Source organism: Symsagittifera roscoffensis, chromosome 4 (assembly GCF_963678635.1).
Source record: "Symsagittifera roscoffensis chromosome 4, txSymRosc1.1, whole genome shotgun sequence".
NCBI lineage: Eukaryota > Metazoa > Xenacoelomorpha > Acoela > Convolutidae > Symsagittifera > Symsagittifera roscoffensis.
In genome coordinates, this window is record NC_087065.1 from 68,781,115 (window position 1) to 68,853,203 (window position 72,089).

General features: G+C 43.6%; 1 protein-coding gene across 1 annotated transcript; it reads left to right on the top strand.

Annotated features, from left to right (window-relative positions):
• Window positions 1–24,415: 24,415 nt before the first annotated feature.
• Window positions 24,416–39,022, top strand: LOC134844650 (uncharacterized). Its single transcript, XM_063861446.1, has 4 exons — window positions 24,416–24,800; window positions 35,401–35,564; window positions 36,108–37,470; window positions 38,151–39,022. Exons 1-4 carry the CDS (start codon window positions 24,592–24,594, stop codon window positions 38,713–38,715), a joined length of 2,301 nt encoding a protein of 766 aa, XP_063717516.1. The 5' UTR covers window positions 24,416–24,591; the 3' UTR covers window positions 38,716–39,022.
• The last annotated feature ends 33,067 nt before the right edge of the window (window positions 39,023–72,089 follow it).

Genomic DNA, 72,089 nt, shown 5'->3' on the forward strand with positions numbered 1-72,089 from the left:
GTGGTCCTCCCCCACCTCAGGATTGAATTTCAGCTGCCTAGCCAAATTCGATATCTCAAGACAAAGTACTTGATCCAGCACAATCAGTATGTCTGCGAACTCGTAGAAACCCCTCAGGGCGTGAGACACATTTGCCCATGCTGCAGCCACCTCCGAGTTTAGAAGTCTCAAGTTTATCGACTCAAGCTCACGATTAGGGGCTGCCATTAGCATCCGCAGCCCACTGCCATCCATTATCAAGATTAGCATCGCGTAAACAAACTGAGGAGCTGGTGGCATGCTTGCATAGCCTGGTTATGATTTGAATACCACCTTCGTTTTCGATCCCAATCGAGAAACCACCAACTCTTGCACCTCATTCATTGCCCCGAACAACGTCTGGATCAATTCCCAGATCTTCTTCAGTGTTGGGTCTCCATTTCTCAAGTGCTCAAGCGATCCCGCTGCGTGCAGATGATCATTCATCCCCGCGAACAACAGTAACTCTGGCTCACACGGCGTTTCCGACTTCATCGCCACTATCAGAGTCAACCCCTGATTAAGCTCCGCGAATAACCTCGGGGACGGTCCATCAATGTCCGACCCCGCCACGATGATGGCCCTCGCTGCTCCAGGGTCTGAGCGATCGTATTCTGCCAAAGTCTTGGCCAGCTGTGAGCTCCCATAAGAGTCCCCGTATCTCGGGTCTTCTGACAACTTCGGGCCCTTGTAGGCGGTATCGGAAGCCCCATATTTTTTGGCTCAAGAAATTTTTTTACGGCCTTCAACTATTCAAGAATCGCCACTCTGATCCTGGATATACTTGTTCGCTGCTTTGGATGTTCCACGATGAGGACTGGGCTTCCCAACTCCTTGAATGGCCTGTAATTGACTGGCCCCCGGGTTGACTTCTTGGGAATCCCAGTCAAGTCCGCCGTCTCCAGGGTTTTTGTCTCGAGAAAAGTGCGCTTCAAGGGCCTTAAAACAAATCACGGAGTAGTGATCGCTCAGGTCCTCATGCGTCAGACTTTTGAGTCCCAAGACCTCCATTAGCTCCTGCCTGCAGGCTAGATCCTCGAGGTCCAAATCTTTCACTCGCTCCAGGTACCTGGGTTTGCTCGCTCCTCCAGGGCCTCCTACCGGTGATCTGGCTTTCTTGTTGTCCAGCACCACTACCGATGACACCGCCGAGCTCTGTGGTGTTAAGGAGTCCATCTCGTCCCTCTCCCTGGATGTCGAACCCAGCTGCCTGCTTCTGCTACTCCTCGAACTTCCTCTAGAATTGACTCTCCTTCCCAAGCGGTCAGCCACTGGCCTAACCGGGAAGAAGGAAGGCCTCGGGGGTGGAACATAGGTGAATTGGCCCTTTTCTACTAGATCTGACTCTAGAAAATTGATGTGTCTCTGAAAGACACCATTCAGACACTCCGTGCCCTTGGGCTTATCAAAGTGGTTACCATCCGAAGATGAATTCTGTGGAAGGGAATCCTGCATCCTTCTCCCCAGGTCGAGCAGCTTCACGGGCAGGACACCTCTTTGCTGGACTTGCATGATTATTTCGTTGATGTGGCGCACCCTTTCAATCATGCTCATCGCGTTCTGATCTGCCATCATGTTAAAGGGGACTGTGCAAATTGTGAGCACCGTTAGGTCTAAGTAGACCCTCAGCTCCTCAAGAATGCAGCTCACCTTGTCCTGCAACCTCACCATTTTCCGTGATTCGCCTCTAGAAACATCGTTGGTCCCCATCATTAGGGTGACCGTGTACACTTTTCCCATTTCCAGCAACTCTAGTGACGCCAACATCTGGGGCCTTGCTGCACCCGAGAAACTCAAGATGCCCACTTTCCAATGCGCCTGGATCCTCGTCAGGACCCTGAAAAGACTGTCCCCAATGATCAAGTGGACTGTGCCCTCAGTTATTTTAGGCGGTGTGAAGTATTCAGCCAAAGATGCATCATTGAAGGCATCTCTCCTCTCGCGTTGCGCCGCCGTCCAATCATTCCGGTTGAGTCGGTGATATGCGCCACCGGTGTTTTTCTTGTAGTTTGCGATGATGACACTCCTCACTGGGTGTTCCCTCCAGGTGAGTGGCTCAGCCTCCCTTGCCAATCTCTCGAGAGTCTTTGAGTGCAGACTTTCTTGAAGCTCATGAGACGTGATGTCCCCATTCCAGTCTGACTGCCGCTGGTTGAGCTGGGTGTCAGACCCGGTAGCGCAATATCCATTAGTGGTCTGATCGGACTTGACTCCAGATTACTCAAGGAAGGGACGGGTTCCGGTGGCGTCCATGTGTCCAGGCCCTCATTCATATGCTCCTGGGCTACGCCGTCCATGTTGAAGCGACCACTTGACTTGGGGACTTCATAAACTTCCATCCTGGAATCTGGTCTCGATCTCATTGTCAAGGGCTCAGACTACGTCTTCATCTTCCTTTCTATGCCACTCGCAATTTCTTGTTGCATCCGCTGCAGCCGTTCAATTTCCACTTTTATTTAGTCGCAATTCGCCACGCTTTCTTGCAACTTCTGGGCTTGCTCACGTTCAGCTTTCAACAAGTCCAGATCAAGAATCACTTTTTCCCGGTCAAGTTTTACTTGGTCCCTATCAAGATTTGCTGGGTCCCGTTCCAGATTAGCCTGGTCCCGTTCCCTCTGTGCCCTCTCCAGTTCACTTTTCAAGTTGCTGAGATCTGGATTTGATTTTTTCGTTTGTTTGGACCGTATCATCAAAAACTGCTTGCTAGTAACGGTTCCTGCCGGTGGTTTGGTAGGAAGGGAAAATTCCCCTGCACCGTATTCCGTTGTGTTATTCAAGCAGGGGTTTCTCGCCAGGTCCAACCCCCTCACACCTCCGTCAACGTTCCAGGGCAGCCATCTGGTTTGTTCTTGATTGGAAATCCCGTCCGAGGTGTAGCCCACCATCAACACAGCCTCGGTCGCTGACTCCCTGCACTCTCCTTGCGACTCCAGCTGCAGGATAGCATAAAGCATTAACGCCAGCCTCTCTTGTGATAATTGAGATCCCTCAAGCGCTTGTATAGTTCATCGAGTGTGGATTTCTTAACTGCCGCTGGCACCGACTTCCAGAAACGATCTGCCATTGCATTGCTTTGTTTCCTTTTTCAAGACATCTCACGAAACACCTTGCTCAAGAAATACTTCACTCAAAAAATGTCTTTCCCAAGTTCAATAATAAAAAAATTCCTTCCCCATATTCAATACTCAAGAAATACCTTTCCCAGCGCCGATTGCGAATTGCTGATTGATGTTTTTGCTTCCGTTACTCGTGTATTTTCGATCCAAATATCGTTTTTGTGTTTATGATTCAAAACCAATCTGAGAAAAAAACTGAATTTTAGACCAAGATGTTTTTGCTCATGGCCAGCCTAAACCTCCCACTTACTACCTTTAAAACACTATTTCAACCTCCACCTGAAGCTCAGGCGATGCTGAAGTAGTACTTTTTGTGTAGATGTAGCATTTTTTCCGTTTCTGCAAAGACCACGTGCAGGATGGCGTATAGTTCCTTAGGGTTCAATCTGCCCCTGTTCGGATCGTAGACCGCCATTGAAATTCTCTTATCCTTTTTTCAACCAGGAAGTCCCTCAGTCGTGTCAATGCCATTATCACATTCTCACGATCTATCACGTTTCTCTCACTGACTCTCGTCATCAAAAAGCATAGGCATTAGCCAGGAACCTGTGAAACTGAAGGAGGAAGTGCAGCCATACCCCCAATCCTGTTCCCTGCCTGAACAGAAACTCCACATTCTGCCACTCTCTCTTGAAGCCTGCTTCTAATCTGGTGTTGAAACTCATATCTGCGGTTATGCAGATTGCACTGGTCCTATCTGACAAGATGAAGTCGCTGTCCGTGATCAGGATGTTTTCTGAAAACTCATTTGGACTCTTGAATTTGGTCTTGAAGTTACTTCCAATGGTAGGCTCGGCTTCTTCCTGATACAGCTCCAGTCCGTTGGTCTCTCTCAATTCCCTGAGTTTCTTTATCATTAAATTTTTGGTGTGGGTAGCTCCTACCCTCACTCCCCGCACAAAAATGGTCTCATTTTGTCAGGTGGTACGTCTAATGGTCGGTCTGTCGCCGTCCAACCAAACAACGAATTTCCTTCTTTCAGATGCTTCCCCGCTGATATGTCGACTTGTTGGATGCTTTGCGTTTCTTTGACCTCAACCTGCAGAACATGCATCCACTCTAATGTCCTCAGGTTTGTATTCTCCCTTCTTTCTATTTCGCTCTGTTCTAGGTCTACTTCTGTATCTGGTGAGGTGTGGTCCTCCTGCCACGAGTGCTCACAGTCGTTGATGATCTACCACTATTCATCTGCTACCAGATCGCCCACGTTCACCATTTCTTCACCTAGCTCGTCTGGCTGTTTTTTTGGCAATCAAAAAGTCGTCACCATATCTGTTATATCTCATGACTGTCTTCTTGTGCCCAACCTTTCTTGTTTCCGTCGTCAGCTCATTCAACTCTTGTTGTCTCTTAACTGCTTCCTTCACTTATGCTTGAGGCGATGTCTTCTGTCTTTCATAGTCCGGGCGGGTAGAAGAACGTCAGGGGCATTGCTCTCTCTCTCTCTCTCTCTCTCTCTCTCTCTCGCTCTCTCTCTCTCTCTGTCTGTTAACATCATGAAAGGACTGTCCTCGTTGCTGAGCGTTGCATGCTGTTGTACGCTCTAACCACTTGCGGCAGATATTTGTCCCAGGCCTCCATATACCTCGAGCAATATACCCTGAGCATATTCACTAGTGTTCTATTTTGCCCATGACTGTCTTCTTGTTTCCGTCGCTCGCCCTGTTCCGCTCGCCCTGTGCTCAAGCGATAGAACCGACCCTGCTAGTGCACTTCCGTTATCATGAACAAGCCTCTTCTTTTCTATAGTGGCTTTTTCGTCCCTTTTGGACGTCTGCCACTCCTCATCTGCTACCAGATCGCCCACGTTCACCATTTTTTTTTACCTAGCTCTTCTGGCTGTTTTTGTCAATCAAAAAGTCGTCGCCATATCTGTTATACCTCATGACTGTCTTCTTGCGCCCAACCTTTCTTGTTTCCGTCGTTATGGGCAGTTCCGGTTCTGTCCATTTTGGCACCTCGTACTGCTCTGGTTCGTTCCAGTCCTCTTTTGCGAAAGATCTTTGGCCCGAACCCACTTCTATTTTTTCATTGTCGTCCATACTCATGCTCTCGTGGCCATCATTCTTCTCTCTGGTGCATTTCTCGTTCACCTCGCATGCTGGTTCTACCAGTAGATACTCGAGTCCTTCCATGCTCTGCGGTCTTCAGGTGATGGACGTGAGGTTTCAGATTTTCATAGTGCGCCGCTGGCCTCGTGGCCAAGCGATGGAACCGAACCTGCTGGTGCACTTCCGTTAACATGAACAGGCCTCTTCATTTCTATAGTAGTTTTTTTCGTCCCATTTGGAGGTATGACATTCTGAAACAACCAGACGTATTGTCCCACAGCATATGGATTTGCCTGAAGTATTTTCTCATCATACTTCCTTCGCTGTCTCATCTGTGCTTGAGCTGTTTTTCTTCTGCACAGCTCATTCAACTCTTGTTGTCTCTTAACTGCTTCATCCACTTATGTTTGAGGCGAGTTCTACTGTCCTTCATAGTCCGGCTAGAAGAACGTCAGGGGCATTGCTCTCTCTCTCTCTCTGCCTGTTAACATCATGAAAGGACTGTCCTCGTTGCTGAGCGTTGCATGCTGTTGTACGCTCTAACCACTTGCGGCAGATGTTTGTCCCATTCTTTCATATACCTCGAGCAATATACCCTGAGCATACTCACTAGTGTTCTGTTTTGCCCATGACTGTCTTCTCGTTTCCGTCGCTCGCCCTGTTCCGCTCGCCCTGTGCTCAAGCGATAGAACCGACCCTGCTAGTGCACTTCCGTTATCAAGAACAAGCCTCTTCTTTTCTATAGTGGCTTTTTCGTCCCTTTTGGAGGTCTGCCACTCCTCATCTGCTACCAGATCGCCCACGTTCACCATTTTTTTCACCTAGCTCTTCTGGCTGTTTTTTGTCAATCAAAAAGTCGTCGCCATATCCGTTATACCTCATGACTGTCTTCTTGCGCCCAACCTTTCTTGTTTCCGTCGTTATGGGCAGTTCCGGTTCTGTCCATTTTGACACCTCGTACTGTTATGGTTCGTTCCAGTCCTCTTTTGCGAAAGATCCTTGGCCCGAACCCACTTCTATTTTTTCATTGTCGTCCATACTCATGCTCTCGTGGCCATCATTCTTCTCTCTGGTGCCTTTCTCGTTCACCTCGCGTGCTGGTTCTACCAGTAGATACTCGAGTCCTTCCATGCTCTGCGGTCTTCAGGTGATGGACGTGAGGTTTCAGATTTTCATAGTGCGCCGCTGGCCTCGTGCTCAAGCGATGGAACCGACCCTGCTGGTGCAATACCGTTATCATGAACAGGCCTCTTCATTTCTATAGTAGTTTTTTTCGTCCCATTTGGAGGTATGACATTCTGAAACAACCAGACGTATTGTCCCACAGCATATGGATTTGCCTGAAGTATTTTCTCATCATACTTCCTTAGTTGTCTCATCTGTGCTTGAGCTGTTTTTCTTCTGCACAGAGAAGAAAAACAGCTCATTCAACTCTTGTTGTCTCTTAACTGCTTCATTTACGTATGCTTGAGGCGATGTCTACTGTCCTTGATTGTTCGGCTAGAAGGACGTCAGGGGCATTGCTCTCTCTATGCCTGTTAACATCATGAAAGGACTGTCCCCGTTGTTGAGCGTTGCGTGCTGTTGCACGCTGCAACCACTTACGGCAGATATTTGTCCCAGTCTTTCATATACCTCGAGCAATATACCCTGAGCATATTCACTAGTGTTCTGTTTTGCCCATGACTGTCTTCTTGTTTCCGTCGCTCGCCCTGTTCCGCTCGCCATGTGCTCAAGCGATAGAACCGACCCTGCTAGTGCACTTCCGTTATCATGAACAAGCCTCTTCTTTTCTATAGTGGCTTTTTCGTCCCTTTTGGAGGTCTGCCACTCCTCATCTGCTACCAGATCGCCCACGTTCACCATTTTTTTTCACCTAGCTCTTCTGGTTGTTTTTTGTCAATCAAAAAGTCGTCGCCATAACTGTTATACCTCATGACTGTCTTCTTGCGTCCAAACTTTCTTGTTTCCGTCGTTATGGGCAGTTCCGGTTCTGTCGATTTTGGCACCTCGTACTGCTCTGGTTCGTTCCAGTCCTCTTTTGCGAAAGATCCTTGGCCCGAACCCACTTCTATTTTTTCATTGTCGTCCATACTCATGCTCTCGTGGCCATCAATCTTCTCTCTGGTGCCTTTCTCGTTCACCTCGCATGCTGGTTCTACCAGTAGATACTCGAGTCCTTCCATGCTCTGCGGTCTTCAGGTGATGGACGTGAGGTTTCAGATTTTCATAGTGCGCCGCTGGCCTCGTGCTCAAGCGATGGAATCGACCCTGCTGGTGCATTTCCGTTATCATGAACAGTCCTTTTCATTTCTATAGTAGTTTTTTCGTCCTATTTGGAGGTATGACATTCTGAATTAACCAGACGTATTGTCCCACAGCATATGGATTTGCCTGAAGTATTTTCTCTTAAAATTTCCTTCGCTGTCTCATCTGTGCTTGAGCTGTTTTTCTTCTGCACAGCTCATTCAACTCTTGTTGTCTCTTAACTGCTTCCTTCACGTATGCTTGAGGCAATGTCTACTGTCCTTCATAGTCCGGCTAGAAGAACGTCAGGGGCATTACTCTCTCTCTCTGCCTGTTAACATCATGAAAGGACTGTTCCCGTTGTTGAGCGTTGCGTGCTGTTGTACGCTCCAACCACTTACGGCAGATATTTGTCCCAGTCTTTCATTTACCTCGAGCAATATACCCTGAGCATATTCACTAGTGTTCTGTTTGGCCCATGACTGTCTTCTCGTTTCCGTCGCTCGCCCTGTTCCGCTCGCCCTGTGCTCAAGCGATAGAACCGACCCTGCTAGTGCACTTCCGTTATCATGAACAAGCCTCTTCTTTTCTATAGTGGCTTTTTCGTCCCTTTTGGAGGTCTGCCACTCCTCCTCTGCTACCAGATCGCCCACGTTCACCATTTTTTTCACCTAGCTCTTCTGGCTGTTTTTTGTCAATCAAAAAGTCGTCGCCATATCTGTTATACCTCATGACTGTCTTCTTGCGCCCAACTTTCTTGTTTCCGTCGTTATGGGCAGTTCCGGTTCTGTCCATTTTGGCACCTCGTACTGCTCTGGTTCGTTCCAGTCCTCTTTTGCGAAAGATCCTTGGCCCGAACCCACTTCTATTTTTTCATTGTCGTCCATACTCATGCTCTCGTGGCCATCAATCTTCTCTCTGGTGCCTTTCTCGTTCACCTCGCATGCTGGTTCTACCAGTAGATACTCGAGTCCTTCCATGCTCTGCGGTCTTCAAGTGATGGAAGTGAGGTTTCAGATTTTCATAGTGCGCCGCTGGCCTCGTGCTCAAGCGATGGAATCGACCCTGCTGGTGCATTTCCGTTATCATGAACAGTCCTTTTCATTTCTATAGTAGTTTTTTCGTCCTATTTGGAGGTATGACATTCTGAATTAACCAGACGTATTGTCCCACAGCATATGGATTTGCCTGAAGTATTTTCTCTTAAAATTTCCTTCGTTGTCTCATCTGTGCTTGAGCTGTTTTTCTTCTGCACAGAGAAGAAAAACAGCTCATTCAACTCTGGTTGTCTCTTAACTGCTTCATTCACGTATGCTTGAGGCGATGTCTACTGTCCTTCATAGTCCGGCTAGAAGAACGTCAGGGGCATTACTCTCTCTCTCTGCCTGTTAACATCATGAAAGGACTGTCCCCGTTGTTGAGCGTTGCGTGCTGTTGTACGCTCCAACCACTTACGGCAGACATTTGTCCCAGTCTTTCATATACCTCGAGCAATATACCCTGAGCATATTCACTAGTGTTCTGTTTGGCCCATGACTGTCTTCTCGTTTCCGTCGCTCGCCCTGTTCCGCTCGCCCTGTGCTCAAGCGATAGAACCGACCATGCTAGTGCACTTCCGTTATCATGAACAAGCCTCTTCTTTTCTATAGTGGCTTTTTCGTCCCTTTTGGAGGTCTGCCACTCCTCCTCTGCTACCAGATCGCCCACGTTCACCATTTTTTTCACCTAGCTCTTCTGGCTGTTTTTTGTCAATCAAAAAGTCGTCGCCATATCTGTTATACCTCATGACTGTCTTCTTGCGCCCAACTTTCTTGTTTCCGTCGTTATGGGCAGTTCCGGTTCTGTCCATTTTGGCACCTCGTACTGCTCTGGTTCGTTCCAGTCCTCTTTTGCGAAAGATCCTTGTCCCGAACCCACCTCTATTTTTTCATTGTCGTCCATACTCATGCTCTCGTGGCCATCATTCTTCTCTCTGGTGCCTTTCTCGTTCACCTCGTATGCTGGTTCTACCAGTAGATACTCGAGTCCTTCCATGCTCTGCAGTCTTCAGGTGATGAACGTGAGGTTTCAGATTTTCATAGTGCGCCGCTGGCCTCGTGCTCAAGCGATGGAACCGATCCTGCTGGTGCACTTCCGTTATCATGAACAGGCCTCTTCATTTCTATAGTAGTTTTTTCGTCCCATTTGGAGGTATGACCTTCTGAAACAACCAGACGTATTGTCCCACAGCAAATGGATTTGCCTGAAGTATTTTCTCATCATACTTCCTTCGTTGTCTCATCTGTGCTTGAGCTGTTTTTCTTCTGCACAGAGAAGAAAAACAGCTCTTTCAACTCTTGTTGTCTCTTAACTGCTTCATTCACGTATGCTTGAGGCGATGTCTACTGTCCTTCATAGTCCGGCTAGAAGAACGTCAGGGGCATTGCTCTCTCTCTGCCTGTTAACATCATGAAAGGACTGTCCCCGTTGTTGAGCGTTGCGTGCTGTTGCACGCTCCAACCACTTACGGCAGATATTTGTCCCAGTCTTTCATATACCTCGAGCAAAATACCCTGAGCATATTCACTAGTGTTCTGTTTTGCCTCTCTACGAGTCCATTCGTCTGTAGATGGTAGGTCGTCGAATGTGCTTGTTCAATGTGGGATCTTCTCATGAGTTCTTTTGTCAGGTCCCCAAAGAAGGTTTTCCCATTATCAGATTGGAAGGTCATCGGACAACCATACCGTGATATCCAGTGCGTTATCAAGTGGTGGCAAATTTCCTCAGCCAAGGCTGTCTGACATGGTACCGCTTCCGCCAGTTTCGTAAAGTGATCAATGATTACCAGTATCTGGTTATACCCCGAATCGGTCATGCAGATCTGTTGGCGGTCTATCTGCGGATTTTCGTTGAATTCTAAGCTTTCCACGGATTTGAGAGGGGATTTCATTTTTCTGGGTTCCTTTAATTGCAAACACGACAAACACGCGCTCATACATCTTTCACAAGCCTTCCTCAACCCTGGCCAATCAAACCGGTGTAAATTTCTGTGTTGCACTTTATCTATCCCCTAATTTTCCATCTGATCGTGCGATCTGAACAACACCTCTGTTTGATATAGCTGTGGTAAAATGATGAGATTATGTTTGTTTAGTATCTTCTCATCCTCTTCTCCTGCAAGCCACCACTCCATCAGCTGTGTGGTAGAGTAAGTCTTTCATTATTTGTAGAGCTGGCTCAAGATCTTATAGCTATCCTCTTCCAGGTCTCTTTTCTCTTTCACTCCCGTCCGGACCCATTTGGAGAGGTTTCTTGTCATTTTGTCATTTTTCTGCGCCCGCATCAGATCCAATATACTTTACCTCGCTTTGAAGTGCTCCTTCAGTGCCATCATTTATCCGTTCAGTTCTCCTGCAATATGGATGTGGTCCTTAAGCTTGACGCATACTATCCTTCTCAAGACCTCCCTTTCGCCCTCCGCTCCAGATTCGTCCTGATCAGCCAGTTTCTCAAGCAATCTCATCAAATCCTGCCCTAGCGTCGCCTTTCTTGTTTCCACTTCGTCCAGGTCGTAACCTTTTGCATTCAGCGTCTCCCTGGCTATCTTTGACTATCTTTGAGCATGATTTTTTTGGCCTCCCGGATTTTCTCTTCAGAATTGCTTTTTCCTGATGCTCAGTGGGTAATTCTGGATGGTCTTCTATCGGTTTGCCCGACTTGTCGAGAAATCGCGTGAGCGGTAGGCTATCATGCGTCTCCCTATCAAAAAAAGAGAAGCCATCTCTTATCTCCGGCCTATCGGCCTCCCTCTGCTCCTGCCTCTCGTAGAATTCCGTTTTCTCATTCAAACTGTCGGCATTTTGGTGTTTGCCCCTCATTCTATGTTCAATGATCATATTGTAACCATCCAACCGAACTATCCATCTTCCGATGTAGCTCTGAGTACGTTTTCAGCTAGCTGAGTGCCCTGTTGTCGACCCGTTTGAAAGGCTCGCTGCCCGGATATGCCCTGTATTTTTCCACAAAGGTGACAACCGCGAACATCTCCGCTTTGGGTGCCCCGTACTTCATTTCCACGTCCCTCAAGACTTTGCTCCCGTAGGCTATTGGTCTCAAGACTGTCTTCCCGTTCCACTCCAGTTCTTGATGGAGTATGCCAGAGATCGCTACTACCGATGCGTCAGTGTCCATTCCCTTTTCTGTAGGAATGCCTAGCACAGGTGCTTCATATAGTTCTTTCTTTATTCTATGAAATGAATCCTCTGCCGTGTTATTCAACGTGAACTTCTTGCCCTTGTGCCTCATGAGTTGTTGCATTGGATATACTTTATCGGCATAGCCCTTGATGAACTCCCTGTAAAAATTAGCAAAACCCAAAAACCTCATCAACTGGGGCTCAGGTTTTGGCAATTTCCAAGTCAGTACTGCCTCTACCGCGTCCGGGTCTGCTCGGATGCCATTTTTATCTACCATTTCCCAGGTATTTTATCCATTTTAACGAGTCTTCAGAATCTCACACTTCGAGGGCTTGCATTTCAATCCTGCCCTCTTCATGCATGAGAATACCTCATCCAATCGTTCGATGTGGTCCTACAGGGTAGGTAGTGAAATCACCACGTCATCTATGTAACAGATCACCAAGTTACCATATTTTTTCGTCACATTTGTCAGTGCTTGTGTCATCAGTCGCTGGAATGTGGCTGTCGCGTTGCAAAGGTTGAAGGGCATCTTTTTCCATGGATGCCCTGTCGCGTTGCAAAGGTCGAAGGGCCTCCTTTTCCCTTGAATGTCTTATAATGGGCTCAGTTTTTGGGAATCGAAATCCGCGGGTCGAGGTGTTAGACATATGTTTCCTTCTTGAAATTCCAACAAAAGAAGTTTTTTGACTGAAAGTCAGAACATACCGGGTTTTGGTCAAGATAATCAAAACTTGAGTCGAGCACAGTCAAGACATTGGTCATGCACAACCTAATTTTGTTTCGTCTGAAACTCTGATTTGATTTAAGAACGAAAAACCAAAATCCAGTGATATTGACATCAAACAAGGAGTCAAAGCTTAGAACTTGCTTTGTTGTCAGAAAAGAATGTCACTTACAAAAAATTATGACTATGAAGAAAAAAATGGCAAAAGGCTAATTTTGATGCAATCAACCACAAATAAACACACAAGTTTCTGGTAAAAATAGATATCATCGGATTGCATCACCGGTGTTGATTCGATTGAGTCCAAAAAAAATTAGTCTTTACCGGCAAATTGTTAGTTTTTAAATGTGATTGGTTGCCTGAACTCCTGTCGTTTTTTCATCTTCATCGCACTTTTTTGTATTAATTGTATTCTATCATTCGTACGCCATCTCTATCATTTGTACACAGTGAAAATTTAAATACTGTTGCAAGGAGGACTCTAATGGACCGATTTGATAACAAGAGGTTCATTGTAAGCATGCATCTCAGTGCTGTGTTGAACTACCTCATGAAAACCGAAGATGGAAGAAGCCTTAGGAAGCTTTTGGAGTGTTTTCGCGGAAATGTTGCATCATTAGAAGTGCAAGGCTGTAACACTCAAGACTAGGATCCAATAGTGGTTCATGAAATTGAGCAAAAACTGGATCCAGAAAGCCAAAAGCAATGGCAGCTTCACAATCCAGGCGTAGAGCTCCAGAAACTACACGAGCTTGACGATTTCATTGGTGCGCGAGCGAGGGCACTAGAAGCAGCGATGTCATCAATCACTTTACAGAAACCAACGATTCGAATTGAAGCACATGCTGATGTCCAAAGTAAAATTGACCGAAGGCAATCGTACGGAGCAACAAATGTGGACGAGCAATGTGTATTTTGTTGAGCACTTCATACTGTAACTGCATGTAACGAGTTCAAGAAGTTGGAAGTAGATACACGGAATGACAAAATGATTTCCAAGCGACTGTGTTTTAATTGTTTCCGCCCAGGGCATATGGTAGCGAAACGCCCAAGCACGCACAATTGCAAGCAGATTGGAAAAAAAAACACCATTCTCTTCTTCACGTGGAAAATCTGTGCAGGGAACAACCAACTACAACTGAGAAAAGACTGTAAACGAGTGTCATGCGAGTGGAAACAACCAGTGTACTGTAATTAGCGCTACAGAACCTGACAGAACGGCCCTACTTGGAACTTGCGGGATACAGCTGTTCAACTATCACAGACAGGAAATTCTTTGCCGTGCCTTGAATGACAATGGATCACAGTTGAATATCGTCAGTCAAAGCTTCGTACGACGGCATGGGTTGCCTCGTAAATCAGTCAACCAAACAGTGAAACCAGTTGGAACCCCCCCCCCCCATTGGAGACGAGAGGTCTTGCTCTGATAACTTTGTCATTGTCTGGAGAAGAGACACTACGAGCAGACTTCTTCATCACGCCCCAAGTCACATCAGATCGACCAGGAGACAATATGGATGTACGCGAACATAACCATCCGTCTCGATATGCACTGGCGGATCCAGCTTACGGCAAAAGAGGAAGGATTGATCTTCTATGTGGTGTTAAACTGACAAACGGGCTCACAACTGGTAAACAGATACGAGAAGGATCTCTCACCTTGGATGAAACAATTTTTGGCTGGATTGTGAAATAATCAGTACAGTTACTAAGCAAGAGCAATGCTGATAGAATTTTGCAAACAATCTTCGTCAGTCAATAGTCTGATCTAGACTTTAGTCGCTTTTTAGACCGTTGAGGACTTGCCTTTGAACCGAAGCCCTCGATCGAAGGAAGAAAAATTTGTTGAGTATCACTTCGACAAAACAACCATAACTGAACCAGATGGTCGCTACTCTGTTAGTTTGCCTTTCAAGACAAACGTTTGAACTCTCGGCGAGTGCAGGCCATTGCACTCAAACGTATCTTCAGTCTGGAAAGCAAACTTAAGCTGGATGTGGTCTAATACACTCAGTACCGAGACTGCGTCAAAGAGTTCCGAGACATGGGTCAACTAGAAGTTGTACCACCAGATGAGCTCGCAATGTCCGAGAAAAGAAGCTACTATCTACCCCATCACTGCGTTCCTAAGGATAACACAACTACAAAGCTACGAGTTGTATTGGACGCTAGTGCTCCAACTAGTACCCAAATTTCGCTGAACGATGCACTGATGGTTGGCTCAAGCTTCAAGACGATTTGTTTGATCATCTGCTAAGGTTCCGATGCTACCCCATCGGAATCACCGGAGAAATTGCAAAGATGTATCGTCAAGTGGCTCTTAACAAGGAGGACTACCACCGAATTCTCTGGAGAGATGCACCCGAGCAAACGATAGAAACATACAAGATGACCCGAGTGCAGTTGCTATCACTCTGTACGATCACTCATAGAAGCAGGCAAGCATTCTTCTGTCGAAAAAACAATCGTTTAAGACTTCTACGTCGATGACTGGTTGACTGACGCACATGACATACCCTCTGCAAAGAAGCTGATCAATGACGTTAGATGTCAGCACGCAACAAATTAGTTTCTTCTGCAGAAATTTGTAAGCAGCTCAGCAGAAGTCATGGAATCCTTGCCCAGTGAATTGCGCGAAAACGAACACGAGTTCTCAGAAAAAGACTACTCTGTGAAAGCATTAGGAATCAAGTGGCGTCCGACAAACGATGTCTTTGTCCTCAAAGTAGCCCACCATCTAAAGGAGAACATGACAAAACGGTCTCTATTCTCAGCCATCTCTAAGATCTTTGATCCTCTGGGCTGGCTGACTCCGATGATGCTTCCGTCGTAACTCATCATGCAATCCTCTTGGTCGCGGGGATTAAAGTGGGACGACAAACTCCCCGATGATATGATGGAGACGTTTCTAAGGTGGAGGACTAAAATTCACCATTTTTGAGAAGTTTGACATACCGAGACATGTTGTCGAGGACAGTTTTCAGCTTCATTTGTTTTGTGGCGCATCAGAAACCGCATAAGCCAGTTGCAGCTACGTCAGGAAAACGGAGACGAAATCAACCAATCGTTTTGTGGCTAAATCAAGAATGGCACCTTTGAAACCTTTGACGATCCCCAAATTGGAATTGTTCGCAGTTGTGCTAAGATGCAAGTTGCTGGACCATACGAGGAAAGCACTTCAAACGGTAGGAAGGAATCCGAAGGAAGTTTTCGGATAGACAGATGCGACGATTGTACTTTGTTGGATCAACGAAACCGCAAACGTCTGGAATACTTTTGTTCGCAACCGAGTACATGAAGTACATGAGGTTTTGAAAGCAGTCAACTGGCAGCATGTACGAAGTGAAGAAAACCCAGCGGATGCTGCAACTCGTGGACTCGATGCAATGACGCCAAAAAGCTCTTCAATCTGGTGGCATGGACCAAGCTGGCTCTCTAAATTTCGGATTCCAGACCAACCAGAGCTAACAAAAGTTGGTTCTGAAAGAAAGAAAAATGCAGTTGTCAATAGCACCCAATTGGTCAAACCATCTTTGGACTCACTAGCCGATCTGGAAAAATTCAGCAGTCTACAGAAGTGCATTCGTGTACTGTGCTATGTTACCTTTTTTGCTCATCGAAAGCAGAAGCACCCAGAAGATGGCAGTTACGATCATCCAACTTCTTTGACGAATAGACGCAACGCCATTCTGAGGCTAATACAAAACAAAAAAACTAAGTTCTTCAGTGATGAGCTGAGGGCATTAAACGCCGGCGAATCAGTTGCAAAGAAGTGCCATCAAAGTGAGCGGGAGACTGAAGCGGAACAAACACCTTGCAGATGATCAGCGGAACCAAATCGTGATACCCAAGAAAAGTCGACTGGCCAAGCTCATCCTGCAGGACATTCATCTCAAGTAATTTCATGCTCACGTTGATACGATCCTTGCTGAACTTCGACGACATTTCTGGATTGTGGACGCGCAAGCAGCAATTCGTCACCTCATACGAAACTGTGTGAACTGCCAACGACTCAATGGACGATCAAATCCACCATTGATGGGAGAAGAGCCCAAAGAACGAGTAACGCCTTCGCCTCCAATCACTCACACTGGTGTGGGTTTTGCTGGTCCTTTTGTGACACTGAATGGCAAATAGCTGTCAAAGTCAAATTTGGCTTTGTTTGTTTGCTTCACAGCAAAGGCCATACATTTGGAGCTAACATTATGTTTGTCCTCCCAGTCTTGTACTGCTGCCTTGAGACGATTCTGTGCTAGACGTGGTGCTCCAGCGAGGATGTACTCAGACAATGGACTGAATTTTGTTGGAACTAAAAACGAGCTAAGGCATCTCCAAATGAGCCTAATTAATAAGTTCGGAAAACAATCAATGCCGAATGCTGCACAAGAGATTGGAATCACATGGGCAATGATTCCCCCAGGTGTTCCTCACTCTGGTTGACTTTGGGAATCAGGAGTGAAACTTGCGAAATCACCTCTGCGAAGAGTCATTGGGAACAATGTTTTGATGTACGAGGAACTTTCTACTCTACTCTGCGGCATTGAAGCAATCCTAAACTCACGACCACGCCTCCATATTTCGGACGACGTTCTAGACCTACGAACCCTAACACCAGCTGTGATGGTGACAGGGAAAGAATTGCAGTACCTACCAGCCAATCCCAGTGCCCCAACTGACGACAAGTACAGTCCAGCCGTTGGAAACTCATCCAGCCAAACGGTGGGCACACATGCAGAAACTGAATGGAACTTTCTGGAAGCGATGGAGCAAGGAGTACTTGTCTTCTCTGCAGCCTCGGATGAAGTGGACTTTGAAGCAACGAAATTTTAAATTGGGTGATGTTGCGCTCTTGATGGACAAAAACCAACCCTACAATGGCCAATAGCTCGGGTTTTGGAAGTCTACCTTGGGAGAGACAACCAATGCCGATCAGCGAAAGTCAAAACCGCAAGGGGCGGCTAGATACTGCCTTGCATAAAACTAAGGAAACTCCCAGTCAGTGTTGAATGAACTTGGCTCATTCAAGGTGGGCGGCAATGTTGCGTGCAATGAGCATCATAGGAGAATGATAATAATAACCGCCAAAAAAACTGATTTAAACCAACAAAGATTGTTTCAAATGTTTGATTTGATCTACTCGTGATTCATCCCTTTTTTTTGTAAAGTAATTTTATATCGACTTATCGAAACTTTCACAACAGCTGGTAAAGTTGATTCACATTAAGATTCATATTAAGAAGCAGCAGTTGGGTGAGCCTTGTGACCCTGGTTTAGGCAGATTGAGACCGGATCGGGGCTCCTTGCACAAACTCAACGAGTAAAAAAATTAAGCAATATTGCAATACAACGTTTTGGAGGTCTCGTATTGTAATGCTAGCATTGAATACTCGCTGCAGGCACAAGCCACAAACCTATTGAAGTAATATTGAGATTTGCAAGACTTTTTTTCTTAAATAAAAAATGTTCAAATTCATTGTCTTGGTATACACAATGAAGCAGGTATAACGTATTCCCCTTCCTCTGATATAAAGTCATATGATTGGTTGAATCAAAGTGAAAGTAAAATCTCAGCTACGTCAAGCTGAGTTGTTCCGCTATTGAAAAGTTCTAGGCTTCGGCGAGAAACCAGTTTTTCTCGTTTTTCTTTTTGAAATTGGATTAAATTTTAGGAAAATAAAAAAAAGTGAAAAAACTAGATTGTGCCTGACCTATGTTTTGACAGTGCTTGGTTTGAAATTCGATTTTCTGGACCAAAATTAGTTGTTTTTTTTACTATGTCTCGACTCTCTCGACCAAAGTAGTTTTTTTTTGTTTTTCAGTAAGAAAACTGCAGTTGCTCGACTCTCAAAGTCGAAACCTGCATGGAGTACTTTGATCCGGTGTGTGTTGATTCCAGAAAATCCGCCTTATTCAATTCACGTGTCGGTTTTTTGCCATTGCCTTTTCAGACCGTTCTCTTCAAATCTGGCAACTTCGAATGCGCTTGGTCAATTTTTAAACGGGTGCTAATTTTCATGCCAGTCTCATCAATGTCCCTTTACCTTTGAGGAGACCAGTTGTGTTTGACACTTTTTATTATGGCACATTCAACTGAATCTAACATGCGCAAAATTTCTGTTTTGACTAAATCATACGGCAAAATCCCTCATCCAATGGACAAATTAGATTGACCAATTCTAACTGAAATTATTGCCAAAGAGAATCTTGACATTGGTAATTTGAAAGATCAATTACATTTGAGACAAAAATACCTATCCTATCAGAAAATAAAACACTGTGAAAATCAGAGAGGCCGGAAATAAGGATGTTATACAAATTTACGAGACTTGGTAGCATGAGAATAATTTTCGATCGACTAGAATCCGTTTTCATAAAACCAGCCAATATCAGCTTCAAACGATACAGAATGTTCAGTAGGACTTCATAAAAGACTTCCATAAAAAATATTGAGAATAACTATCGGATTTTACAAGAGTTTGCGAAATAGCAATAAACGCAAAACAAGAATGGATAAGACTCGTATTTATTTTTAACATGAGAAACTGTGCCCCCTACGGAGACTACTTTCCGAAACTCGGAATTATGACAAGAGACAACAACAGTGGCACGGCGTACAAAATTTTTCATTTTGTAAAACGAAAACTAAGCATGAACATAGGAAAATGAAACCACTTTATGAAATGGGGAAATGGGTTTGCTAAAAGCCACTTAAGTGTTTGTAGGGGGAAAGAAATATTCTGTAATATCTGCGAATACAAAGGACATTTAAGAAATTTATGTAAATCAAAAGCGAGAAAACTGGTGCAATTATAAATTTGAGCTTTCCTGTGTATTCGGTTAGCCAGTTCAGTTTTTTGAACCAGATAGTCATCCACGATTTGAATTTAAGGTACCCACAGTTGAAGGTTTTAACCGTCGACACGAAAACTTGTGCACTGTACTGTCGCTTCACTAATTATACGATAAACATCATCGGCAGGATCATCGTCAGAGCTCAATCCAATGAATAAAACTCAAATGAGACTGCAATTTTCATCACTTCTGGACACGAGAGAAAAATCTAAAGGAACGGCAGTTTACCCAAAGTTGGAATCGAAATTGCTCAAAAACATTGCTCTTAACCGTTCAACAGTATATCTTTTCCAAATGCCTGTAAGTCTAAGATTCCTTCGAACACAATTGTAAGCTTGTACAAACAGTTCAAAAACTTCTCAGTAGGATCAGAAAAATTCCATGGGATAGAAAGATCACACCTTTTCTTTCACCTTTTAAACCAATCCAAACCAAGGTTAGGAAAATACCACTTCATTTAATAAAAAAAGTAGTTTGAGAAGAATGGTAAAGGCAGCACATGTCGTCAAGATAGATAATTGTGACGAAGGTTTTTTTCTGGTTCAGCAGTTTTTTCTGGAAGGAATTCTGGTTCAGCAGTCTAAACCTAAGAAACGCCTACAGTCAACTAAACTATGCCAGAACACGACTAAAAACTCAATTTTATCATAGTGAGCGGCAAAATTACGGGAACGCACCACTTTTTAACCGGCTTCTACGGATTGGGAGACATAACATATGAATTGAAACGGATAATGGATTTACTCTTGAAAGACATATATCTTACCAATTGCTACATTGAGGATATTTTAATAGCTTCGACAGGCTCGCTGGAAGAAAAACATCCATCTGGATAACACGAACATGGCGGTAGGATGGGGAAATTGCGTTTTCTTTCGAAAAGATTTAGAATGTTTGGGAAATCCATTGGTTGAAAATCCATTGATTGGAAAAGCTGATTCAATAAACTTATTCCGAACCCAAAAAACATTTCAGAACTAAAAATTTTTTCGGATCAATGAACAAATGCTTAAAACTTGTCCCAAACCTGTCACCCATATGTTCACAGCTACGATTTTTTTTCGAACAAAAAGTCAGTTTACCATTGCACTGAAACTCATACATTAGCATTTGAAGATTTAAAAATGCAAATTGTAAAAAATGCGGAAAACAATCACTTTGATATAAAAAATGTCAATACTAAAAACTAACGCTTCTCATAACGCATTAGAATCCACACTTGAACAGCAGGACGGAGAATTTTGGATCACAATAGCATTCGCAACCAGACTTTTTAATATTTATGAGATGAAATACTAGCTAGAATTTCTGGTAGCTGTCTGGGCAACCGAATCTGTCAAGAATCAGTTTTACGAGTCAGAACATAAAATTGTACCTGATTGTAAAAGCTATACTGTCCGCACTAAACGCTTAACATGGTGACAAGACTATGAAAAATAGACTAACCCGTTGAGTCACTAGATTGCTTTCCTTTTCATTTCAAACTTGAACACATCCCAGGGAAAAAAATGGGACTTACAGTCTTATTTTCAAGATTTCCTTCAGGAAAAGACTCCCCAACCTCACATTACGCCAAAGAATTTGTGGTTGCGGCAATCAACAAGATCACATCAAATTTATTTAGAAATACTAACTGTAAGAAGAATAAGAAAAAGAAATCTCTTGTAAGTACACAGTGTAGATAGTATATGATACTCTCGTCGGGCAGAAAGTTTGAAAAGTTAATACACATCTAACGGTCATTCTTAGCAAAATTTTCTAAACTACGTCACAGACACAATTCGTTACTTTTGTTCGTTACTTTTGTTCCAACTTTGACGCCAGTAAGGTGAAGGGAGAATAGAGCATGTATGCGATTTGGCTACCTCCCATAAATTCAGATATATTTTTTTCTGCATTGGGGAATGTTGTGTTTTTGTTTCTCCTAATTTTACTTCTAATTTTTAATCAGATACCTGTTAGCTCGTATCTATCCCAACTCCATTAGACTTAGCGGCACTTTACGAGTTCTATTTAGGAGAATCAGTTTCAATTCAACTCGTTCTATTTTATTTACTCATTTTTAGCTTTTTTAGTTGTAAGCATACCAGTGGTATGTGAACACTTCTTACTCTGCCCCACCCTAAATGACAAGAATTATAAAAAAATTTAATTACAAACAAGTGAAAACCCGTTTTTTTTCTATGAAATGTATGTGCAGTAAACGGCAAAGTTGTAGCAAAAATGAGAAAAAGAACCGTTTATGGCCTGTTAAGTAAGAATACTTTCTTTTAACCTCTCTTGTAATTAAGTATTTATGTATTGGTTTTTTGTTGTAAGTTTGTCCCAGTTTTAATATAAAATTTTAAAAAATTTAAAATTTATCGGGTTGACATCCACAGAAGAAAAATGCGTATCATACAGTTTCTTTTATGAAGTCTGTGGAAAAAGTGCTTTTCATACAACTTTCATGTATGATGATTATAAGAAAGTTATTTTGTCATAGAAAAAATGAATTTTTCAATAATCACTAAAAAACAGGCCTTTTTCTGTCAAACACCAAAACTTTCAAACTAAAAATTATCTAGCCACATACAAAAAGTTACATTTTTGGTATAAAGTTTCAAGTGAAAATGTTAAAATTAACCCTCATGGCTAAAATCACTAAACGCTGATTTTCCTGTGTGGTAACTGCCAGTTAGTTTCTGGGTTTTCTTATGACAAATAACCCTTGGTTAGTGTTTCAGATGACACACAAAAGTTCGAAACAAAAACATTTTGTTTTTTCATTTATGGAAAAAATAATTATCATAAATTTTCATAGCTTGGTTTTCCAATGATTATAATATAGTTTCATACAATGGAAAAAATACTCTTTTTTGTTATTTTCATACACTTACTTTTGCTCTATGAAATTGTATGAAAGTGTATGATAAGCAGGCATTTCGGGTTCGGGTTCGGGTTTTCGGGTATCGGGTCGGGTTTTCGGGTTTTGAGACAAATTTCGGGTTTCGGGTCGGGTTTCGGGTTCAACAAATTTTCGGGTTCGGGTTCGGGTTCGGGTATTCAATTATGTCGGATTTCTAAAACCCGACTTTTGTTTGCTGTTTTCGGTTTCGACAAAAACTTTCCCAGTTTTTCTTTTGTTTGAGGTTTTTTACTTTTTTAATTTTTATTTCTATTTCATTTCTGAACGCGATTGCATTGTACGATGAAGGAAGAGTGGCGGATATTTGAAACCAAAAATCCAAAGTTGAAAGACAAGTTTCTGTGCGGTTTCATTGACAAGAAGAAAACAGAAGCGCGGAAGTGCGTTCGTTGCAAAAGTGTATTTTCATGTAAAAAGAGCAATACGTCAGCTCTTGAAAGGCACATTAGCAGCTGCACTTCCACTGAGTCGGAAGATGTAAATCAAATTTCCATAAGAAAATTTCTGAACTCGAATACTGAAAAGTTTACTTTCCATTCCCAATTCGTATATCTTGACAATGTGTCAGTAACAAAAGTTAGCAGTTCCCCTCGCTTCAAGAAAGACTCGCATGTGTGATGTCCGACTGTGGTTCGGACATGGTCAAGTTTTGCCGTATAATGAAGCTGGCTCATGTGCCTTGCCTGGCACATGTAATCAATCTGATTGTAAATATTGAAAACTTGCAACAAACCGAGCATACTTATGCAACGCCAACTTCTTTCAAAGACTTCTTACAACTTGAAAGGGCAGTTGGACCAAAAGAGGAACAAATACGAAGAACATTGAGACAAATTCCCGCAGCAAATTCTGACATTGAGAGAGCGTTCAGTTATGCAAAGTACTTGAAGAAGGATATTCAATCGCGACTTAAGACGGAGAATTTTACACGCAACGTGTTCTTGAAACTCACCGAGGAATGCGTTTAATACGTACTTGTACGTTCCCATTTCATAATAATACAGCTTTATATTTCCGTTGAACTTTTTTGTTTTCTATATACATTCCCATTTTAATACACATTTATTGCATAAATATTGTTTTTACAGCTATTTTTATTGTTCACTGTAAGAGAAAGTTACACTCTAAAAACGCATCAAATTTATTGCGTCAACGTTCATACCATTTAATCTACCTGAAAATCGGGCATGTCGAGTATCGGGTCGGGTAATCGGGTTTTGAGATCTTTTTCGGGTTTCGGGCCGGGTTTCGGGTTTGAAATGAATGTCGGGTTCGGGTTCGGGTTTGAAGAAACCGTCGGGTTCGGGTTCGGGTTCGGGTTTTAGCTTATCGGTTAATCGGGTTTTGGGTTTGAAAAATTTCGGGTCCCGAAATGCCTGATGATAAGCATGTTTTTCATATATGAAAATTGTATGAGACACATTTTTTGTCTTTAATCAATTACGGGGGGGGGGTTTGACCGAAAAGACTCTGGACAAATAACCTTGTCTGGAGCTCAAATGTAACAATTTGCCTTAGTACCTGATGTAGTAGCGTTGAGAACTTTCGTGTGCCATAAAATTGTTCATTTTTCCTTAAAATCGCAGCCAGACACATGTGCCCCTCTTGTTGCTTGTCTTAGTCTTATAATAACCTTCTTGTCAACCGACTGATGTTGAAAGCGAATTTTTCCGTCGAACTCAGAGCAATACGCGATACTGGGAGTTGTTTTATGCATACCATTTTTTCCCTTGCCATTCTTCGGCCATTTTTAGCGGAAAATGAAATGTCTTTGCCTCTATAAAAAACTTGGAGACACACCATTGATCAGAATGATAAAAGTGCAGAGAGTGTTCAATTGCAAAAGCAAAACGGTAGGCTAATTTTACCAGATTGAGTGAAAGTTTTTTCCAGGGACCTCAGGGGCGCTTTGTACCTATTTTCACCAGTCGTTTTTGTATATACAGTTCGTGTTTTGTGACTGTCATACGCGCACTGTGTCTAGACTCTCCGAATAAATTATACATCTAGCTCTTTATTTTGGCACATATCTGCCGTTGGACCATTCTTTTTCAGATGAACTTTCCAAGTTTTGTTGAAAAAGAACCCAGAAATACCCATTGCCTCAATGGCTGGCAGATAAATGAACTATTTTTAGTCCTGAAGATTTTAACTTGACCCCATTCAGAAATTTTTAATTTCAATAAATTGCTCTGAACATCATTGTTACTATATGTTGCTGTAAACATCCAAATATATATCAAACAAATTTCAGATCAAAGTCGAGCCATAAATCTGGACTTAAAACTCCTGTTCTGTTAATGTACAGGTCTGAGGTTAGCTGGTCAATTAAGCTCTTCATAAATTGTTGTTGGTTGACTGAAAGTTTCTATGCTACTCTTGTTTTATTTGTTCAAATTATATTTCTTTTACTTTGTAATTACAAAAAGTTTGGAGATATTTTTCTTGAATTTCGGCACCTGCCTCTGAGGTTGCGACTTGTGAACGCCGGATTAAAATGGAATACCAACAGGTGTTCTTGAGCCACTGTGTGCGTTCGGCAGGCTCCGCCGCCAAGCAGCTGGACGAGATGGTGCAAAATGTGGGGCTGTCCACTTTTATCTGTGTGGACATGGAGGCTGGCGATGGATTTAGAGAGGCCATAGTTGGCAATGCGGCCAACTGTAAGGTCATGATCTTATTCATGGACGAACAATGGGCTCAAAGGTGAACGATTATTTTGGAGAGTTTTTTAAAGTTCTTAAAGTGTTTTGTAAGCGAACTCTATTAATTGGGTTAAAAAAATGCACTTTTATTTTTTGAAAAAGAAAGCTCCCAATTCTATGTGGCTAAAATGCGGCTACTATGTGCTTTCTGAAAATTGCTTAAAATTACTACAAATATAACAAACAAATTTTGTTTGTTATATTTGTAGTATTTGTTCTTCTAATGGATTTCAAATATTTTTGCTACCTTGCTAAATTGGCTGCTCGTTGAGTTTTTGCACGAACTAGGAGAAAGATAGTTTTTAATTGAATAAAAAAACTACGACAAAAAATAAACATTTTTGAAAAGGTAAAACTCATTAAATAGTTTATGTCACAGCTAAGGTATTTTCAAAAATATTACTAGTTTTTTTTCTAATTTATGACCCAGTTTGACCGAAAATATTAGAATTTTTCTTATAAGAATCATACAACTTCTGACAAAATTAGGCTCTAATTATGTTAAAAAATAGGGACTTTTTCTTATAAGAATGTTGTAAGATAGGGACTTACAAAGTTATAAGATAAAAGAAACTTCCTAGAAAACATTATTCTTTCTTACTTGAATGAAACATTTTTTTCCAATGCAGGTACAGTTTTCTGCAGCATTTGCGAAGTATTTAAAATATTTGGATTCATTGTGAGATTTTTTTTCTTATGAAAGAAAGTAGTAAGAACTGTGGGAGAAAAAATCTAGTCACTAAAAACTAATGAGAAGCGTTTTTTTTTTTCAAGTTTTGTGCTCACAAAACTTTTGTTTATTTCAAAGCAAACACAATTCAAAAATTTACAAGAAAAGATGGGGAAATTTTTTTTAAAATCTTCAAAGAACTCACAGAAGTTCTAAGATAGGGGATTTTTTGTCGGATGATCAACCCGGGGCTTTTCAAGTTAGCTTGATCCACTTAAATAACAATTTAAATTATACTGAAATCATACCAGACTGAACTTGTTCTACAATAAAACTGTGGAATTTGAAAGAAAAAACTTCTATTAAGACAAAGACTTTAATGTTTCAACAGCCACGTTATTGTTGCGACCATTGAAAGTGTGGAGGAACTTTGTATTCGGGTGTGTTTCAGTTTTTTTTTCGATTTTTCGTTTTCCACGCATAGTCAGCTACCTGTCATGCCACGCATATTACATATCATATTTATACGTTGCACACATTGCTGCAGTTATTGCAGTGGAGCCAAAGTCGCCCACCAGTCGTGCTAAATTATCTCACACGGTGCTAAACTTAAATTCATCTGTCTGTATATCGATATGCGATTCATACCTATACCTACTCTTTTGTTACGATAGTCTAACAAGCTCAACTCTATATCTTTCTCTACCCATTACACTTTGTAAACAAAAAGTTAATTCTATTTGGGCTAAGTCTAGTCTACTTCTATATACATACTACGATTGTATTTAACTAAATCAACTCTTCTATTTTACCGAGTTTTATCAGTCCCTGAGTTCGGTAAATATTATGGAACATTCAACAGTTCCTGTTTCGGATGACAGGACGGACCTCGCTGGCTCACCTCCGCTTTGGACTAAACCATCTTTATACCCACCATACAGTTGGGGCAGCTGGTTCGGACAGTTCAGCCTAGCGTTAGGAATAAAGGACAATTTCAGTGTGTCTGATATCCTTGTTGAACCCGGTGATGTGCACGATGATGCACTTCCAAGGCCAGAAACGAGGTCGGACCCTGAAATACAACCAGAAGCAGATGATCGCCTCCGCAGATACGCTGCTGCAAAAAATCCGTCGACGAAGCAAACGATGAAAGACGAAAAAAGGGACCGAGAATCGGAATGAACTGTTTTTTTTAATCGAGGTTGTCGGCCCAAGCGACGTGCTGGAATTGGACTGACCTGGAGGAACGCAGTGTGGTAAGAGATCTGTTTATAGGTCGTTTTTGCGACTCCGATGTACAGAGTACATTAATCTGGAAAAATCCAGATCATGCTGGAACATTAAAATTAGCGTTGGAACTGGAAAAGGGTGCATCCAGAAAAGGGTGGAATTCCAGAAAAAACTATCTCATAACAAGAAACCTTCAACTTGTAGTTTACCTAAAATAAACAAGAACCAGTTTTTTCAAAACAATCGTATCGGGGGTGGGGGTCACTCTGCTTACCGCAAACAGAACGCCCGGACCGGAAAAATTAAAACCAATCCAGGTCGTGTTACTTCTGTGGTAATACATTTTCAACGGACCATCAAAAAAATTGCCCAGCACGAGATGTAGAAAGCCGGTCGAGTAAGAAAAAAAGGACATTTTGCTAAAGTATGTAACTCTAAGCGTCGAGTCAATTGTGTGAAAGAGGAGGATGCACAGGCAAGCCTGGAAACAGAAATTGATAATTTTTTGAAGGATCAAGATGACAACAGCGAACCCGACTATGGGATTCTCAGTATTCAGCCACAAAAAAAAACGGTTCATAGTCCAAATTTGCAGTTTAGAACTACTGAAATCCAACCGTAGAACACCTCGTAACTTGAGCGTGATATTACGATCGGGTGCGAAATCATTCTAAGTCACAGTTTCCTTGTTAAACAAAAGGACAGTGGATGTTCTACTTCGACAAAATTCTAGGTCACACGTCACCAATGTTCAAAGTTTGGCTAACGAGGTTTCCTATGTAGGTTATAACAAGAACTCAATCAAGATTTTCGGTAGTTTGGCAATCCCTCTCTCGTCTGATGGGTGGAAAAATCAGAACGCCACGTTCCTCGTTCCCGAGAACAAAACACGATGCTTGTTGGGGCTAGATTTGCAAAAAACAGTATGAATAGATACAATCCAACGGAATCCGCCCCAAGTGAAGAGAGTGCAGAATGTGGTGGAAAATTCAACCTCCGAGCTGATTAAATCACGCTTTGTCAAGAAGTTTCCACACTTGTTCACTCGATTGTGCAGGTCTAAGTCTCACCAATTACACACTATGCTCATGCACGCGTTGATTCCTAGACCAATTAAAGGTCGGAAAGTGCCAATCCACATTCAGGAACGCGTGTCTGAAAAATTGAAGGCGCTGGTCAAGGTTTGTCATATTACGAAGCTCGATAAACGCACTACAGATCATTCCACCAACCCCTTTGTGATTACTGCAAAGAAAGATGGCTCGATTAGGCTCGCAATTGACGCCAAACCCCTCAATGCGCAAATCTGGAACAATAAGTATCAGATGCCAAATACTCCGGAACTAATCGATTCGGCCGCCCTGATCATTACCAGTGATGTCCTTGGTTCAGTGTGATTTACTTCACTCGATTTAAAATATGCGTTCAGCCGGGTTAAATTTTCAAAAATGACGAGTAGTCATTGTAGTTTCAATATCCATTGCGGGGAGTCAACAGGAACATACAGATTCAACACTGAGTTTTACGGTTTAACGCACATGCCGTTCGAGTTTCGATAAGCGATGGATTGTACGCTGCAAAGAACTCCGGGGACTATATGATATTTGGATGATATCCTCGTGGTCTCTAAAGGGATGTTGACACAACATAATGAAGTTGTCCATAAAGTTCTCTCTCGCTTGGACGAAGAAGGCTTTGCGTTAAAGTTGTCTAAGTGGGAATTTGCGGTGGAAAAGCTCAAATGGCTGGGATTTGATATCCACTCAACAGGTTACTCTCCAAAATTTTCCAGGATCGAAGCAGTCAGGAATCTGCAGGCTCCTAGAACTTTTAAGCAACTACGGTCCTTCATGGGCACCCTCAACCACTTTCAGAAGTTTATGCCTGGTTTGCATAATCTTACCTGCGAATTTCGTGAATCACAAAAGCTTTGCAATAAAAGGAAATTCGCCTGAAATCAGTCTCAAGAGGCTGCATTTTGGAAAATTCTGGATCAAATTGCAGAAATTACTAACGTTTTCCACTACGACCCGCAAAGAAGACGCGTGCGAAGTGTGACGCTAGCCACAGAGGCTTAGGATCATGTCTCGAGCAAGAGACAGATGCAGGTTTGTGGGTACCTATTTCGTTCGCCTCGTGCTTTTTTAATTCATCGGATTTTAAAATAGTACAAATGAACTTGAACTACTAGCAATGGTCTCGGCGTGTGAACATTTTTGCTCTTATCTACTAGGCAATAAAGTCGAGATACTAACGGACCATAAAGCCATAATTTCAGCCTTAAAGGAACATAGAGGAAATAAACCATACCAGTCACGCTTAACGCACAATGGGCGGATACTCTTGGTATGGCTGATTATCTTTCCCGAAACCGGGCATCATCGGTTGCACATTTGTTTCTAATATATCGTTGGAGGGTTCTAACTCAGCTAATTGGTCCTTTGGCAACGGTAATTTTGGTGATAAATCGCGTGAAGGCGGATATTCAAATCCACCTAGTATTGACCAATCAGATTCAATCTTATGTCTTGCACAAACGCCGGTAGGGGGCGATAAATTTTTTTCGCCTTAGTACAAAGATTTATGCGGTTGTTTACTGCGAGAGGGCGTTGTTTGCTTGACTAGTAATCTCGGCCAATCAGAGCAAAGCCTGGTTCCGCGTATTTCGCCACCACTTGAGTGGTGTCCGTTGACGGAAAATACTGACATTTCACGTTTACTTTCGCGAGCAAGTTGTTCGTCGCACGAGGGATGCACAAATTTGATGGACATTCAAATTGCTAGAGGGCGACTGGTCATACGGTTCCGCGTTCAATCAATCAGAATCAGGATTGAAATATGCGTCCAGTCAAGGCCGAATCAAGTTTTGCTCTATTGTTCAGTTAAGTTGAGCTGGCCAATCGCACTTCAATATGAGTTCTCCTATCAACGCTTCCGCCTTACTCTACAATACAGCAGTTCGAGAGATTCTACTAGACTACGAAAACTTTGATGCGGGCTCTAGTCACGACACAACGAACACTCCGGCTCCTACCATCGTCGAGATGGCTCCGATCAACCCAACGCGTTCTCGCCCACTGCTCAGGTTCAACCGCCTCCAGTCTCTCAGAAGTCAGGCTAAGAGGATTCGTCAAGGACCTCCCAGGACACCACTACAGTCAATTGCGAGTTTCATCGGGAAGTGTCGGCGAAGGCAAATTTCCAACCGGGCTCGTCAGCTGCGCGCTACAGAGGGAGTTTGCTTCATCAAAACGAAGCCGCTCATCTCACAGGATAAAAAAGAAATCATGGGCCTACCTAGCTTGATCGATTTCGGGTTACTGGCGGAGCTAACCGATGAAGACGAGTTTCGCGGGCCGATGAAGAGGGCAATCTTACACAGCGATATTCAATCCTCCTCAAAACAGGGCCTGTACATAGCTCAGTTTTGGTCAGTAGCGTCGGTGGTGGATAACTGCATCCTCATTGACAATAAGGTGGCATCACCATTCAAGCTCTGGTCGGCGATTTTGACACGGCTGCACCGTTCTCACCCCGGACAACAAGCCATGATAGAGGCGGCCGAGTACATCTGGTGGCCCTACTTAAATCGACAGATCGTTGAAAATTGTCAGATGTGTATGGAAGGTACGAAACTTGGTAAGAACATGAAGTCGTCTCACACATTTCATACTTCGCTATCGCTCCCATCCCTCTTCGCTCCTAAGGAGGAATTACAGTTAGATTTTGCTGACCCACTACAGGACGAAAAAGGAAAAAGGGTTTTTATCTTGGTGGCAGTAGACCGTTACTCAAAATTTCCTTCCGTTCTACTAACTAAAAATAACGGTTCCAAAAAAGTAGTCAATTTTCTGGAAGCATATATACGTATCCATGGCATAGCTAATTCTATACTCACAGACCATGGCTCCGGCAAAAATTTGGAAATAGATCAATTGTTCTGCCCAGTCGGGGACCACCGTAGCTGTGGGATAGTGGAACGGACTATTCAGGCGATAAAACTTAAATTGGGTACAGAGGCGTTTAACCCTCAGTATAAAAGGTCTCAATCATGTCCTCCACACAATCTTGGATGATCTAAGGAAATCAAAGCACGCAAATGATAAGAAATATCCTTTTCAAGTACATTTTGGTCTAAAACCGAATACGGAACTTTCTTTGGCCAGGGATAAGATTCTTGCTAATGCTTCAGATCAGAGTGCCCTAGCTCGGAGTATCTTGAAACCGGAAGACCGACACAGCCAGGACTATAGCCTGGACAGGGTGAAAGTGCTGAATTATGGTTTACTCAGTCCAGACGTGGCCCCGCGCTTCAAGAATGTTGTTCCGGGTCAGAAGATAGCTGAGAACCAATATTATAAAGCCCTTGAGAATCTCGCACTCGCTGCTAACCGGTCGAGCCAGCTGAAACGCAAAATTACTGTAGAGACTGGGCGTAAAATGATGCGGGAGCTCCTCATTAATTTGGGTTCCGAAGCCACAGGTCAACCGGCCAAGCTATCTTTGCAATTAGATGTTTACTGCAAAGAAGGATTGAGAACCAGCAACCTCTTTGTATGACTTTCATCGACCTGAAGAAGGCTTTTGATTCAATTGATAGGGATGTGCTGTTTATTGGCCTAAGGGATTTTGGAATCCCAGGAGATATCATCAGTTTGATTGAAGCCCTCCACGCCAAACCCATCGGCAAGCTTGATAAGGGTAACACCTTTGTAGTGAACCGGGGGTGAGGCAAGGGTGCGTTTTAGGCCCACTGTTGTTTATCAACCTTTTTGACTTCCTCCTAAGTAAGACCAGTGGAGAGAAAAGAAACTTTGCATACGCTGATGATCTGGCTTTGATCTCTGACAACCAGACAAATGCTACCCAGTCGCTGAATGATATGGCAGAAACTTTTGGATTGGCTCAATTAGAAATCTCTGTAGAGAAAAGTAAAAGTATTGTAATTAACACCAAAGACAATACTAATGTCCCCATCAATGTATCCAGTGAACAGGTTGAACAGGTCAATCACTTTGAGTACCTCGGCAGCATCATAGCATCTGATGGGAGCGCTGACAAGGCTATCAGCGCTCGCATTTCTAAGACAATAATAGCAATGTTACGTCTTAGACCGGCCTTGGTGTCTAAAAGGTTGACACTAAGGAACAAGGGTCTTCTCATTGAGACATTCCTAAAGCCTGTCCTGCTATACGGCTTAGAGACCCTTGTCATCAGATGCACAGATCTTGGTAGATTAGAAGCGGTTATACACCGCGCTAAAAGAATGTGTCTCAGGCTAGAAACCAGAAATGAAATGAAACTAAAGGAACTGAATGAAAAAGTAAAAACAACGCCAGTCGCTCACCAACTATGCAGGAGAAGGGTACAACTGTATGCTTCCTTTAAAAACATCGGGGTCGATAGCTTGAATGAACTATTTGAAGGTGCTAAAGTTTGGCAAAAAGATTGGGTTAGGCAGCTCAGGGCTGATCATGACAACCACGGGCTCAAGACCAAGTGCGACCAGGATAACTGGTTGCATAATACGACAACTAAACTTAAGTTCATAGAAGGTGGGGATTTGAAAGCAAATGCTATTGGCAAGAGATCGCAAACAGTTCAATGTGCTAATGAAAACTGTGGTAGAATGTTTCATAGCAAAAAAGAGATGTACAGGCATCTCAGAGAAAATCATTCACCCTCGGTCCAGACCTCCGCTAGTAGTGAAATTGAAACTAAAGGAAATGAAAGAACTGTAGCTAAAGGAACTGAAAGAACTGTAACTAAAGGAATTGAAAGAACTGCAGAGATCCCCCAGCAGTCCAGCGACGGGGGGTCCAAAAGGGTAAATTCGACTGCCCTCTGCCCGACTGTAGCAAGACTTATGTCTGTGTCGGCGGTTGGACAAAGCACGTGCAAAACTGTCCCCCGCATGTGAAACTGATCAGCGCATCAGAATCGACCGTCTAAGCAACGCAACTGAATCTGCAACCCTTCGCATCAAACCAAGACACTAGCACAGGTGATGAGGTGCTAACGTGTCCACTCTGCTCCTGCCGGTGCTCGGTTAGAAAGTCAACGATCAATCAAGGTTATGTGAACCACCGATACTCCTGGGTCAAAGCAAGGCCAATGCCCAAGCCGCCAAGTCATGTTGGCGTTGTCCCGGTGCGTACAATCAATAGGCAAAATTGTGCAGGTTGTAGCGTCATGATCACCACTGCTACCTCGGAAAGGTAGAACGGGTTCCCGGTGGTGACTTTCATTTCGTTTGAATCAGTTCTAATGATTTGATAAAGTCAGAACCATTGCCCCTGGCCTTGACCAGCTGGGGTGCAGATGGGAGGAACTTATTACCCTGAAGTTTTACGAACGCGATGCCGATGCACCCAGCAGAAAACCTTCGGTCCCACCAAGCCAGTCGCGTCAAAGACCTACCGGTACAAGTAAATTAGAGTCATTGTTGTTGCATAGTCCTGGCAGTTTAAAAATTTTTAGAAATTACCTGGACTGAAAGCCCGAAAAACCACTTTATAGACCCTTAAAATCTAAGATCGTTCGCGTCACGAACAGCACGTATATTACGAATACGGGAAACGTTTTTCGAACGAATGACATAGCTCTCACAAACGGTCGGCAGATCCACCAGTGGTCCTCTTGTCGGACTCGGATACCCAAGAAGCAATATCACGAACTCAATCACACAGGAGGTCTCCTTGGTCTATGTCTACCCCTCAGCGGGCTCCGATGGTTACTTCAGCGCCTCTTCAGGGGCAATCGGCACAACACGTTCCTCAAACGCCTTAAACCCCATTGTACCCGTCTGTGCCTTCGGATTCGCCCATTGGAGGCCTAAACGCGTCCAACAGCTCGGTGGCAACTTTACCCGCTACCGACACGGCAGTCGCACGAACTCCAAATCTCCGATCTCGGTACGCCATTCCGGTGGTCCAGGACACCCCAGCGGAAACTCCAACTCCATGACCAGTTACGTCACAGGTCGCAAAACTAGGTCTTGCTCCTTCAGGGATCCCTAGCCACTCCGAACCACCACAGTCAGCGGTGCAGGACGATGTTGAGTCACAAACTTTTTCTTCTTCGAGTGCCAGGGCGTCAGGTCGAAACAGAAAGACGCCAGCTCTATACGGAAGCACAGCTCACCACTCCATCACAGAAGTGGAAGAATCAGCTGCCTCTTCTCCACTGCCCGGTCAAATCGGAGACAGCTCCCCGGTCACCCCGAAGCGTCGCTTTATTCGAAGAAACGCCGAAGAGTTTGTTCAATCCAGTTCGCCGCCAAATAAACAATCTCCGAAAAGGATGGTTTTCAAAAATTAATCAATCTGAGTGCAAAACTTCCTTCAAACTTTCTTTAAATTTCCTTGAAATTTTGTTTTATTGTTGTAGCTCCTGAATGTTAAAATCTTTCTCAAGCTTTTTGTTTCCCACCCAGGTGATCTTGTTATTTATCATACGTGTAAAAAAAATTTTGCGCCCCCGGGTATGTCATGCCACGCATATTATATATCATGATTATACAATGCAAACATTGCTGCAGTTGTTACAGTGGCGCCAAAACGCCCACCAGTCGTGCTAAGTTATCTCACACGGTGCTAAACTTAAATTCATCTCTCTGTATCTCGATATACGATTCAGACTTACTCTTACGATAGTCTAACAAAATCAACTCTATATCTTCCTCTACCCAATACACTTTGTAAACATAAAGTTAATTCTATTTGGGCTAAGTCTATTCTACTTCTATATACATACTACGGTTGTATATAACTATTTCAACTCTTCAATTTTACCGAGTTTTTATCAGTCCCTGAGTTCGGTAAATGTCACTACCACAAATAATCATCGGACAGGGTTGAGTGATATATCATATTGAAGCCCTTCCAGTCGTGATTCGATAGACTTCAAAAAACTTTTTAAAAACTTTCATAGTGTCCAGAAAAACCTGTTTGAAATTTTTTCAATTTTGTACTAATTTCGAGCTAATTAGTAAGGTAGTTAGTAATCGCAATAGCTTATTTAAGCTAAATTCCAGTCGTGAAAATGTAGTTTTGCTCAAGTAAAGGTAGTTCTTGGAGTTCTTAGGCGTAATTTTGGGAATCGAAGAAAAAAACCTATTTTTTGATAATCTTCTCCCATATACAGGGGCGGATCTGAGATTTTCTCGTTGGGCGGAGGAGAGAGTGGGGCGGATTTTCAAAAAAATTGACATTCTGTCAACCTTTTTTTTTATCGACTAAAATGATTTTTTGAGCTCAACCAAAGTGTTATAAAGACCCTATTCTGACCAAATTTTCTGCGTCGCCGGCCAATTTTTGAAAAAAGGCCAAAAAAGGCGTTTCTAAGCACATTTGCGCGCGCTCCCTACCAAACTTAGAATATTTTGGCATCGAAAATGCCTTACGAAAAATTTGAGGGCCAATCAGCCAAAAATGGATCTGTCAAAGTAGTACAAAGGGGGACCCTTTGGGTCGGCAGGGAGTCGAATTCCTGAAGGAGATGGGCCTCGCCCCCCCACCCCCACTAAATTCGCTACTGACACTCACTATTTGATATTTGCTGTAGAGGAGGAAAGTAAATTTTTCAAAGTTCAATACTTACAGTTATTCAATATTTTTTAAACCAATATTTGCTATTGTTTATTAATATCGTTATCAAAATCCACGGCGTATCTTCTAGTGTAATTTCTTCTATGATTCAGCATGGAATGTAAGAGTGAATTCAACTGTGCTTACTCGTGTTTCAACCGACAAGAATGGCCGAAGTTTGTTCCCATTGTGATCGGAGGGTTCGGCTGGATCAGACCGACCACACATCCTGTAGCACATTGCATCACATCCAACTTCCAGTGTCTGGTATTAGAAGGTACTGCTTTTTCAAATTTTTGAAACCTTTTTTTCAGGATCAGCCAAAAAAAAAACAAAAAAAATCAGTTGCTACGGGCGTTGCACAGAAATGTGCCTCCACAATGATTTGAGAAAAGAAGTTTTAACAAAAAAAACTTAGAAAAACAAAAAAAATTATCTTTTATTTGAAATTTCAAAAAAAATGTCCAATATTTTGTCCAAAGGTTAACGGAATTAGGTTAACCAAAATAAAAATAAATAGCCGCTAATATAACGTTAATATGATGGTAGATTTGAACCTGATGTCAGCTTGTATTGAAACTTGCTAATTTCGTCTGAAACTGAAATTTTTTTAACAAGTCACGCCTGAAAGAGCGTGATTTTAAACAAATCACGGCGGATTATTTAAGGTAGACAAAACAAGCTGAAAAAACCACGCCCTATGCCAAAATTTCTTCCCGTCATTTTCCCGTCGGAACAACATCCCCTAAGCTTAAGCCACTAAACAACCCTTATTTATTGTATGCACCATGTGAATTGCATTACAAGTGTTTTTGTTTAGAAGATCCTTCAACATGGACCACGACCTTCGAGAAAATAATAGCTAAATGTGGAGCTATTGTTAAAGAAGCAAACCCATCGGCAAATGAAAGCGACCGCGACTTGACCGACAAGAATCCGAGTTCTCAGCTGGTGGAGTCGATAGCCTCATTTCTAACATGTGAGTTCTGTCAGAATATCTACGACGATCCGAGAGTTTTACCCTGCAACCACACATTTTGCCAGAAAGATCTGCTCTCCTGGGCTCAGACTAACGATCCGGAACCGTTCTCTTGTCCCAAGTGTAGAATTGAATCCTTGGTTGAAATCGAAGAGTTGCCTGTTGATATGAAGGCAGTTCAGATGGTGAAAGCGCATAAAATAATGCAGGAAAAAATGAGTTCACATCCAGCTAAAGAGGTAAGTGTTACGCCTGTTCGTCAAACAACAACTTTTACTCCTAGACCAGCTCAAATTCAGACCCAGGTCAAGTTTCCCGAGGACTTGCAACAGTGGTTCGAATCCTACAAGATTCCTAAAGAATGCCAAGAGATTCTCTACGACGATGGATTTGACGCCATCAATTTGGTTTTGGAATTGACAATTGAAGACGTGGACAATTTGCCACTAGCAACAGGCCACAAAAGAAGACTTTTCAAATCTTTAAAGAGTTCACGCGGCGAAGGTGCTGAGGAACCGCAACAATCGCCATTCCGAGTTCGTAGCACAATTGTTCCGAGGTCATCACAGGTCGTCCAAGTACAATCAGCACACGCGGAGTACTCGATCGGGGAGTTCGAACTTTGCTCTGCGCAACTTGTTGAAGTTCTAGAACCCGAATTGGACCTCGGTGACCCGGAATGGTTATTGCTGGATAATATTTATGACGAGCGGGCTCTAAGCAGCGGCACTCATCCAGCCGATTCTCTTAAGTTTTGGGCTAGTTTTGCGCCAAACGATCGCGAAGAATTCGTAACCAGAATAAAGTCTATGGGGGATAGTGTTGTGCGGCAAAGTGCTAATCTAGAACCAGCAGTGAAAAGTGAGAAATTAAGGAAAATCGCGATGGTCTTGTGCGATGCGGGCGAATATGAAGACTCTATTTTATTTTCGACCCATGCTGTTGAAAGTTTGACGAAACATTCCGAAGGCTATTTTGTAACGAGTGCTCTGCTATGTCTCGCGACGATGTTCAAGTTAAAGATGCCTCTTTATATCAAACAAGGCGATGAACTTAATGATGAGCTAAGCGATTGGAAGAATCTCGTTGAAAAAGTGGACAAAATCATCAAAGATATGAATGAGTGGGCAATCAGTCAAGCCATGTTGATGAAGCTGTATATTATGAAAGTCTTTTCGATTGACGCTGTGAAAGCGCGAGACAGGTTTGTGAAAAAAACTGAGAAAAAACAAATTTTTTTCTCAACAAGTTTTCTGTTTTTTTTCCATACGGGAAAATTGAATTAGATAAAAATAGTTGAATTAACAGTAAAATTGTATTAGAAGAAAATGAGTGTTCGGCGCCATTCAGTCTGAAAAAGGGGAAAAATCAGACTAGTTTTGCTCGACAACGGTTGAACGATGTCCGCTTTCAACTTTTTGAGTCGAACGATGTCTGTTTTCGACTTTGTTCGACTTTACCGGACATTGCTCGGCTTTGTTGGACATTGGTTCGTTTTTAATAGGCTGTAATATGATAACACACTTGACCCCCTTCGAGCTTTCTTTGGGGGTAGTCAAAATTGAGAAAAGAACTATTCCTAGTTGATATTTCTTTGCCTGCAAAAAATTTAATGGTCTGAATCGGAAAAGTAAAACGTATTTGTAGTCATTTAAATTAATATCTACGTTCGTAATGGTTATCTACGTCGGAACTTTAGTCGAAATAAAAATGGGAAGGGAAAAGAAAATTAAAAAATCAAACAAATTATCAAAAATAGAGCGAGGGAGGTTAGTAATCGTACTACTTTTTCTGCTTCAAAAGAATACAAGCTTATGGGGAGGGGACTAGTCTTTTTAAAGGTTGCGTTTTAGTTTTTAGACCAGATTGTGTTTTTATTTCTAGTGAAAGCCAGCTGGATGCAAATGCATCAATCGAGGCTGCCCGCGCTCTTTCCGAGAAACTTCCCGACAAGGGTCTCTTGGCCGAACTGGAGATGACACATGGGAACATTCTAGATGGCAAAGAGGGCATTGAGAAGCTTCGGCTAGCCAGGAAACTCTGCCAAGAGTCTTACGGCGAGTTCAGTGCACTCATGGCGCGTATATACTACAACACTGGCGTAATTCTGGAAGAAATGCGATTGAAAAAATTAGCCTACCAGTGTTTTAGACGAAACTGGCTCGTTCTCCGGCAAATATATGGCATTAATCACTGCGAAACGAAAAAAGCTGCTGAAGTTTTGACAGACGAAGATGACGTTTATTGTGGCATTGCGAGGGATTTGGGCGACTTCCTCCCCAATGATGACCATCTAGGTAGTGTAGATATGGATTATGTAGAAAGACTGAGGCCCTTAGACGACCTTGATTTGAGCCAAACTGACAACCAGGACACAGAAGACGAAGGCCACGAAGAACAAGAAGAAGACGAGGAAGGCGAAGAAGAAGAAGAAGACGACGACGAATAAGGCGAAGAAGAAGACAAAAAAGAAGGTGACGAAGAAAAAGAAAAAGCACAAGAAGAATCATCAAGTTGAATATGTGTATCGTTAGCTCAAAACTATTGCATGGCTATTATCAAACATAAAAGGGGATGAAAGCCGGTCTTTTCTATTATACGACTCAAATTTTGTGACCTGTCACGGAGCCGAATACCCGGATGGCCGAAAAATAAATTCGTTCCCGGATAGCCGAATTTTTCATTCCCCGGATAGTCACTGGACATTACAAAAGCCATATTATTACATATCAAAAACATACTAAAAACAGACAAGTACTAATCAACATAATTTTTTCTCATTGTTTTCTTATTTCGAGTGCCCCTTCTCACCTACTAAAATTTAATAACATTATTTTTTTTTAATTTTTTTACAACCGGAGGTACTTAGTTTTATCGGCTATCCAGGATTGCGATTTCGTCGGCACGCATCCCAAATTCGTCTTTTCGCTATATTGAATTTTCAATAAAAATACTTGATTCTGATTGGATTAAATTAACAAAAGCAAAGATATGTGTAGGGGCGGATCTAGGATTTTTTAGAGAAGGGTCGGATTTTCAAAAAAATCGAAAATTTTGTCGATTTTTTTTAGGTTGACCAAATTGACCTTCTGAGCTATCCCAAATCACTATACAGATACCATTTTGATCAAATTGTCAGCAAATTTTTGAGAAAAAAAAAACAGGCCAACAAAGGCGTTTTTATGCACTTTTTGGAAAATTTTGAGCAAAAAATTGCGTTTTTTCGGCGCGCGCTCCGCCTCGAAATAAGTATAGACGCCTTTAGAAAATTTTAGGGTCATTCTGCCAAAAATTGTTATCTCATAACAGTGGAAAGGGGGACCCTTCGGGTCGGCCGGGGGTCGAATCCGATAGGGGGAGAGGCGTCCCCCCTAAATCCGTTACTGGATATATGAATGGAGAACAACCGACTTTGTTGTGTGCGTTTGTTTTTTTTCTAGTAACCTTGACCTCTATAGCAACTATTTAGATAGATACCTGCCAGTCGTGTTTCAACCTAAGTCGATTGAACTTCGCGTCTCTTATTGATCTCTTAAACAAATGTCAGTTTTAATTCAACTTATTACTTTTATTCTTTTAACCTAGCTTAGTTTTCTTTAGTATACCAGTGGTATTGAAACACTTCTTATTATGGCGCAGTCAACTGATTCAAATCTGCGGAGAATTTCTGCCTTTTGGCCGAACTAAACTGTAGAACCACCCATCCAAAGGAAAAACGGATTGGTCAGTTCCACTTGGCCATCATCGCAAAGAGATTTTGGATATAGACAACCTGAAAGAACCATTGATGTCGGAAACGGAAATCACTATTTTAAAAGGCGCCCAGGATTCAGAAAATGAAACGCAGAAGAAAATCAGGGAGGCCAGAAACAAAGAAGTAAGGCAAGTCTACGAAAAATCGGATGACAAAAGAATCACGGAGGACAAACGAAAACTTGGTGGGATGAGGAGAAACGAAGCGGATAAAAAAAGTAAAATCAATCTTTTTCTTGGCCCTAGGAGCCGAGTGGAAACGAGTTTTTTCACAAAAGTATCCAAGGTTGAAAAGTGTATCCAGTTCCTCAAAGAAATTTTCAATCTTCTGGTAGCAGAATTTGTGAAACCAGCGAACATTACGTTTGAACAGTACAAGTTATTGAGCCGAAAACAGAAAGATAGAGAATTCTACGAACAATTTTGGAGAGCGTTCTCAGATTTAGCGAGAGTTTGCAAAATAAGATTTAACACGGAACAGGAGTGGATAAGAGACGTATTCATATTCACTATGAGAATTTGTGAAATCCAACGGAGACTCTTATCGGAAACGCTTAATCCAGTGGATGCACTCAACCAAGCAAAAATCGACAAGAAAGAACAAAAAAAACAGGTAAATATCGGATTAGGTGAGGATGCAATTTCGAATATGAACATTACTGTGGATTACGAGTTCTTTCAGTAAGGTTTTTGAAACAGAATCTGCTCCATGAGCTAAAACTGGCAGACCCACAGTTGAAGATTCTACCCAAGGATAAGAATATCCGGGCACTATACTGCTGCTTGACTAAAGGTACAATAAATAAAAATCGGAAGAATTTTGGTCAAAAAACAGTCCAATGGATAGATTCCAGAAGAAACCACATTTATTAGTAGCACTGGACAAGAGAAAAACATCCTGGGAAACGACAACTTAACTCAAATGCAGATTTATAATTAATTTTAATTTATAATTTATTTTATAATTTGCAGATTTATAATTAAATTAGCTTGAGAAAAAGAAAATAAAATTTCTAGTTTAGTTTTTTTTTAAAATACCAGTGATATTGGAACACTTCTTATAATGGCACAGTCAACTGATTCAAATCTGCGGAGAATTTCTGCCTTTTGGCCAAACTATACTGTAGAACCACCCATCCAATGGAAAAACGGAATGGTCAGTTCCACTTGGCCATCATGGCAAGGAGATTTTGGATAAAGACAACCTGAAAGAGCCATTGATGTCGGAAACGGAAATCACTATTTTAGAAAGCGCCCAGGAATCAGAAAATGAAACGCAGAAGGAATTCAATCAAAAGTTTCTTTTTTTTATTTCAATCAAAATTTTTTATCAGACAAATCTATTTTTTCTAAAACTATCATTGCTTTCCTTTTTGTCGAATTCAAAATAAGAAGATAAATCTGACTTTTTAGTCTCTCAAGCCTGAGAAAAAACTTTACGATTACCTTTACTTTCAGAAAAACAAGGCATTTCGTTTTAATTCGAAAACGACATTATGTCCCAAATCCATCAGAAATTAGTTGCAATGTACAAAGGGGAGTTAATTTTACCATCATCCGCATTAATGTTTACGGAACAATGCTCGAAAAAACTTCATCTGATGATGACAGACGAGCACAAAACTCTCGAAGAAGTAAATAAGGCAGTAGAACAAGGAAGACCGCTGGACAAATTTTGTGCCTATTTGAAGACCTTCCAACGGGATATCCATCTGAAAGAAGGATTGTTATTCAATGACCACAAAATGATTGTTCCAGTAGCCCTTAGATCCCCGTTCATGACGCTACTACTTGAAACCCACCGGGGACAGTTCGGGATGAAAGCTTTGGCGGAGAACATATGATGGCCTCCTTCGTACCGGAGATTTTACCAACACGGTAAAAATTGCGCACAGTGTAAAAAAGCCATTGAGAATCTTGAAGTCATTTTGGGCTTGGCTAGTACTCAGAAATTACCAATTTTAAGAGAACCGAACGAGGAATCAAACCTGGATTTCGCAGGTCCGTTTGATAAATATTGGGCACATCAAAATATTTACTTTTGGATATAGATAGATTTCCTAAATATCATTCCGCCAAAGTGGCGAATAGTAGTTCAATACGTAAATTTTGACGGATTAAATCAACTTACATGGATTCCTAAAACCAAACAGAGTGGACAATGGGTACTGTTTCCTTTCCAACGAAATTAAGAACTTCTGCCAGAAGAAAAAAAAATAATTTAATTTTATGTACCGTGGGAGATCACAGATCAAATGAAGTCGTAGAACGAATAATATTCACCGTCAAAGCAAAACTAATGGCAAGGTTGTTTAGAGAATCCAAGCCGACGCTAAATGCAGCAATCGGTAAGGTCATATGAAACCTTCGTTCAACGAAATAACCATCCAAGAGAGAGAGATACAGAGAGAGAGAGAGAGAGAGAGAGAGAGCTCAAGACTGGGGCACAAGCGACGTTACGGAGGACGGCTATTTGGATGAGACCAAGCCTGACAATAAAGGTTACGAGAGCGACTCGAGGGACAAAGCATTGCAGATCGCACCAGAGCTCCGGTGTTAAACCCTTTCACTCAAGGATAGAAATGGTATAAGAAGACCGTGAACAGAAGGTACCTATCTCACCAGCCCTAGAGGGCACCCATTAGGTCGAGACACAAGTCGAGTTAGGGAAAAATTGTTCAGATTACTGATCCCACCAGCCCTAGAGGACACCCATTAGGTCGAGACATAAGTCGAGTTATGAGAATGTTGATCATATTACCAATCCCACCAGCCCTACAAGACACCCTCTAGGTCCAGACATAGGTCGATTTTTGAAAATGTTGATCAGGTTATCGATCCCACCAGCCCTAAAGGACACCCTCTAGGTCGAGTCATAGGTCGAGTTAAGAAAAAGTTGTTCAGGTTACTGATCCCACCAGTCCTGGAGGCCATCCTCAGGGTCGAGTAATGAAAATATTGTTTAGATTACCGATCCCACCAGCCCTAGAGGACACCGTCCAGGTCAGACATAGGCCAAAATATCAAACTGTTGTTCAGATTACCGATTCCACCAGCCCTAGAGAACACCCATTAGGTCGAGACATAGGGCGAGTTATGAAAATGTTGATCATATTACCGATCCCACCAGCCCTACAGGACACCCTCTAGGTCCAGACATAGGTCAATTTATGAAAATATTGATCAGGTTATCGATCCCACCAGCCCTAGAGGACACCCTCTAGGTCGAGTCATAGGTCGAGTTAGGAAAAGGTTGTTCAGGTTACCGATCAAACCAGCCCTAGAGGACATCCACTAGGTCCAGACTTAGGTCGAGTTGGGAAAAGGTTGTTCAGGTTACCGATCCCACCAGTCCTGGAGGCCATCCTCAGGCTCGAGTAATGAAAATGTTGTTTAGATTAACGATCCCACCAGCCCTAGAGGACACCCTCTAGATCGAGTTATAGGTCGAGTAATGAAAAAGTTGTTCAGGTTAGCTATCGCTCCAGCCCTAGAGGGCACCCACAACGTCGAGCCAACGGTCGAGTTAAGAAATTGTTGATCAGATTACCAATCCCACCAGCCCTACAGGACATCTTCTAAGTCAAGACATAGGTCGACTTATAAAAACATTTTTCGAATTTTTGTTCCCAGGAGTCTTAGAGGATACCCTCTAGGTCAAGTCATAGTCGGGTTATGAAAAAGTTGTTCAGATTACCGATCCCACCAGCCCTAGATGAGAACCTCTAGGTCGAGACATAGGTCGAATTATGAAAATGTTCTACAAATTACCGATCCCACCAGTTCTAGAGGACAACCACTAGGTCGAAACATAGGTCAAATTATGAAAAAGTTGCTCAGATTAGCTATCCCACCAGCACTAGAGGGCACCCTCTAGGTCGAGTCTTAGGTCGAGTTTAAAATTATGATGGAGATATGACAATGTTGTTCAGAATACCGATCCCACCAGCCCTATAGGACAGCCTCTAGGTCGAGTCATAGGTCGAGTTAAAAAAATTATTGCTCAGATTACCGATCCCACCAGACGTAGAGGACACACTCTAGCTCCGGACATAGGTCGAGTTATGAAACTGTTGTTCGGGTTACCGATCCCACCTGCCCTAGAGGGCAACCATTAGGTCGAGTCATAAGTCGAGTTAGCGAAAAATTGTTCAGATTACCGATCCCACCGGTCCTAGAGGACACCCATTAGGTCGAGACATAAGTCGAGTTAAGAAAATTTTGATCAGATTACCGATCCCACCAGCCCTACAGAACACCCTCTAGGTCCAGAGATAGGTCGAGTTATGATATGTTGATCAGGTTATCGATCCCTCCAGACCTAGAGGCCGCCCTTAAGGCCGAGTCATAGGTCAAGTTATGAAAAGGTTGTTCAGGTTACCGATCGCACCAGTCCTGGAGGCCATCCTCAAGGTCGAGTAATGAAAACGTTTTTTAGATTACCGATCTCACCAGCCCTAGAAGACACCCTCTAGGTCGAGTTATAGGTCGAGTTATGAAAAAGATGTTCAGGTTAGCTATCCCACCAGCCCTGGAGGACAACCTCAAGGTCCAGTCAAAGGTCGAGTTAAGAAAATGTTGATCAGGTTAGCGAACCCACCAGCCCTACAGGACACCCTCTAGGTCCAGACATAGGTCGAGTTATAAAAACGTTGATCAAGTTATCGATTCCACCAGCCCTAGAGGACAACCATTAGGTCGAGTCATAGATCGAGTTATGAAAAGAGTGTTCAGGTTACCGATCCCACCAGTCCTAGAGGACAACCTCAAGGTCCAGTCAAAGGTCGAGTTAAGAAAATGTTGATCAGGTTTGCGAACCCACCAGCCCTACAGGACACCCTCTAGGTCAAGACATAGGTCGAGTTACACCGGGGGAGATCATAGATCAAATGAAGTCGTAGAACGAATAATATTCACCGTCAAAGCGAAACTAATGGCAACGTTGTTTAGAGAGTCCAAGCCGACGCTAAATGCAGCAATCGGTAAAGTCATATGAAACCTTCGTTCAACGAAATAACCATCCAAGAGAGAGAGATACAGAGAGAGAGAGAGAGAGAGAGAGAGAGAGAGAGAGAGAGAGCTCAAGACTGGGGGAAAAGCGACGTTACGGAGGACGGCTATTTGGATGAGACCAAGCCTGACAATAAAGGTTACGAGAGCGACTCGAGGGACAAAGCATTGCAGATCGCACCAGAGCTCCGGTGTTAAACCCTTTCACTCAAGGATAGAAATGGTATAAGAAGACCGTGAACAGAAGGTACCTATCCCACCAGCCCTAGAGGGCACCCATTAGGTCGAGACACAAGTCGAGTTATGAAAATGTTGATCATATTACCGATCCCACCAGCCCTACAGGACACCCTCTAGGTCCAGACATAGGTCAATTTATGAAAATATTGATCAGGTTATCGATCCCACCAGCCCTAGAGGACACCCTCTAGGTCGAGTCATAGGTCGAGTTAGGAAAAGGTTGTTCAGGTTACCGATCAAACCAGCCCTACAGGACACCCTCTAGGTCCAGACATAGGTCAATTTATGAAAATATTCATCAGGTTATCGATCCCACCAGCCCTAGAGGACACCCTCTAGGTCGAGTCATAGGTCGAGTTAGGAAAAGGTTGTTCAGGTTACCGATCAAACCAGCCCTAGAGGACATCCACTAGGTCCAGACTTAGGTCGAGTTGGGAAAAGGTTGTTCAGGTTACCGATCCCACCAGTCCTGGAGGCCATCCTCAGGCTCGAGTAATGAAAATGTTGTTTAGATTACCGATCCCACCAGCCTTAGAGGACATCCTTTTCGGTCGAGTTATAGCTCGAGTAATGAAAATGTTGTGTTCAGGTTAGCTATCCCTCCAGCCCTAGAAGGCACCCCCAACGTCGAGCCAAAGGTCGAGTTAAGAAATTGTTGATCAGATTACTGATCCCACCAGCCCTAGAGAACACCATCCAGGTCAGACATAGGCCAAAATATCAAACTGTTGTTCAGATTACCGATCCCACCAGCCCTAGAGGATACCCATTAGGTCGAGACATAAGGCGAGTTATGAAAATGTTGATCATATTACCGATCCCACCAGCCCTACAGGACACCCTCTAGGTCCAGACATAGGTCAATTTATGAAAATATTGATCAGGTTATCGATCCCACCAGCCCTAGAGGACACCCTCTAGGTCGAGTCATAGGTCGAGTTAGGAAAAGGTTGTTCAGGTTACCGATCAAACCAGCCCTAGAGGACATCCACTAGGTCCAGACTTAGGTCGAGTTGGGAAAAGGTTGTTCAGGTTACCGATCCCACCAGTCCTGGAGGCCATCCTCAGGCTCGAGTAATGAAAATGTTGTTTAGATTACCGATCCCACCAGCCTTAGAGGACATCCTCTCGGTCGAGTTATAGCTCGAGTAATGAAAATGTTGTTCAGGTTAGCTATCCCTCCAGCCCTAGAAGGCACCCCCAACGTCGAGCCAAAGGTCGAGTTAAGAAATTGTTGTCAGATTACTGATCCCACCAGCCCTAGAGAACACCATCCAGGTCATACATAGGCCAAAATATCAAACTGTTGTTCATATTACCGATCCCACCAGCCCTACAGGACACCCTCTAGGTCCAGACATAAGTCAATTTATGAAAATATTGATCAGGTTATCGATCCCACGAGCAATAGAGGACACCCTCTAGGTCGAGTCATAGGTCGAGTTAGGAAAAGGTTGTTCAGGTTACCGATCCCACCAGTCCTGGAGGCCATCCTTATGCTCGAGTAATGAAAATGTTGTTTAGATTAACGATCCCACCAGCCCTAGAGGACACCCTCTAGATCGAGTTTTAGGCCGAGTAATGAAAATGTTGTTCAGGTTAGCTATCCCTCCAGCCCTAGAGGGCACCCACAACGTCGAGCCAAAGGTCGAGTTAGGAAATTGTTGATCAGATTACCAATCCCACCAGCCCTACAGGACATCTTCTAAGTCAAGACATAGGTCGACTTATTAAAACATTTTTCAAATTTTTGTTCCCAGGAGTCTTAGAGGATACCCTCTAGGTCAAGTCGGGTTATGAAAAGGTTGTTCAGATTACCGATCCCACCAGCCCTAGATGAGAGCCTCTAGGTCGAGACATAGGTCGAATTATGAAAATGTTCTACAAATTACCGATCCCACCAGCTCTAGAGGACAACCACTAGGTGGAAACATAAGTCGAATTATGAAAAAGTTGCTCAGATTAGCTATCCCACCAGCACTAGAGGGCACCCTCTAGGTCGAGTCTTACGTCGAGTTTAAAATTATGATCGAGATATGACAATGTTGTTCAGAAAACCGATCCCACCATTCCTATAGGACAGCCTCTAGGTCGAGTCATAGGTCGAGTTAAAAAAATTATTGTTCAGATTACCGATCCCACCAGACGTAGAGGACACCCATTAGGTCGAGACATAAGTCGAGTTAAGAAAATGTTGATCAGATTACCGATCCCACCAGCCCTACAGAACACCCTCTAATTCCAGAGATAGGTCGAGTTATGATATGTTGATCAGGTTATCGATCCCTCCAGACCTAGAGGCCGCCCTCAAGGCCGAGTCATAGGTCAAGTTATGAAAAGGTTGTTCAGGTTACCGATCGCACCAGTCCTGGAGGCCATCCTCAAGGTCGAGTAATGAAAATGTTTTTTAGATTACCGATCCCACCAGCCCTAGAAGACACCCTCTAGGTCGAGTTATGAAAAAGATGTTCAGGTTAGCTATCCCACCAGCCCTGGAGGACAACCTCAAGGTCCAGTCAAAGGTCGAGTTAAGAAAATGTTGATCAGGTTAGCGAACCCACCAGCCCTACAGGACACCCTCTAGGTCCAGACATAGGTCGAGTTATAAAAACGTTGATCAAGTTATCGATCCCACCAGCCCTAGAGGACAACAATTAGGTCGAGTCATAGATCGAAATATGAAAAGAGTGTTCAGGTTACCGATCCCACCAGTCCTAGAGGACACCCTCAAGGTTGAGGTCGTAAAATGTTGTTCAGATTAACGATACCACCAGCTCTAGAGGACACACTGAAGGCCGAGCCAAAGGTCGAGTTAAGAAAATATTAATCAGATTACCGTTCTCATCAGCCCTAGAGGACACCCTGTAGGTCGAGTTATAAAAATGTTGCTTAGATTACCAATCTCACCAGCCCTACAGAACACCCTATAGGTCGAGTCATAGGCCGAGTTATGAAAATGTCGTTCAGGTTACCGATCCCACCAGTCCTAAAGGACACCCTCAAGGTTGAGTTAGTAAAATATTGTTTAGATTAACGATCCCACCAGCTCTAGAGTACCCTCTAGGTCGAGTTATGAAAAAGATGTTCAGGTTAGCTATCCCACCAGCCCTGGAGGACAACCTCAAGGTCCAGTCAAAGGTCGAGTTAAGAAAATGTTGATCAGGTTAGCGAACCCACCAGCCCTACAGGACACCCTCTAGGTCCAGACATAGGTCGAGTTATAAAAACGTTGATCAAGTTATCGATCCCACCAGCCCTAGAGGACAACAATTAGGTCGAGTCATAGATCGAAATATGAAAAGAGTGTTCAGGTTACCGATCCCACCAGTCCTAGAGGACACCCTCAAGGTTGAGGTTGTAAAATGTTGTTCAGATTAACGATACCACCAGCTCTAGAGGACACACTGAAGGCCGAGCCAAAGGTCGAGTTAAGAAGATGTTAATCAGATTACCGTTCTCATCAGCCCTAGAGGACACCCTGTAGGTCGAGTTATAAAAATGTTGCTTAGATTACCAATCTCACCAGCCCTACAAAACACCCTATAGGTCGAGTCATAGGCCGAGTTATGAAAATGTTGTTCAGGTTACCGATCCCACCAGTCCTAAAGGACACCCTCAAGGTTGAGTTAGTAAAATATTGTTTAGATTAACGATCCCACCAGCTCTAGAGTACCCTCTAGGTCGAGTTATAGGTCGAGTTATGAAAATGTTGCTTAGATTACCAATCCCGCAAGCACTACAGGACACCCTCTAGGTCGAGACAAAGGTCGAATTATGAAATTGTTTATCAGATTATCGTTCCCACCAGTCTTAGAGGATAACCTCTAGGTCATATTAAGATCGCGATATGACAATGTTGTTCAGGTTAGCTATCCCACCAGCCCTATAGGACGCCTTCTTGGTCGAGTCATAGGTCGAGTTAAAAAAATTTTTGTTCAGGTTACCGATCCCACCAGACCCAGAGGACACCCTCTAGCTCCGGACATAGGTCGAGTTATGAACATGTTGTTCAGATTACCGATCCCACCAGCCCTACGGGGACACCCATTATGTCCAGACATAAGTCGAGTTAGTGAAATGTTGTTCAGATTACTGATCGCACCAGCCCTAGAGGACATCCTCTAGGTTCAGACATAGGTCGAGTTATAAAAACATTGATCAAGTTATCGATCCCACCAGCCCTAGAGGACAACCATTAGGTCGAGTCATAGGTTGAGTTATGAAAAAAGTGTTCAGGTTACCGATCCCACCAGTCCTAGAGGATAACCTCAAGGTCCAGTCAAAGGTCGAGTTAAGAAAATGTTGATCAGGTTAGCGGATCCACCAGCCCTACAGGACACCCTCTAGGTCCAGACATAGGTCGAGTTATAAAAACGTTGATCAAGTTATCGATCAACCAGCCCTAGGGGACAACCATTAGGTCGAGTCATAGGTCGAGTTATGAAAAGAGTGTTCAGGTTACCGATCCCACCAGTCCTAGAGGACACCCTCAAGGTTGAGTTAGTAAAATGTTGTTCAGATTAACGATACCACCAGCTCTAGAGGACACACTCAAGGTCGAGCCAAAGGTCGAGTTAAGAAAATGTTAATCAGATTACCGTTCTCATCAGCCCTAGAGGACACCCTCTAGGTCGAGTTATAGAAATATTGCTTAGATTACCAATCCCACCAGCCCTACAGAACACCCTATAGGTCGAGTTATGAAAATGTTGTTCAGGTTACCGATCCCACCAGTCCTAGTGGACACCCTCAAGGTTGAGTTAGTAAAATGTTGTTTAGATTAACGATCCCACCAGCCCTAGAGGACACCCTCTAGGTCGAGACAAAGGTCGAATTATGAAATGGTTTATCAGATTATCGTTCCCACCAGTCTTAGAGGATAACCTCTAGGTCAAATTAAGATCGAGATATGACAATGTTGTTCAGGTTAGCTATCCCACCAGCCCTATAGGACGCCCTCTAGGTCGAGTCATAGGTCGAGTTAAAAAACTTTTGTTCAGGTTACCGATCCCACCAGACCCAGAGGGTACCCTCTAGCTCCGGACATAGGTCGAGTTATAAAACTGTTGTTCAGATTACCGATCCCACCAGCCCTAGAGGACACCCTCTAAGTCGAGACATAGAACGAATTATGAAAACATTGTTCAGATTACCGATCCCAGCAGCCTCAGATGATACCCTCTATGTCGAGTCATAGGTCGAGTTTTGAAAATGTTTTTCAGTTAGCTATCCCAGCTAGGTACTCTCTAGTTCGAGTCCTAGGTCGAGTTTTAAAAACTATTGTTCAGGTTACCGATCCCACTAGCCCTAGAGACACCCTCTAGGTCAGACGTAGGTCGAGTTATCAAGCAGTTGTTCCGATTATCGATCCCACCAGCCCTAGAGGACATCCACTAGAACGAGACATAGGTCGAGTTGTGGAAATGTTATTCAGGTTACCGATCCCACCAGCCTTAGAGGACACCCTCAAAGTCGAATTAGAGGACACCCTCTAGAGGACAATTTCTAGGTCTAGTCATGGGTTGAGTTATGAAACTATTGTTAAGGTTACCGAAACCACCCGCTCTAAAGGACACCCTCTAGGTCGAGACATAGCAGGAGTTATGAAAACGTTGTTCAGATTATCGTTCGCACCAGCCCTAGATGACACCCACTAGAACGAAAAATAGGTCGAGTTATGGAAAAATGTTCGACATGTACCCTTTATGTCGAGTCATAGGTCGAGATATGAAAAGGTTGTTCATGTTACCGATTCCACCAGTCCTAGAGGACACCCTTAAGGTTGAGTTAGTAAAATGTTGCTTAGATTACCGATCCCACCAGCCCTAGAGGACATTCTCGAAGTCGAGTTATGAAAAAGTTGTTAAAATTTTTGATCCCACAGCCCTAGAGGACAATTTCTAGGTCGAGTCATGGGTTGAGTTATGAAACTATCGTTAAGGTTACCAAAACCACCAGCCCTAAAGAACATTCTCTAGATCGAGGCATAGGTCGAGTTATGAAAACTTTGTTCAGATTTTCGTTCGCACCAGCCTTAAATAATACCCTCTATGTCGAGTCATAGATCAAGTTATGAAAAAGTTGATCAATATATGGATCCCACCAGCCCTAGAGGACACCCTCTAGGTCGAGTTATAGGTCGAGTTATGAAAATGTTGTTCAGGTGAGCTATCCCACCAACCCTAGAGGACACCTTCAAGGTCGATCCAAAGGTCGAGTTAAGAAAATGTTGATCAGAATACCGATCCCATCAGCCCTACAGGACAGCCTTTAGGTCCATATATAGGTCGAGTAATGAAAATGTTGATCAAATTATCGATCCCACCATTCCTAGAGGACACCCTCTAGGTCAAATCATAGGTTGAGTTATGAAAATCTTGCTTAGATTACCAATCCCACCAGCCCTACAGGACAACATCTAGTTCGAGGCAAAGGTAGAATTATTAAAATGTTTTTCAGATAATCGTTCCCACCAGTCTTAAAGGATACCCTCTACGTCAAATCATAGTCGAGTTATGAAAATGTTGTTCAGGTTAGCTATCCCACCAGCCCTATAGGACACCCTCTAAGTCGAGCCATAGGTCGAGTTAAAAAAATTATTGTTCAGATTACCGATCCCACCAGACCTAGAGGACAACCTCTAGCTCCGGACATAGGTCGAGTTATGAAACTGTTGTTCAGATTACCGAACCCACCAGCTCTAGAGGGCTCCCATTAGGTCGATACATAAGTCGAGTTAGTGAAAGTTTGTTCAAATTACTGATATCACTAGCCCTAGAGGACACCCCCTAGGTCCAGACATGGGTCGACTTATGAAAACATTGTTCAGATTACCGACCCCACCACCCCTAGAGCTTACCCTCTAGATCAGACACAGGTCGAGTTATCGAATTGTTACTCAGATTACCTATCCCACCAGCCTTAGAGGATACCCTCTTTGTCGAGTCATAGGTCGAGTTATGAAAATGTTGTTCAGGATAGCAATCCCACCAGCCCTAGAGGGTACCCTCTAGGTCGAGTCCTAGGTCGAGTTTAAAAATTTATTGTTCAGATTACAGATCCCACCAGCCCTAGATGACACCCTGCAGGTCAGACATAGGTCGAGTTATCAAACTGATTTTCAGACTGCCGATCCCACCAGCCCTAGATGACACCCACTAAGACGAAAATTAGGTCGAGTTATGGAAAAGTTGTTCAGATTACCGATCCCACCAGCCCTAGAGGACACCCTCAAAGTCGAGTTATGAAAATGTTGTTCAAATTTTTGATCTCACCAGCCCTAGAGGACAATTTCTAGGTCGAGTCATGAGTTGAGTTATGAAACTATTGTTTAGGTTACCGAAACCACCAGCCCTAAAGGACACCCTCTAGGTCGAGACATAAGTCGAGTTATGAAAACGTTGTTCAGATAATCGTTCGCACCAGCCTTAAATAATACCCTCTATGTCGAGTCATGGGTCGAGTTATGAAAATATTGTTCAGATTAAAGATCCAACTATCCCTAGAGGACACTCTCTAGGTCCAGACATAGGTCGAGTTATGAAACTGTTGTTCAGATTATCATTCCCACCAGCCTTAAAGGATACCCTCTCGGTCGAGATAAAGGTCAAATAATGAAATAAATTTTCAGATTATCGTTCCCACCAGTCTTTGAGGATACCCTCTAGGTCAAATCATACTCGAGTTATGACAAATTGTTCAGGTTAGCTATCCCACCAGCCCTATAGGACACCCTCTAGGTCGAGTCATAGGTCGACTTAAAAAAATATTGTTCAGATTACCGATCCCACCTTCAGTCGAGTTAGTGAAAGGTTGTTCAGATTACTGATCCCACCAGTCCTAGAGGACATCCACTAGGTCCAGACTTAGAACGACTTATGAAAACATTGTTCAGATTACCGATCCAACCAGTCCTAGAGGTCACCCTTTAGGTCACACATAGGTCGAGTTATCAAAAACTGTTGTTCAGATTACCGATCCCACCAGCCTTAGAGGATACCCTCTATGTCGAGTCATAGGTCGAGTTATGAAAACGTTGTTTAGGTTAGCGATTCCACCAACCCTAGAGGGCACCCTCTAGGTCGAGTCCTAGGTCGAGTTTAAAAAACTATTGTTCAGATTACCGATCTCACCAGCCCTAGAGGACACCCTCTAGAACAGACATACGTCGAGTTATGAAACTGTTGTTCAGATTACCGATCCCACCAGCCCTAGAGGGCACCCATTAGGTCGAGACATAAGTCAAGTTAGTGAAAGGTTGTTCAGATTCCTGATCCCACCAGCCCTAGAGGACACCCACTAGGTCCAGACTTAGGTCGACGTATGAAAACGTTGTTCAGGTTACCGATCCCACCAGCTCTAGAGGACGGCCACTAGTTCGAGATATAGGTCGAATTTTGAAAAAGTTGTTCAGATTGACGATCCCACCACACCTAGAAGGCACCCTCTAGGTCGAGACATAGGTCGAGTTATGAAAGTGCTGTTCAGATTACCGATCACACCAGCCTCAGAGGATACCCTCTAGGTCGAGACTTGGGTCGAGTTTTGAAAAATTTCTTCAGATTATCTATCCCATTAGGCCTGGAGGACACCCTCTAGGTCGAGACATAGGTCGAGTAAAAAAAATTGTTGAGATTACTGATCCCACCCGCCTAGAGGGCACCCGCTAGGTCCAGACATATGTCGAGCAATGAAACTAATGTTCAGATTACCGATCCCACCAGCCCTGGAGGGCACCCTCTAGGTCGAGTCTTAAACCGAGTTAAAAAAAACATTAATAAGGTTACCGATCCCACCAGCCCTAGATGAAACCCTCTAGGTCGAGACACAGGACAAATTTTGAAAATGTTCTTCAAATTACCGATCCCACCATCTCTAGAGGACAACCACTAGGTCGAAACATAGATTCGAATTATGAAAAAGTTGCTCAGATTAGCTATCCCATCAGCCCTAGAGGGCACCCTCCAGGTCGAGTCTAAGGTCGAATTTAAAAAACTATTGTTCAAGTTACCGATCCTACGAGCCATAGAGGACACCTTCTAGGTCAGACATAGGCCGAGTTATCAAACCGTTGTTCAGATTAACGATCCCACCAGCCTTAGAGGACACCCTCAAAGTCGAGTTATGAAAATGTTGTTTAATTTTTTTTTATCCCACCAGCCCTAGAGGACATGGGTTGAGTTATGAAACTATTGTTAAGGTTACCGAAACCACCCGCCCTAAAGGACACCCTCTAGGTCGAGACATAGCTGGAGTTATGAAAAAGTTGCTCAGATTAGCTATCCCACCAGCCCTAGAGGGCACCTTTTAGGTCGAGTCTTAGGTCGAGTTTAAAAAACTATTGTTCAGATTACCGATCCCACCAGTCTTAGGGGACATCTTCTAGGTCAGACATAGGTCGAGTTATCAAACCGTTGTTCAGATTACCGATCCCACCAGCCCTAGAGGACCCACACTAGAACGAGACATAGGTCGAGTAAGGGAAAGGTTGTTCAGATTACTGATCCCACAGGCCTAAAGGACGCCCTCTAGGTCGAGACATAGGTCGAATTATGAAAACATTGTTCAGATTACCGATTCCATCAGCCTTAGACTATACCCTCTATGTCGAGTCATAGTTTGAGTTTTGAAAATGTTGTTCAGGTTAGCTATCCCACCAGCCCTAAAGGGTACTCTCTAGGTCGACTCCAAGGTCGAGTTTAAAAAACTATTGTTCAGGTTACCGATCCCCCAGCCCTAGAGGACACCCTCTAGGTCAGACAAAGGTCTAGTTATCAAACTGTTGTTCAGATCACCGATTCCACCAGCTCTAGAGGACATCCACTGGAACGAGTCATAGGTCGAGTTATGAAAATGTTGTTCAGGTTACCGATCCCATCAGCCCTACAGGACAGCCTCAAGGTCCATATATAGGTCGAGTTATGAGAATGTTGATCAAATTATCATAACTCGACCTGTGCTTAGATTACCAATCCCACCAGCCCTACAGGACAACATTTAGTTCGAGACAAAGGTCGATATATGAAAATGTTTTTCAGATTATTGTTCCCACCAGTCTTAAAGGATACCCTCTAGGTCATATCATAGTCGAGTTGTGACAATGTTGTTCAGATTATTGATCCCACCAGACATAGAGGACACCCTCTAGCTCCGGACATAGGTCGAGTTATGAAACTGTTGTTCAGATTACCGATCCCACCAGCTCTAGAGGGCTCCCATTAGGTCGATACATAAGTCGAGTTAGTGAAAGTTTGTTCAAATTACTGATCCCATCAGCCCTAGAGGACACCCCCTAGGTCCAGACATAGGTAGAATTATGAAAACATTGTTCAAATTACCGACCCCACCACCCCTAGAGCTTACCCTCTAGGTCAGACACAGGTCGAGTTATCGAATTGTTACTCAGATTACCTATCCCACCAGCCTTAGAGGATACCCTCTTTGTCGAGTCATAGGTCGAGTTATCAAACTGTTTTTCAGACTACCGATCCCACCAGCCCTAGCTGACACCCACTAAGACGAAAATTAGGTCGAGTTATGGAAAAGTTGTTCAGATTACCGATCCCACCAGCCCTAGAGGACACCCTCAAAGTCGAGTTATGAAAATGTTGTTCAAATTTTTGATCCCACCAGCCCTAGAGGACAATTTCTAGGTCGAGTCATGGGTTGAGTTATGAAACTATTGTTTAGGTTACCGAAACCACCAGCCCTAGAGGACACCCATTAGGTCGAGACATAAGTCGAGTTATGAGAATGTTGATCATATTACCAATCCCACCAGCCCTACAGGACACCCTCTAGGTCGAGACATAAGTCGAGTTATGAAAACGTTGTTCAGATAATCGTTCGCACCAGCCTTAAATAATACCCTCTATGTCGAGTCATGGGTCGAGTTATGAAAATGTTGTTCAGATTAAAGATCCAACTATACCTTGAGGACACTCTCTAGGTCCAGACATAGGTCGAGTTATGAAACTGTTGTTCAGATTATCATTCCCACCTGCCTTAAAGGATACCCTCTAGGTCGAGATAAAGGTCGAATAATGAAATAAATTTTCAGATTATCGTTCCCACCAGTCTTTGAGGATACCCTCTAGGTCAAATCATAGTCGAGTTATGACAAATTGTTCAGGTTAGCTATCCCACCAGCCCTATAGGACACCCTCCAGGTCGAGTCATAGGTCGACTTAAAAAAATATTGTTCAGATTACCGATCTCACTAGACCTAGAGGACACCCATTAGGTCGAGACATAAGTCGAGTTAGTGAAAGGTTGTTCAGATTACTGATCCCACCAGTCCTAGAGGACATCCACTAGGTCCAGACTTAGAACGACTTATGAAAACCTTGTTCAGATTACCGATCGAACCAGTCCTAGAGGTCACCCTCTAGGTCACACATAGGTCGAGTTATCAAAAACTGTTGTTCGATCCCACCAGCCTTAGAGGATACCCTCTATGTCGAGTCATAGGTCGAGTTATGAAAACCTTGTTTAGGTTAGCGATTCCACCAACCCTAGAGGGCACCCTCTAGGTCGAGTCCTAGGTCGAGTTTAAAAAACTATTGTTCAGATTACCGATCTCACCAGCCCTAGAGGATACCCTCTAGAACAGACATACGTCGAGTTTTGAAACTGTTGTTCAGTTTACCGATCCCACCAGCCCTAGAGGGCACCCATTAGGCCGAGACATAAGTCAAGTTAGTGAAAGGTTGTTCAGATTAATGATCCCACCAGCCCTAGAGGACACCCACTAGGTCCATACTTAGGTCGACTTATGAAAACGTTGTTCAGGTTACCGATCCCACCAGCTATAGAGGACGGCCACTAGTTCGAGATATAGGTCGAATTTTGAAAAAGTTGTTCAGATTGACGATCCCACCACACCTAGAAGGCACCCTCTAGGTCGAGACATAGGTCGAGTTATGAAAGTGCTGTTCAGATTACCGATCAAACCAGCCTCAGAGGATACCCTCTAGGTCGAGACTTGGGTCGAGTTTTGAAAAATTTCTTCAGATTATCTATCCCATTAGGCCTAGAGGACACCCTCTAGGTCGAGACATAGGTCGAGTAAAAAAAATTGTTGAGATTACTGATCCCACCTGCCTAGAGGGCAAGGGCTAGTTCCAGACATATGTCGAGCAATGAAACTAATGTTCAGATTACCGATCCCACCAGCCCTGGAGGGCACCCTCTAGGTCGAGTCATAAACCGAGTTAAAAAAACATTAATAAGGTTACCGATCCCACCAGCCCTAGATGAAACCTTCTAGGTCGAGACAAAGGACAAATTTTGAAAATGTTCTTCAAATTACCGATCCCACCAGCTCTAGAGGACAACCACTAGGTCGAAACATAGATTAGAATTAAGAAAAAGTTGCTCAGATTAGCTATCCCATCAGCCCTAGAGGGCACCCTCCAGGTCGAGTCTTAGGTCGAAATTAAAAAACTATTGTTCAAGTTACCGATCCCACCAGCCCTAGAGGACACCTTCTAGGTCAGACATAGGTCGAGTTATCAAACCGTTGTTCAGATTACCGATCCCACCAGCCTTAGAGGACACCCTCAAAGTCGAGTTATGAAAATGTTGTTCAATTTTTTTATCCCACCAAACCTAGAGGACAATTTCTAGGTCGATTCATGGGTTGAGTTATGAAACTATTGTTAAGGTTACCGAAACCACCCGCCCTTAAGGACAACCTCTAGGTCGAGACATAGCTGGAGTTAAGAAAAAAATGCTTAGATTAGCTATCCCACCAGCCCTAGAGGGCACCTTCTAGGTCGAGACTTAGGTCGAGTTTAAAAAACTATTGTTCAGATTACCGATCCCACCAGTCTTAGGGGACACCTTCTAGGTCAGGCATAGGTCGAGTTATCAAACCGTTGTTCAGATTACCGATCCCACCAGCCTTAGAGGACACACACTAGAACGAGACATAGGTCGAGTAAGGGAAAGGTTGTTCAGATTACTGATCCCACAGGCCTAAAGGACGCCCTCTAGGTCGAGACATAGGTCGAATTATCAAACCGTTGTTCAGATTACCGATCCCACCAGCCTTAGAGGACACCCTCAAAGTCGAGTTATGAAAATGTTGTTCAATTTTTTTTATCCCACCACCCCTAGAGGACAATTTCTAGGTCGAGTCATGGGTTGAGTTATGAAACTATTGTTAAGGTTACCGAAACCACCCGCCCTAAAGGACACCCTCTAGGTCGAGACATAGCTGGAGTTATGAAAAAATGCTCAGATTAGCTATCCCACCAGCCCTAGAGGGCACCTTCTAGGTCAAATCCAAGGTCGAGTTTAAAAAACTATTGTTCAGGTTACCGATCCCCCAGCCCTAGAGGACACCCTCTAGGTCAGACATAGGTCTAATTATCAAACTGTTGTTCAGATTACCGATTCCACCAGCCCTAGAGGACATCCACTGGAACGAGACAATGGTCGAATTATGAAAAAATTATTCAGATTACTGACCCACCGGCCAAACAGGACACCCCCTAGGTCCGGACATCGGTCGAGTTATGAAAGTATTGCTCAGATTACCGATCCCACCAGCCCTAGAGAACACCCTCTAGGTCAGACATTGGTCGAGTTATCAAACCGCTGTTCAGGTTACCGATCCCACCAGCCCTAGAGGACACACACTAGAACGAGACATAGGTCGAGTAAGGGAAAGGTTGTTCAGATAACCGAGCCCCTAGCCCTAGAGGACACCCCCTAGGTCCAGACATAAGTCGACTTATGAAAAAGTATCCTTTAAAAGTATCCTATGACCGATCCCACCAGCCATAGAGGACATCCACTAGAACGTGACATAGGTCAAGTTTTTGAAATTTTTATCAGGTTACCGATCCAACCAGCCTTAGAGAATACACTCTATGTCGAGTCATAGGTCGAGTTATGAAAATGTTGTTCAGATTACTGATCCCACCGGCCAAAGAGGACACTCTCTAAGTCGAGACATAGGTCGAATTATGAAAAAGTTGTTCAGATTACCAATCCCACCCGCCCTAGAGGACACCCATGAGGTCGAGACGTAAGTCAAAATATGAAAATGTTCCTCAATTTACCGATCCCACCAGCCCTAGAGGACACACACTAGAACGAGACATAGGTCGAGTTAGGGAAAGGTTGTTCAGATTACTGATCCCATCAGCCCTAAAGAACACCCTCTAGGTCGAGACATAGGTCGAGTTAAGAAACTGTTGTTCAGATTACCGATCCCACGAGAACACCCTAGAGGACACCCATTAGGTCGAGACGTAAGTCAAAAAACGAAAATGTTATTCAATTTACCGATCCCACTAGAACTAGAGGACCCCCAGTAGGTCAAGATGTAGGTCGAATATTGAAAAAGTTGTTCCGATGGACGATCCCACCACACCTAGAAGGCACCCTCTAGGTCGCAACTTGGGTCGAGTTATGAAAAAGTTCTTCAGATTACGGATCCCATTAGCCCTAGAGGACATCCTCTAGGTCGAGACATAGCTCGAGTAATAAAAATTTGTTCAGATAACCGATACCACCCGCCTAGAGGGCACCCTCTAGGTCAGACATAGGTCGAGTTAATAAACCGTTGTTCAGATTACCGATCCCACCAGCCCTAAAGGACACCCTCTAGGTCGAGACATAGCTCGAGTAATAAAAAATAGTTCAGATAACCGATACCAACCGCCTAGAGGGCACCCTCTAGGTCAGACTTAGGTCCAGTTAATAAACCGTTGTTCAGATTACCGACCCCACCAGCCCTAGAGGACACAAACTAGAACGAGACATAGGTCGAGTTAGGGAAAGGTTGTTCAGATTTCTGATCCCACCAGCCGTAGAGGGCACCCTCTAGGTCGAGTCATAAGCCGGGTTTAAAAATTATTGAACAGATTGACGATCCCACCACACCTAGAAGGCACCCTCTAGGTCGAGACTTGGGTCGCGTTATGAAAACGTTCTTCAGATTACGGATCCCATTAGCCCTAGAGGACACCCTCTAGGTCGAGACATAGCTCGAGTAATAAAAAAAATTGTTTGTTCAGATTACCGATCCCACCCGCATAGAGGGCACCCTCTAGGTCAGACATAGGTCGAGTTAATAACCCGTTGTTCAGATCTCACCAGCCCTAGAGGACACACACTAGGTCGAGAAATAGGTCGGATTATGAAAAAATTGTCGAGTCGTAGGTCGAGTTTTGAAAATGTTGTTCAGGTTAGTTATCTCACCAGCCCTAGACTGTACTCTCTAGGTCGAGTCCTAGGTCGAGTTTAAAAAACTATTGTCCAGGTTACCGATCCCACCAGCCCTAGAGGACACCCTCTAGGTCAGACATAGGTCGAATTATCAAACTGTTGTTCAGATTACCGATCCAACCAGCCCTAGAGGACATCCACTAGATTGAGACATAGGTCGAGTTATAGAAATGTTAATCAGGTTACCGATCCCACCAGCCTTAGAGAATATCCTCCAGGTCGAGTCATAGGTCGAGTTATGAAAATGTGTTTAGATTACTGATCCCATCGGCCAAAGAGGACACCCGCTAGGTCCGGACATCGGTCGAGTTAATAACCCGTTGTTCAGATCTCACCAGCCCTAGAGGACACACACTAGGTCGAGAAATAGGTCGGATTATGAAAAAATTGTCGAGTCGTAGGTCGAGTTTTGAAATATTTGTTCAGGTTAGCTATCCCACCAGCCCTAGACGGTACTCTCTAGGTCGAGTCCTAGGTCGAGTTTAAAATATTATTGTCCAGGTTACCGATTCCACCAGCCCTAGAGGACACCCTCTAGGTCAGACATAGGTCGAGTTATCAAACTGTTATTCAGATTACCGATCCCACCAGCCCTAGAGGACATCCACTAGAACGAGACATAGGTCGAGTTATAGAAATGTTAATCAGGTAATCGATCCCACCAGCCTTAGAGAATATCCTCTATGTCGAGTCATAGGTCGAGTTATGAAAATGTTGTTCAGATTACTGATCCCATCGGCCAAAGAGGACACCCGCTAGGTCCGGACATCGGTCGAGTTATGAAAGTATTGCTCAGATTACCGACCCCACCAGCCCTAGATGACACCCTCCAGGTCAAACATAGGTCGAGTTATCAAACTGTTTTTCAGATTACCGATCCAACCAGCCCATGTTGACATTCACTAGAACAAAAAATTGGTCGAGTTATGGAAAGGTTGTTCAGGTTACTGATCCCACCAGTAGCAGAGGACAATTTCTAGTTCGAGTCATGGGTTGAGTTATGAAACTATTCTTTAGGTTACCGAAACTACTAGCCCTTAAGGACACCCTATAGGTCGAGACATTGGTCGAGATGTGAAAATAATGTTCGGATTATCTTTACCACCAGCTTAAATAATACCCTCTATGTCGAGTCAAATATCGAGTTATGAAAATTTTGTTCAGATAATAGATCCGACCATCCCTAGAGGATACCTTCTAGGTCCAGACATAGGTCGAGTTATGAAACTGTTGTCCAGATTATCGTTCCCACCAGCCTTTGAGGATACCCTCTATTTCGAGTCATAGGTTGAGTTGTGAAAATATTGTTCAGGTTAGCTATCCCACCATCCCTAAAAGGCACCCTCTAGTTCGATTCCTACGTCGAGTTTAAAAAATTATTTTTCAGAATACCGATCCCACCAGCCCTAGAGGATACCCTCTAGGTCCAGACACAGGTCGAGCTATGAAACTGTTGTTCATATTACCGATCCCACGAGCCCTAGAGGACACCCATTAGGTCAAGACAAAGTCGAGTTAAGGAAATGTTGTTCAGATTACTGATCCCACCAACCCTAGATGAAACCCTCTAGGTCGAGACAATGGTCGAACTATAAAAAAATTCTTCAATTTACCGATCCCACCAGCTCTAGAGGACACCCACTAGGTCGAGACATAGGTCGAATTTTGAAAAAAAAACTGTTCAGATTGACGATCCCACCACACCTAGAAGGCACCCTCTAGGTCGAGACGTAGGTCGAGTTATGAAAGTGCTGTTCAGATTACCGATCAAACCAGCCTTAGAGGATACCCTCTAGGCCGAGACTTGGGTCGAGTTGAAAAGTTCTTCAGATTATCGATCCCATTAGCCCTAGAGGACACCCGCTAGGTCTAGACATAGGTCGAAAAATGAAAAAAATACTCAGATTACCGATCCAACCAGCCCTAGAGGGCACCCTCTAGGTCGAGTCATAAGCCGATTTAAAAAAACATTGATCAGATTACCAATCCCACCAGCCCTAGATGAAACCCTCTAGCTCGAGACATAGGTCGAATTTTAAAAATGTTCTTCAAATTACCGATCCCACCAGCTTTAGAGGACACCCACTAGGTCTAGACATAGGTAGAATTATGAAAAGGTTGTTCAGATTGACGATCCCACCACACCTAGAAGGCACCCTCTAGGCCGAGGCATAGGTCGAGTTATCAAACCGTTGTTCAGATTACCGATACCACCAGCCCTAGAGGACACACATTAGAACGAGACATAGGTCGAGTAGGGAAAGGTTGTTCAGATTACTGATCCCATCAGCCCTAAAGGACACCCTCAAAATCGAGTTATGAAAAGCTTTGAGCAGATTACTAATCCCACCAGTCCTATAGGACATCCACTAGGTCCAGACATAGGTCGAGTTATCAAACCGTTGTTCAGATTACCGATACCAGCAGCCCTAGAGGACACACACTAGAACGAGACATAGGTCGAGTTAGGGAAAGGTTGTTCAGATTACTGATCCCATCAGCCCTAAAGGACACCCTCTAGGTCGAGACATAGGTCGAATTCTGAAAACATTGTTCAGATTACCGATCCGACCAGCCCTAAAGGACACCCTCTATGTCGAGTCATAGGTCGAGTTATGAAAATGATGTTCAGGTTAGCTATCCCACCAGCTCTAGATGGCCCCCTCTAGGTCTAGTTAAAAAAAAAACTATTGTTCAGATTACCAATCCAACCAGCCCTAGAGAACACCCTCTAGGTCAGACATAGGTCCGGTTATCAAACTGTTGTTCAGATTACCGATCCCACCAGCCCCAGAGGACACCCACTAGAACGAGACATAGGTCGAGTTATGGAAATGTTAATCAGGTTACCGATCCACCAGCCCTAAAAGGCACCCTCTAAATCGATTCCTAGGTCGAGTTTAAAAAATTATTGTTAAGATTAGCGATCCCACTAGCCCTAGAGGACACACATTAAGTCGAGACATTAGTCGAGTTAAGGGTAGTTTGTTCAGATTGTTGATCCCACCAGCCATAGAGGACACCCCCTAGGTCCAGACATCGGTCGAGTTATGAAATTATTGCTCAGATTACCGATCCCACCAGCCCTAGATGACATCCTCCAGATCAGACATAGGTCGAGTTATCAAACTATTTTTCAGATTACCGATCCCACCAGCCCTAGAGGACATCCGTTGGAACCAGTCATAGGTCAAGTTATGGAAAGGTTGTTCAGATTACCGATCCCACCAGCACTAAAGGACACCCTCAAAGTCGAGTTATGAAAAACTTTGAGCATATTACTAATCCCACCAGTCCTATAGGACATCCACTAGGTCCAGACATAGGTCGAGTTATGAAAATGTTGTTCAGATTTTCGATCCCACTGCCCCTAGAGGACAATTTCTAGGTCGAGTCATGGGTTGAGTTATGAAAATATTGTTTAGGTTACCGATCTCACCAGCCCTAAAAAACACCCTCTAGGTCAAGACATAGGTCGAATCATGAAAACGTTGTTCAGATTATCGTTCCCACCAGCCTTAAAAAATACCCTCTATGTCGATTCATAGGTCGAGTTATGAAAATTTTGTTCAGATTAACGATACCATCAGCCCCATAGGACACCCTCTAGGTCCAGGAATAGGTCGAGTTATAAAACTGTTGTTGAGATTATCGTTCCCACCAGCCTTAGAGGTTACCCTCTATGTCGAGTCATAGGTCGAGTTATGAAAACCTTGTTCAGGTTAGCTATCCCACCAGCCCTTAAGAGCACCCTCTAGGTCGAGTCCTACGTCGAGTTTAAAAAAATAGTGTTCAGAATACCGATCTCACCAGCCCTAGAGGACACCCTCTAGGTCCAGACATAGGTCGAGTTATGAAACTGTTGTTCAGATTACCGATCCCACCAGCCCTAGATGAAAGCCTCTAGGTCGAGACATAGGTCGAATTATGAAAATGTTCTACAAATTACCGATCCCACCAGCTCTAGAGGACACCCACTAGGTCGAGACATAGGTCGAATTTGGAAAAGGTTGTTCAGATTGACGATCCCAGCACGCCTAGAAGGCACCCTCTAGGTCGAGACAGAGGTCGAGTTATGGAAGTGCTGTTCAGATTACCGATCAAACCAGCCTTAGAGAATACCCTCTAGGTCGAGGCTTAGGTCGAGTTATGAAACATTTCCTCAGATTACCGATCCCATTAGCCCTAAAGGATACCCTCTATTTCGAGTCATAGGTTGAGTTGTGAAAATATTGTTCAGGTTAGCTATCCCACCATCCCTAAAGGGCACCCTCTAGGTCGATTCCTACGTCGAGTTTAAAAAATTATTTTTCAGAATACCGATCCCACCAGCCCTAGAGGACACCCTCTAGGTCCAGACACAGGTCGAGCTATGAAACTGTTGTTCATATTACCGATCCCACGAGCCCTAGAGGACACCCATTAGGTCGAGACAAAGTCGAGTTAAGGAAATGTTGTTCAGATTACTGATCCCACCAACCCTAGATGAAACCCTCTAGGTCGAGACAATGGTCGAACTATGAAAAAATTCTTCAATTTACCGATCCCACCAGCTCTAGAGGACACCCACTAGGTCGAGACATAGGTCGAATTTTGAGAAAAAAAACTGTTCAGATTGACGATCCCACCACACCTAGAAGGCACCCTCTAGGTCGAGACGTAGGTCGAGTTATGAAAGTGATGTTCAGATTACCGATCAAACCAGTCTTAGAGGATACCCTCTAGGCCGAGACTTGGGTCGAGTTGAAAAGTTCTTCAGATTATCGATCCCATTAGCCCTAGAGGACACCCGCTAGGTCTAGACATAGGTCGAAATATGAAAAAAATTCTCAGATTACCGATCCAACCAGCCCTAGAGGGCACCCTCTAGGTCGAGTCATAAGCCGAGTTAAAAAACATTGATCAGATTACCAATCCCACCAGCCCTAGATGAAACCCTCTAGCTCGAGACATAGGTCGAATTTTAAAAATAATCTTCAAATTACCGATCCCACCAGCTTTAGAGGACACCCACTAGGTCTAGACATAGGTAGAATTATGAAAAGGTTGTTCAGATTGACAATCCCACCACACCTAGAAGGCACCCTCTAGGTCGAGGCATAGGTCGAGTTATCAAACCGTTGTTCAGATTACCGATACCACCAGCCCTAGAGGATACACACTAGAACGAGACATAGGTCGAGTTAGGGAAAGGTTGTTCAGATTACTGATCCCATCAGCCCTAAAGGACACCCTCAAAATCGAGTTATGAAAAGCTTTGAGCAGATTACTAATCCCACCAGTCCTATAGGACATCCACTAGGTCCAGACATAGGTCGAGTTATCAAACCGTTGTTCAGATTACCGATACCAGCAGCCCTAGAGGACACACACTAGAACGAGACATAGGTCGAGTTAGGGAAAGGTTGTTCAGATTACTGATCCCATCAGCCCTAAAGGACACCCTCTAGGTCGAGACATAGGTCGAGTTCTGAAAACATTGTTCAGATTACCGATCCGACCAGCCCTAAAGGACACGCTCTATGTCGAGTCATAGGTCGAGTTATGAAAATGATGTTCAGGTTAGCTATCCCACCAGCCCTAGATGGCCCCCTCTAGGACTAGTTAAAAAAAAACTATTGTTCAGATTACCAATCCAACCAGCCCTAGAGAACACCCTCTAGGTCAGACATAGGTCCGGTTATCAAACTGTTGTTCAGATTACCGATCCCACCAGCCCCAGAGGACATCCATTAGAACGAGACATAGGTCGAGTTATGGAAATGTTAATCAGGTTAGCTATCCCCCAGCCCTAAAAGCCACCCTCTAGATCGATTCCTAGGTCGAGTTTAAAAAATTATTGTTAAGATTAGCGAATCCACTAGCCCTAGAGGACACACATTAAGTCGAGACATTAGTCGAGTTAAGGGTAGTTTGTTCAGATTGTTGATCCCACCAGCCATAGAGGACACCCCCTAGGTCCAGACATCGGTCGAGTTATGAAATTATTGCTCAGATTACCGATCCCACCAGCCCTAGATGACATCCTCCAGATCAGACATAGGTCGAGTTATCAAACTATTTTTCAGATTACCGATCCCACCAGCCCTAGAGGACATCCGTTGGAACCAGTCATAGGTCAAGTTATGGAAAGGTTGTTCAGATTACCGATCCCACCAGCACTAAAGGACACCCTCAAAGTCGAGTTATGAAAAACTTTGAGCATATTACTAATCCCACCAGTCCTATAGGACATCCACTAGGTCCAGACATAGGTCGAGTTATGAAAATGTTGTTCAGATTTTCGATCCCACCGCCCCTAGAGGACAATTTCTAGGTCGAGTCATGGGTTGAGTTATGAAAATATTGTTTAGGTTACCGATCTCACCAGCCCTAAAAAACACCCTCTAGGTCAAGACATAGGTCGAATCATGAAAACGTTGTTCAGATTACCGATCCCACCAGCCCCAGAGGACATCCATTAGAACGAGACATAGGTCGAGTTATGGAAATGTTAATCAGGTTAGCTATCCCCCAGCCCTAAAAGCCACCCTCTAGATCGATTCCTAGGTCGAGTTTAAAAAATTATTGTTAAGATTAGCGAATCCACTAGCCCTAGAGGACACACATTAAGTCGAGACATTAGTCGAGTTAAGGGTAGTTTGTTCAGATTGTTGATCCCACCAGCCATAGAGGACACCCCCTAGGTCCAGACATCGGTCGAGTTATGAAATTATTGCTCAGATTACCGATCCCACCAGCCCTAGATGACATCCTCCAGATCAGACATAGGTCGAGTTATCAAACTATTTTTCAGATTACCGATCCCACCAGCCCTAGAGGACATCCGTTGGAACCAGTCATAGGTCAAGTTATGGAAAGGTTGTTCAGATTACCGATCCCACCAGCACTAAAGGACACCCTCAAAGTCGAGTTATGAAAAACTTTGAGCATATTACTAATCCCACCAGTCCTATAGGACATCCACTAGGTCCAGACATAGGTCGAGTTATGAAAATGTTGTTCAGATTTTCGATCCCACCGCCCCTAGAGGACAATTTCTAGGTCGAGTCATGGGTTGAGTTATGAAAATATTGTTTAGGTTACCGATCTCACCAGCCCTAAAAAACACCCTCTAGGTCAAGACATAGGTCGAATCATGAAAACGTTGTTCAGATTATCGTTCCCAACAGCCTTAAAAAATACCCTCTATGTCGATTCATAGGTCGAGTTATGAAAATTTTGTTCAGATTAACGATACCATCAGCCCCATAGGACACCCTCTAGGTCCAGGAATAGGTCGAGTTATAAAACTGTTGTTGAGATTATCGTTCCCACCAGCCTTAGAGGTTACCCTCCATGTCGAGTCATAGGTCGAGTTATGAAAATGTTAATCAGGTTAGCTATCCCACCAGCCCTTAAGAGCACCCTCTAGGTCGAGTCCTACGTCGAGTTTAAAAAAATATTGTTCATAATACCGATCTCACCAGCCCTAGAGGACACCCTCTAGGTCCAGACATAGGTCGAGTTATGAAACTGTTGTTCAGATTACCGATCCCACCAGCCCTAGATGAAAGCCTCTAGGTCGAGACATAGGTCGAATTATGAAAATGTTCTACAAATTACCGATCCCACCAGCTCTAGAGGACACCCACTAGGTCGAGACATAGGCTGAATTTGGAAAAGTTAGTTCAGATTGACGATCCCAGCACGCCTAGAAGGCACCCTCTAATTCGACACATAGGTCGAGTTATGGAAGTGCTTCAGATTAACGATCAAACCAGCCTTAGAGAATACCCTCTAGGTAGAGGCTTAGGTCGAGTTTTGAAAACGTTGTTTAGGTTAGCGATTCCACCAACCCTAGAGGGCACCCTCTAGGTCGAGTCCTAGGTCGAGTTTTAAAAACTATTGTTCAGATTACCGATCTCACCAGCCCTAGAGGACACCCTCTAGAACAGACATACGTCGAGTTATGAAACTGTTGGTCAGATTACCGATCCCACCAGCTATAGAGTGCACCCATTAGAACGAGTCATAAGCCGAGTTATGGAAGTGCTGTTCAGATTACCGATCCCACCAGCCCTAGATGAAAGCCTCTAGGTCGAGACATAGGTCGAATTATGGAAATGTTCTACAAATTACCGATCCCACCAGCTCTAGAGGACACCCACTAGGTCGAGACATAGGCTGAATTTGGAAAAGGTAGTTCAGATTGACGATCCCAGCACGCCTAGAAGGCACCCTCTAATTCGACACATAGGTCGAGTTATGGAAGTGCTGTTCAGATTACCGATCAAACCAGCCTTAGAGAATACCCTCTAGGTCGAGGCTTAGGTCGAGTTATGAAACATTTCCTCAGATTACCGATCCCATTAGCCCTAGAGGACACCCTCTAGGTCGAGTCAGAGGTCGAGTATTAAAAAAGTTGTTCAGGTTACCGATCCCAGCCGCCTTGAGGGCATCCGCTAGGTGCAGACATGGTTCGAGTTATGAAAATATTGTTCAGAGTACCGGTCCCACCAGCTCTAGAGTGCACCCTCTAGGTCGAGTCATAAGCCGAGTTATGGAAGTGCTGTTCAGATTACCGATCAAACCAGCCTTAGAGAATACCCTCTAGGTCGAGGCTTAGGTCGAGTTATGAAACATTTCCTCAGATTACCGATCCCATTAGCCCTAGAGGACACCCTCTAGGTCGAGTCAGAGGTCGAGTATTAAAAAAGTTGTTCAGGTTACCGATCCCAGCCGCCTTGAGGGCATCCGCTAGGTCCAGACATAGGTCAAGTTATGAAACTGTTGTTCAGATTACCGATCCCACCAACCCTAGTTGAAACATTCTAGGTCGAAACTTTGGTCGAATTATGAAAATGTTCTTCAAATTACCGATCTCACCAGCTCTAGAGGACACCCACTAGGTCGAGACATGGGTCGAATTATGAAAAAGTTGTTCTGATTGACGATCCCACCACACCTAGAAGGCACCCTCTAGGTCGAGACTTAGGTCGAGTTCTGAGAGTGCTGTTCAGATTACCGATCAAACCAGCCTTAGAGAATACCCTCTAGGTCGAGGCTTAGGTCGAGTTATGAAACATTTCCTCAGATTACCGATCCCATTAGCCCTAGAGGACACCCTCTAGGTCGAGTCAGAGGTCGAGTATTAAAAAAGTTGTTCAGGTTACCGATCCCAGCCGCCTTGAGGGCATCCGCTAGGTCCAGACATAGGTCGAGTTATGAAACTGTTGTTCAGATTACCGATCCCACCAGCCCTAGTTGAAACTTTCTAGGTCGAAACTTTGGTCGAATTATGAAAATGTTCTTCAAATTAGCGATCTCACCAGCTCTAGAGGACACCCACTAGGTCGAGACATGGGTCGAATTATGAAAAAGTTGTTCTGATTGACGATCCCACCACACCTAGAAGGCACCCTCTAGGTCGAGACTTAGGTCGAGTTATGAGAGTGCTGTTCAGATTACGGATCAAACCAGCCTTAGAGGATACCCACTAGGTCGAGACTTAGGTCGAGTTATGAAATTGTTCTTCAGATTACCGATCCCATTAGCCCTAGAGGACACCCTCAAGGTCGAGATATAGGTCGAGTAGTAAAAAAGTTGTTCAGGTTACCGATCCCACCCGCCTAGAGGGCACCCGCTAGGTCGAGTCATGGATTGAGTTATGAAAGTATTGATTAGGTTACCGATCCAACCAGCCCTAAAGAACACCCTCAAATTTGAGACATAGGTCGAGTTATGGAAACATTGTTCAGATTATTGTTCCCACCGGTCTTAGAGAATACCCTCTATGTCGATTCATAGGTCGCGTTATGAAAATGTTGTTCAGATTAGCGATCCCACCAGCCCTAGAGGACACCCTCTAGGTCGAGACATAAGTCGAGTTAAGAAAATGTTGTTCAGGTTAGCTATCCCACCAGCCATAAAGGGCCTCCTCTAGGTCGAGTCCTATGTCGAATTTAAAAATTTATAGTTCAGAGTACCGTTCCCAACAGCTCTAGAGTGCTCCCTTTATGTCGAGTCATAAGCCGAGTTAAAAAAAAACATTGATCAGGTTACCGATCCCACCAGCCCTAGATGAAACCCTCTAGGTCGAGACATAGGTCGAATTAAGGAAATGTTCTTCAAATTACCGATCTCACCAGCTCTAGAGGACACCCACTAGGTCAAGACATAGGTCGAATTATGAAAAAGTTGTTCAGATTGACGAGCCCACCACACCTAGAAGGCACCCTCGAGGTCGAGACATAGGTCGAGTTATGAGAGTGCTGTTCAGATTACCGATCAAACCAGCCTTAGAGGATACCCTCTAGGTCGAGTCATGGATTGAGTTATGAAAGTATTGTTTAGGTTACCGATCCCACCAGCCCTAAAGGACACCCTCTACCTCGAGACATAGGTCGAGTTTAAAAAACTATTGTTCAGATTACCGATCCCACCAGCCCTAGATGACACCCTGCAGGTCAGACATAGGTCGCGTTATCAAACAGTTTTTCAGACTACCGATCCCACCAGCCCTAGATGACATCCACTAAGACGAAAGTTAGGTCGAGTTATGGAAAACTTGTTCAGATTATCGTTCCCACCAGCCTTAGAGAATACACTCTATGTCGATTCATAGGTCGAGTTATGACAGTGCTGTTCAGATTACCGATCAAACCAGCCTTAGAGGATACCCGCTAGGTCGAGTCATGGATTGAGTTATGAAAGTATTGTTTAGGTTACCGATCCCACCAGCCCTAAAGGACACCCTCTACCTCGAGACATAGGTCGAGTTTAAAAAACTATTGTTCAGATAAGCGATCCCACCAGCCCTAGAGGACACCCTCTAGGTCCAGACATAGGTCTAGTTATCAAACTGTTGTTCAGATTACCGATCCCACCAGCCTTAGAGGACACCCATTAGCTCGAGACATAAGTCGAGTTAAAGAAGTTTGTTCAGATTACTGATCCCAACAGCCCTAGAGGACACCCCCTAGGTCCAGACATAGGTCAATTTATTAAAAAATTGTTGAGATTACCGATCCCACCAGCCCCGGAGGGCACCCTTTTAGGTCGAGACATAGGTCGAATTAAGAAAATGTTGTTCAGGTTAGCTATCTCACCAGCCCTAAAGGGCACCCTCTTGGTCGAGACATAGGTCGAGTTATGGAAACGTTGTTCAGATTATCGTTCCCACCAGCCTTAGAGAATACCCTATATGTCGATTCAAATTTCGAGTTATGAAAATGTTGTTCAGATAAGCGATCCCACCAGCCCTAGAGGACACTCTCTAGGTCCAGACATAGGTCCAATTAAGAAAATGTTGTTCAGGTTAGCTATCCCACCATCCCTAAAGGGCACCCTCTAGGTCGAGACATAGGTCGAGTTATGGAAACGTTGTTCAGATTATCGTTCCCACCAGCCTTAGAGAATACCCTCTATGTCGATTCGTATTTCGAGTTATCAAACTGTTGTTCAGATTACCGATCCCACCAGCCCTCGAGGACACACTTTAGCTCGAGACATGAGTCGAGTTAAAAAATATTTTCCAGATTACCAATCTCACCAGCTCTAGGTGAAACCCTCTAGGTCAAGCGTTGGTCGAATTATGAA

Excerpts from the sequence above, each read along its gene's own strand:
- LOC134844650 (XM_063861446.1), top strand. The coding sequence starts at position 24,592 with ATGGAATACCAACAGGTGTTCTTGAGCCACTGTGTGCGTTCGGCAGGC. Across the intron at positions 24,801-35,400 it reads GACGAACAATGGGCTCAAAG|CATGGAATGTAAGAGTGAAT; the intron begins GTGAACGATTAT and ends TCTATGATTCAG. Across the intron at positions 35,565-36,107 it reads CCAGTGTCTGGTATTAGAAG|AAGATCCTTCAACATGGACC; the intron begins GTACTGCTTTTT and ends GTTTTTGTTTAG.